We start from the raw sequence: 72089 nt of genomic DNA on the forward strand, positions 1-72089 counted from the left end.
AATGCCTTGGCTCTTTCCACATAACTTTTCTGGCTGATTTGTTCCCCTGATGAATAATATTAGTTAAGCAGCTATAAGCTTATAGGTTGATTGTAGTCTGAGACACACATTGTACCCACATTGTGACTTTCCTGTATAAATGACCCCTGACAATAGGTCTGTGGCCAAAACACTGAAGACCACTCCTGAAAATCCAGGGATATTCTTCTCTCTTTTTTTCTAAGAAAATTTTTGATCTTCTTTTGGTTTGTAACTTCTTCACTTCTCAATGTTGTGAGCCATTAAATTTGGTGCATTTGCCATCAAACAGGGCAGGATTATATTTCTCTTATTTCAATCTAAATAGGAAATGTCTGTTAAAGGCTATGTACCAAAGCCTGGATTTCAAGCTGCTTGTTTGCTTGAGCTTAACATTTCCATGAGCTTTTATAAGTCCTCCATTTAGTGAATTGCAAATGTATTGGAGGAAGGAGGTCACTGTTGTGCTGTAGCACTATAGGTGTCATTCCTAAATCTGTGTTTGTCACTGCCTCCTGCATGCCACTACATGGCCTTTCTTCTTCTGCATCATCATTCAATAATTCCCATTTTGCATAAGTCAACTTTCACTCAGCTCTATTATTAATCTTTTTAAATAGTCTTTCTATCACCTTGGTTGTTTATTATTTTCATTTTACTTTTTGCTTTAAAGACATAGTCTCACTTTGGAGTTCTGGCCAGCCTTGCACTCACTATGTAGGTTAGGTTGTCTTTGAATACATGGCCAATCTCCTGTTCCAGCCTCTTCATTGGTGGGGAAAAGAGGTGGGCATCATAGCACATGGCATTTGTCTTTTTCTCCTCTCCTTTAAACTACTATTCTTTCATTTCAGTAGCACTGTCATTTAATCTTGGTGTTTGCTTGTGTCAGTAAAGGTTTCTGAAGCTTGCGTTGAGTTTGTGAACAGCAATACAGGAATCCAAGCAACCCAATTGAGAAATGTGGAATTTCATTAGATGGTCTCAGGACTACTTGGACACAGAACCCCCACACCTATTTCAAGATCTAAACAAGAGGCTTTGAACTGGAAAGTTACAGATGTTTTAAAAGATAGAATCACAAAAAGATCCTGTTGGAAATCATTTAGCTAGAATCTTATAATAATTTTTGGATGACAACTGTATTCTGCTTCTTCTGTTGAGCAGGTCAGTTTTTTCCTTTGGGTATAGCTCATTTTTCTTTTCTCCTGGGACTTCTACCCTGAGTGATTTTCCATTTTTCAGGGTAAAATACAGGGCACTAGTTAAACGCAAAGCTCAAGATGGCATCTATTATGACAAGGTACAACACAGCTAAATTAAAAGCCTCAATATTATCTAGGGTAAAAACACACATATCTATAATCCCAGCACTCAAGAGGCTGACACAGGACTGCTGATTTGAGGTTAGGGCAATTCTGCACTCCATAAGGGGTTCAAATCTAGCTGACATACATAGAGAAAACCTGTCTCAATAAAACAATACTAAACTAAACAAATAAAACCAACAAAACAGCTGAATGGGGACTGATTTCTTCAAATCTTATTTCCATATCTTGGGGATTCATTTTTTGTATATACACATTTTTGAGACAGCAAATTTGATACTATGTTGCAACTCACAGCTAATGTAACAGCCAAATAGGAGCACTGATTCTTATGCTGAGTCACTGCAAGAGTCCCTGTGCACTGTCTCTAATGCAGAGCTTATAATGAGAACCTATAGGCCCAGCATCCATAAAGCACAGAGGCAGACAAATATCTCATCAATCACTCTGATATACTACCAATGATATCTCTTCAAATCTCAATTAGGCCACTAAGTCCTTTGTTCTTAATATACTTAAGCAGCATTTTGATATTTGAATTTGGTTTCACAGAACAAAACATAAATAACATCAAATATGGTACATAAATAATAACTCAAATGTTCACGGAAAACTGCTGTATGTAAAAAACATATAAACAATGAAACCAAGTGCAAGCTTCAAATTATACCTCAGTATCAACAAGTGATCACTTTCCACACAGATAGAAGAAATATATCTTGGGAGGCTGATGCAGGAGAACTTCCTTGAGTTTGGGGCTAGCCTAAGTTACAGAGCTGTCTGAAATAGAGAAACCCTGACTGAGACACCACACAGACAATGTGAAATTTGAAAAGTGACTGCATAAGACACTTTTGGTTTGCTTTAAAAAATTTAGCCATACAATATAGAAAAATTCCACAATGTTCAACATTTTCTGAGAAAAAAGGTTGATATCATCCATAATATACAGAAAACACTTTCAGAGCTGGGTATTTAACTAGCAGCATGAAAACTTAACTTGCAAGCTTGAGATCATGAGTTCCATCTTTGGTACAAAAAAAAATTGAAATTTCACCTTCATGATACTGGGTCATAATTTGAGATAATCAAAACTAGATCTCAAGTGAAGAACACAGAATTCATGGGTTGACAGGGATGTGAAATACTGATTGTTAGCAGAGCTGGTGTTATTCACCTCAAGGAAGATATGATAATTCAATTTGAACTGCATGCTTACCCTAAGAACTACCTGACTTTCAGTCAAGACCCTCTCTGTTGTATGTCCTGCTATTTGCACACTGTGTCCTGCCTGTCACTTCCACATCCTTTCCATGCTCGTCTGATCCACCCTAAGCAGAAAACCCTTCATGCCTAAACTATTGATATCCCTGCACAATTTCAATTTAGGGCATCTCCTTTACAGGAATTAGTAAAGTCCATTACAGAGCATTTCCATATTTAAACAATGTATATGATCAACCAAGCTATTAAATTAGCTCTTAATTCAGAGATAACACCCATATTCCTTTCCATTTAGAAGGATATCATGTATTTATATGTTCATGCAAATGACTACATTTAGGCATTTTTCAGTGAGAATTTAACAGGCACCCCTTTCTGAAATTTGTCCTTAGCAAGCACACTTTACCCTGCCCTTGATGACACTTTTATATCTGCTGTTTTTCCTCAAAATTCAAACCTCTATGGCTGTTCTCACAAACATAGTCTAGGAGCACATGTGTCACATGAAGTATGTTCAGAAATTCTTTGCAGTGTTATTTATCATACACAGGAGTTCACCAGGTGTTTGGAAAGCCTTCCTCCACTGAAGCACATCACTACACATTGCTGAATTCTCTTGATTTTGCCAACACCTGTCATGAGGTTGGAAATGCGAGAACATAACCAGAAATTTAGGCAATCCCTATAAATACAAAAAAGTACAGGTTTAAGGAGTGCCTTTGTGGATATGAGTCCCTGCATTACATACATTTATAAACTTTAGAACATCAAGATTGCTTATCCCTGGAATGAGAGCAGAAACCAAGCTCAGTAATGCTGCCCCAGCTACAAAATGCATCAGAGTCAGGGGCTTCCCAAGCTGCTTCCTCTGTTCCTTATGATTGAGGTGCCAGGACAGTAGAAAATTTCAAAGATTATACTCCAGTCTGGTGCTATCATAGTTAATTCAGCGTTCTGGGGACACAGAATCACCCTTGTTCCCAGCAGGAGAAAAAGGGAAAGTGGACGACCCAAGGCCAATGCTAGAAGAGCTCAGGAGCTGAAGCTAACTAAATACCTGAGTCTACACACACCAGAACTGTTTCTAACCACTTGTAACTGGTTTCTCCCAATTCCACCCTATTTATGGGCTCCCATCCAAAGCCTCACCATTCCGTGGCTAGAGGGTCTCCCAGATTCTTTGCTAATCAGGCCACAGGTCTTCGAAACCAGTAAATGAGATCCAGCAAGCATTCTGCTCCCAGTTTTGTAGTCCAAACAGGTAAAAAATGTCTACACACTGGAAAAGACCCAAGAGACCTCCTGCCACAGCTCGCCTGATTGGACATTTCATATAGCCCGCCTCTTCATCACTGATTGACTGCTGCACTACTGTCTTCTTTCTGAGTCCAAAATAAACAGGGAAAGGAACTCCTTCCTGCAAGAGAGGATCCCAAATGTTAGAAAGTAGTCAGAGACTTCTGAAGCTGGTTGTCTTCAACAGTGTTGATCTCAAGTACACAGAGGTATATGTGTACCAAAGTGCCTTACCTCAGGATTTTCATTTCCAAATCCATTTCATTTCAAGGATAAAAAGAAAAAATAAACTAAAACTAAATTTCAAAACATATGAATTGTGGGGCAACACTGGTATATACGTTGCACACTGTCATCCCAGATCATTCACCCAGATGTCATCCCAGATTCACCCATGTCATCCCAGATCATGCACAAGACATCTGTATTCAATTTTCCTAAAAGTACTGTTAGGTGGAGCTGAGTTAGTTAATTATGATTAGCAATGAGACAGGGCTGGGTCCTCTGAGGAGCCCATCCAGAAACCCAGATACCTTGCAACTATGGAGAAGATGGACAACTCCTGCTATGGGCTAAGCCTCAAGACAGAATATGAACAACTTCATCCATATCCAAAGGACTGACATTCTAAATAGTTCCTTAGCAAAATGAGGAAGTCAGGAGTCACCATTCAAAGAAATGTATCCTCATAAAGACGGACATTTTAAATAGTTCCTATTATCCTGATGACCTCAGTAGTCATCCCCCCAACCCCTAAGGGAAGATTCACTGTTGCCTAACAATGCCTGCTTCCTGTGTGACTCCCTTCCCCTTTTGTTATCAATTTAATCATCTTTACCTGAACTATTTATCTTATTGGCTACCGTAGCCCTGCCCCATCTTATGCCCATCTGCATTGTGAGTTCCCAGTTTTCCCACCCTTCAAACCATCTCACCACATGATTTTACTTTATAAAAGTCCTTGGAAAATACAGTCTTTGCCCACCCAGTCAGGACACATTTGCTCTCTCTCTCACACAGCTTTCTTTCTTCCAATAATTATATTATCTTGACTTCTGTTTTTTCTAAAATTCATTTTTTGACTTCAGAGAACACAAACTCATACCAGACATAGTAGACCTGGAGTTTCATTACCCTATAGCAATAACAGTGTAAATTTTTCTCTTTCTTGAAGTCAGAGAAATCAGTAAATGATTGTATTCTTAAATGTTGATCTCACCTCTTAAGGGACATTTACATTTAAAGGCTTTATCCCTGCCTTTTAGTTCTGCTTCTGTTTTCTGAATGTGAACTGATCTGTAGTTTTGTTTATGCTATCTACAGTGCATTAAGGAAATGACTGGAAATTTTCCTTATGAATTGTTTACCACTAACCATGGGAGAAGACACATAGCAAAAATTCTTTATTTTCATTTCTTAATTTAAACTGAAGGATGTCCTTTAAAGAGTTTTGCCCTAGAATAAATTACAGAACATCATGGTGGTAGTTCAGTGTGAAAGGTCAAATCAGGGGTGCTTACCCATATGGCTACTTCCTCGTTTTTCCCTGAATACAACTTCCTCATTCCTTTCCCAGGGGCCAAAAGAAAATTCCAGTCAGCTCCTTACATGATATCAATGTCTGTGCCAGCACCACCAAATTTCAGATAAACCCTATAATCCCATAATCCATCAGAAAATAAGGCAAACCCTTGGTGGCTTTAGGGTCCTCTCCACATTCTTTAAATAGAAAGGACACTGCTACTTTTTCTTATATTCTGTGAAGGGGTTTTGGCCCAGACAGGACTCTGTAGCTGGGAAAGCCTCAACCAGAAGCAGGAAGACCCTATCTCCCCAACCCCTAGGAATTTAGCTGTGATGTCATCTTCCTGCACCTGGAAATTTACCTATGGTGCCCAATCTATGACCAGTGGGCTACCTGTGCATCCCTAATGCTCTCCTTAGGTTCCACCCAAAACCGAGGCTGCTTACACACCCCCATCCCACGTATCCAACAGAGAGATCACTGGACTCCAGTAGTGGGGGGGGGGTGCCAGACATCTCTCTCTATGTTCTCAGAATAAAGGCCTCTTTTTGTTTTATACTTCTCATCTTTTGGAAATAATCCTATCATTGGGCTTCTCTATTGAGCCACAAAATCATAACAGTACTGGTTCTTGTCTAGGTATGAAGCTAATTTACCTCCTCAGTAATTAACATGCTCTATGCCGCGAGTATCCAATGGAAATTAATGCAGTGGGGTTTTGCTTCACTGTATCAGTGTCAATGCAGTGAATTTAATCCTAAGATAAAAACAAATCTTCATACAAGTTTCAAAATAGAATTATTTATCAAAATATATATAGCCAAGGTCCAAGAGGCCTACAGACAGCTTTCAATAATATAATAGAAGCCTTCTAGAAACTGAAAGAATACACAGTTTATCTAATTAAAAGTTGTTCAATCAGCCAATAATGTAGAAATTTTTTCTGAACAATTATAAGTGAACCTTCTCTTTTGTAAGATATAAACTAATGCCATGGCAAAGTCTATCTCTTGCTAAATAATACAATCAAAGCAATTATTTTACACTTATAATGACTGTTGTATATAATTTTAGATATTGCCACCACTATAATCACTGTGAATTGTATTAATCACTTGAAACTGCAGGAAAAGAAATAAATTTCAGACATTATAATAGTCATGTTAATTTGGCTCATGTTAATGGTCGAGGGGAATGAAACTCCTTACCTACTATATATCTGGTATAAGTTTGTGTTCCCTAAAATTGAAGAATGAATTTTAGGAATGATGGAGTTTAAGAGTGGAATATATTTATTGGGAGAAGGAAACCTTCTGTCTGAGAGACAGGAAAGTTCTGAGTGGTTTGCTAAAGACTCTGTCTTTTTGAGAAACTTGTATAGAGTTAAACCATGGGGTTAGATGGGTCCAGGGGAGGGGAAAAATGGGAATCTGAAAGTTAAGAATAAGGCGGGATAGAAATGTGGTCAACCAATAAGGTTAATTGCTCTGGTAAAATTGATTAAATTGGGAGCAAATGGGAGAGCAAGTCATAGTAAGTGGGCAGGTTTAAGAGTAGAGACTCTTCTTTTAGAGGGTTGGGATGGTGACTCTTGAGATCCTCAGGGTGATCAGAGAACTATTTGGACTGTTGCTCCTTAGCACTTGGTTGTATTTAATTTACCTTTTGTTTTGAGATTTGGCCCACAGCAGGAGGTGATTGTCTCTTCCAATCCTGCAAGCAATCTGAACTTATTTTCTGGCTCCTTTGAGGGGCAAGCCTTGTTTTTACAGGCAGCTGAGTTAGTTAGAAATATATAGTCAGGGAGACAGGATCAGGTCCTAGATGTAGCCAGCTCAGAAGCCCACGTACCTTGCAGCTATGTGAAGACAGATACCTCCTGTTATGGGACAGGCCTCAAGAGAAAATACCAAGCAAATGCATCCATGTTCTAATAATTGATTTTCTAAATAGTTCCCTGTCACCCTGCTGAAGTCAGGAGTCATCCTTGCAATCCCATAGAGGAGAGTTACTGCTTTGTAAAATGCCTGATTTCTATGACCTCGCTTCCTCATTTGTCTGCAGTGTAAATGATTTTGCCCGAACTATTAATTATACTGACTAAACATAGCTCTGTCCAAAGTTATGCCCATATGCCTTGTGAGTTCCCAATTTCCCCCACATTAAACCCATCTGAGCCCACGATTTTATTCTATAAAGTCCTTAGAAGATACAGAGTCCTTGACAAGCCACTTATGACCCCTCCTGTTCTCTCAGACAGAAGCTTTCTGATAGGGTTTTCACTGTGGTAAAGGAGAGAATATAAAGTAAAAATGGCCTTTGTTCTAAGAAGGTGGATCACATGACCACTAGATGTCTGCCTTTTTCTGCTGGATACATGGTGAGGGGGCTTATATCTACTTTTTTAAAAAATTTTATTTAAGGAGAAAAAAAAGCAGAGAAAGGGTACATGTTATATAGACTTACAGAAAAAAAATAAACAGTAGGAAATCACTAGTTAATGGATTACATATTGTCATGTTAGAAATAATTGTTCAAGTCACAAAATTAAAGCTTGTAAAGTGGACATTCCAACAATGATACTGCAAACAATTCCATTCAATGATCCAATAAAACTCTGTGATATCATTTTCTATCTTATACACTTAAATATACATGCAGTTATATAGTTTAGAGCACTTTCTTTTCCTCTCTTTTGTACAATGACTATTACACCTTTTGGGTTTCATTGCTCCCAAGGTTCTAATTAGTTTTTTGGAAGAGAGTAAAACCAAATGTGACATAACAGAACAGAATCGGTCAAATCAAAAGGGTGGACATAATAGATAATGTAAAAACATAATACAAGGTAATCAACAATGGTTACCATAATGCCTCCCGCTATCCCTAATAGAATTGCCTATATCATTAGTTATAATAATATTGAACAAAACAGTAAAGAACAAAACCGACAAAAGCAAAACATTGGAGACATTGTAGGTCTTCAAAAGTAGATAAAAGTCAATGAGAATGGGCATTATAATGAATCTCATTATCTTCACAGCTGATGCCTAAACTTTCAAACCTGATACTATCCAGTAAAACAGAATAGGGGAATATCAGTCAAAAACAAGATGGTGAGAGTAATACAGGGCTTTAAATCGAGATAATGGAAAGTCAAAGTGGGTTACTGTAATATATCCTGCTATTTTTATTTATTTTTCCCTTAATTAAAAGGATAAAAATAAAAAAGTAAATAATGGAGTGGAGCTTGAGATAAAACAGGGCATAACAGCAAAGCAGCGCAGATCAAAACAACCATTTAAGCAGAATAGTGTTTCACCATCAGATAATCCTGACATAAAAGTAGTTACCATATTGTCTCTTTCCTTGAAATCCTTGAGTACAACTTCGTATACTGTAGTTTGACTGTGGTGGTGCTTAAAGGTGTCATTGCTGATGTGCCAATAGCTAATTGGGACTCTTTTCCTGCCACAAGTAAGTTGCCTAAGGGAGAGGTAAGTGACCTCAGGGTAAATGTCCCCTGGCCTGCTTCCCACTGTGGTAATATCCTATCTAGAGCAAAAACTTTTCATTTTTTTCTCTCAGTAGTATATTCTGCTCTTTACCTCCTTTGTTCCTAAAATTCATTCTTCTATTTTATAGAACACAAACTCCTACCAGACATAGTAGGTCAGGAGTTTCATTCCATTATATAACTATCTGACTGCCTATATTTCTGACTAACACAGCCTACTGTAACATTAATAATTATTTATTTATTTCACTTAGCATAATTGTAGCAAATAAAATGTACTTAGTGGATGTAGTGAAATAGCCAATAAAATTGAAAAAAAAATATTATCACAGTTTCTCTATCATCACCAGTCATTTTCATCTTTCAACTATATGGGGAAAAATAAGATCAGCTCTTAGCAAATAGCAGTGGTATAGTGCACAGTGTATTATTCACTGTAGTTACCATGTTATTTGTAGGTGTACGACCGGTGTCGCAAAGCAGACTCTAAGGGCTCTGTCCTCATGTAAGAACAAAGGGGTCTGTATTATTCCGAGCACACGGGGTCCTCTAAACAGGTGGAAATGGAGAACCCCGAGTTGGGGCAAGGCTGGTGCTTTTAAGGGGGAAAAAACCGCAATGTAAGCGTTTTTTTGTACAGAAGCCAATCACAGCAGTTAGAGCTGGATAGTTGGCAGTCTGTCCATTTGTGGTTGGTTAGCTCAGCAGGGATGACCAGCGGGTCAGAGTTAATTAACTGTCTTGTTCTGCACAACTTATCTTTAGGACACCTGGTTTCTGTATGGTTCAAGTTTGACATGTTTCACAACCCTGATTAGCGTAATCAGCAGGCTCTATCTCTGAGATCCCTGGCACAGCATAGCCCGAGCATATCACAGCTGCAGATGTTTTCTTTGATCTTCCTGCAGGGCTGAGTTAGGACTGAGTCATGAGGCCCAGTGCTGTTTCTAGCTGAGAAACAGCATCTTGTTTTTAACCTTTAAATTTCTGGTCCTTCATAGGTACTTCATAGACAACAAAAGAAACATTGAGCTTTTTAATGAACAACTATCAATTTCAATAGTTGTGCTCATAGCACTACAGGGTTGACAACTGTAGATTTTTCTTTGGTACCAGGGATTGAATTCCTGACCTTGTGCTTGCCAGGCAGGTGCTTTGACCACTGAGCTCAATATGCAGCCTAACATCTTTAGATTCTAAATATGATTATTACCAATGTTTAATTTGCCATTGACATATTTAATTAAAAATCTTGTTAATCTACATCTTCAATGAAATTATTTTCTTTCATTGCAGTTTAAAACACTTTTTTTTTTAGGTACCAGGGATGAAACTCACAACCTAGCACTTCTCAGGCAGGTGCTTCTGCTGGCTGAGTTAAATCCCAGGCACACATTAAATAACATTTCATTAAACGTTTAAACATTACTTTATCCATTCAAATAGTATTGTTATTTTACTAGAGGAGGTCAAAGTAGAGAGGAATTGATATACAGTCAGAGGGGAAATGGAAACTCAAAGGAGTCAGTATAAAAACCTAAACACAACCATCCCTGCTAGAGGTACAACTGAAGAAAGCCAGAAGGTGAAGATGCAGTGACCATGTCTACATGCCTCCTGGAGAGACAAACAATAGCTTGAAATGTACTACAGTTACCACCACCTCATCCAGGAAGTCCAGAGAGGCATCAGTTACCATACTCAATGACAACTGGATTATTGTTCCCACAAAATGCCTTGGATCTTTCAACATACTTTTTTCTGGGTGACTTCTTCCAAGGGTTGAATAATATTAGTTAAGCCACCACAAGTTTATAGGTTGATTGTAGTTAGAGACCCACAATGTACCCGCATTGTAACTTTCCTGTAAAATGACCCCTGACAATTTTTCTGTGCCTTAAACACTGAAGAACATTCCTGAAAATCCAGGACTATTCTTCTCTCTTTTTCCCAGAAAACTTTCTGAACTTCTTTTGATTTGTGACTTCATTCCTCAATGTTGTGAGTCAACCAACTTGGTGCATTTGACATCAAACAGGGCAGCATTATATTTGTCCTATTTCAATTTGAACATGAAATATCTGCTAAAGGCCATGTTCCAAAGCCTTTGTGTGAAGTTACTTGCTTGCTGTGAGTTTAAGATTTCCATGAGCTTTTGGACCTCTTCATTCTAGCAAATTGCACATTTATTGGAGGGAGGAGGTCACTGTTGTGCTGTGGCACCAGAGGCACCATTTCTAACTCTGTATTTGTCACTGCTGCCCAGATGCTACTACATGGCCAGCTTTCTTCCACAACATCATTCCATAATTGCCAATTTAGGTCAGCTTTCATTCAGCTCTATTGTTTTTGTTTTCCTTTAATAGTCTTTCTCTCTCCTTTGGGTTTTTACGTTTTTCATTTTTATTTTTGTTTTTAAAGACATAGTCTCACCTTGTAGTTCTGGCTGGCCTTTCACTCACCATGTAAGTTAGATTGTCTTGCATACATGACCATTCTCCTGTTTCCGCCTCTTTAATGTTGTGGAAAAGATTGGGCATCATAACACATGGTGTTTGTAATTTTTTCCCTCCTTTTCATTATTATTGTTTCATTTCAGGGGCACTGACATTTAATCCTGATGTTTGCTTGTGTCAGTAAATCTTTCTGCATCTTGAGGTGAGTTTGTGAACAACAGTATAGGAATTCAAGCATCCAAAGTATAAATTTGGAATTTATAGATGAACCACTTATATACAGACCACCCTCCCCATTTCAGAATCAAAACAAGTGGCCCTGAACTGGAAAGTTAAGCATTTTTAAAAGAGAGAATCACAAAAGACATTCTGTTTGGAAACAATCTAGCTAGAATCTTAAATGAATTTTTATTTGACACCTGTATCCTGCTTCTTTTTTTAGCAGGTTACTTTTTTTCTTTGGGTACAGCTCCTTTGGCTTTCCTCATGGAACTTATATAATGAGTGATTTTTAATTTTCCTGGGTCAAATACATAGCATGAGACAAATGCAGGGCACAAGATGGCATCTGTTGTGCCAAGCTACAAAACAGCTGAGCTACAGTGCTAAGTCTCAATATTTTCAAGGGTACAAAGTACATAGTTTGCATATTTCAAAACTTGTGATATTCATTCTTATAATAAAGAATGATCTATAGTCAGGACAAAGCTAAGCCCACCAGGTCTCTCATTGCTTTCCACTGGTCTTTTCCTCATCATCATTAAATACAATACTCTCTGAGTTCTAAATACTAATGCTCACATTTGATTCATATTCCTACCTGTGACATCTCCTGTTTCTGCTGGTACTCTGGTCTGGGATCACCAGCCCATAAGAGATAGAAACACATCTTGTGATTCCCTACACCCCAATGATATTATGTGTTAAATTAAACACCTTTCCTTAAAGGGAATAGCAGTTAATGAATACATGTGTATCTCATGACTGTATCTTCATGTTTCAAATAACAGCATTAATTCTTTCAAGTGTTAGGTGCACACCTGTAATCCCAGGACTTAAGAGGCTGAAGTAGGACAATCAATTTGAATTTACAGGACTAAGAAATGAGTCCACAGTCAGCCTGAACTGCATAGGGAAATCCTGCCTGAAACAAACAAAAAATATCATATTATTGTTGATATCCTTGGGAAGAAGAACTCAACAGTTTGAAACTCTTAGGATGATACATATTAGGTTTCATCTGGTGAGTATAAGAGACCAGTAAAACTACTTTCAAGGTTATGGAGAAAACTCAAAAAATCTTGTTGCAAACTGTCATATAGATGTAATGCATTGCCCACCAAAATGCCATTAGGATAGCTCACAAATGTAAAGAAAACTTTTCTGAAATTCATTTGGAAACAGAAATGCTCTAGATCGCCAAAGTAATTGCTTGGCAACATAGGGAATTCAAGAAGCATCATGATTCCTGACTTTCTATAATACTAGAAAGCTACTATCAGAAAATTAGCATTGTTCTGGCAGAAAAACAGACCTGAGAATCATCCAAAAAGACTAGGAAAGGCAAATAGAACTACAAATACATTCTGCTACCTTGTCTTTGACAAAAGAGCCAAATACTTTCAGTGGAAGACAAATAGCCTCTTCCATAAATTGTGCTGAAGAAAATGACTTTCCTCATACTTAAGACTTAAACTGGACATGTCTATCACCATGAAATAAATATAAGTCAAAGTAAATGAAAGATCTAAATATTAGAACAGAAACACTAATGAGACTTCATGAACAAAATACACATTTTAAAGAATCAACCACTGGGACCCCATCTTATTAAAAATATTTGTACATCAAAAGAAATTACTAACAGAGTGAAAACACAATGCACAGAATGGGCAAGGGATATTTTTCTATTTTCTGATAATCTCTTCAATATCCTTTTCCAATGTACTATAAATTTCAATATGTAAGTCCTTTACTTTCTTTGTTAGGTTCTTTCCAAGTATTTCATTTTCTTGGAGGCTGTTGCAAAGGGTCTGGTTTGTGTAACTTCTCTCTTGGTGAGTATGTTGATTGTATACAGAAATGCTATTGATTTTTGATTGTCAACTTTGTCTCCAGGTACATTATTGAATTTGGTTATTAATTCTAGGACAGTTTTGGTGGAGTTTTTGGCATCTTCTATTTAGAATGTCATATCATCTGTAAACAATGATAATTTAACTAATTTCTATTATATACTTATTCTTATTTCTCTCCTTTGTCTAAATGTTTCCAGAGCTATATTGAATAGGAGTGGTCATAGTAGTCATCCATGTCCTTTTCATAACTGTAGAATGAAAGTTTTCAGTTATTCTACATTTAGTATGATGCTGGATTTTCATTGTCATTGTCTGATTTTTTTTGTTGTTGTTGTTGTTGTTTTCTTTTTATCGGTACTGGTGATCCTACTCATGACCACACAATTGCAAGGCAGGTGCTTATTCCACTGAGCTAAATCCCCAACCCTGTCATTTTTTGATTTTATCAGCTTGAGATAAAAGTCATTTGTTGTTATTTAGTGTAGGGTTTTTATCACAAATCAGTGCTTGACTTTATCAAAAGCTTATTGTGCATTTATTGAGATGATCACCATGTGACTTTTGCTTTCCCTGAGTTGATATGACATTTAAATTTGTTAATTTGCATGTACTAAAACATCCCTGCCTTCCTGGGATGAATCTAAGTTGTTCAGGTTTTAAAATCTTCTTGATGATTTGCTACATTCACTTTGCTAGTATCTTGTTAAGGATTTTGCATCTATGTTTATTAGGAAAACTGTCCTATAGTTTTCTTTTTCTGGTTGGGTCTTTCTCTGGTGTTAGTATCAGGGTAATACTTGCCTCCAGGAATGTGTTAGGGAGAACAGCTTCTCTTTCAAAATCATTAAACAGCAGTGGCCTTAAATTTTTTTCTACATTTATTGTAGAATTCAGCAGTAAATCCATCAGGAACTAGACTTTTTTTATGTTGGTCATTTGCTTTTCTGTTGACATTGTTTTTCTTTTTTTTTAATGTGCTCATGAGAGAGGCTCTCATTATTCAGGTCAGGCTGGCCATGAGCTCACTTTGTAGCCTTGTTTAGTCTCAAACACAACAATCCTTGTACCTCAGCCTCCAAAGTTCTGGGATTAGAGCAGTGCACCACCATGCCCAACAGCTGATACATTTGTAATTAGATCTTCATTCTCATTAACTGATACTTTGTTTTCTAGAATTTTTTATCTTCTTGGATCAGATTTGGCATTTCATATGTATCAAGGAATCAGTGCATTTCTATATTTTCTAACCTATGAAAGTATAAGCTTTTCAAGTAGATATTGATGCTCTTCTGAATTTTCACAGGATCTGTAGTTATTTTATTCTTCTGATTCATCAATGCATGGTTTCAGTCTTTATTTTTTTCTTTTATGATATGATTGTCTGAGGGTTTATGAATTTTGTTTATTCTTTCAGTGAACCACCTCTTTGATTCATTAATTCTTTGAATTGTTTTCTTTGCATGAATTTCTTGCCTGGTCTTATAATTTCCTCCCTTGTATGGGATTTGTGTTTGTCTTGCCATTCTTCTTCTGGAAGATTGAGATGCATCATTTCATTATTTGTTTGTGTTCTTTCTATTTCCTGATGTGAGATTTGACTACTATAAATTTCCCTATTTGGACTGCTTTTATTGAATCCCATAAGGTACAAATTTTGCATCTATATTCTTGTTAGGTTGTAGGTATTTTTAAGTTTCTTCCTTTATTTCACCTGTCACCCATTGGTTGTTTAGGAGTGTTTTATTTAATTTCCATATACTTATGAAGTTTTTGTAACTTCTTTTACCATTATTTCCCAATTTAAATACATGCTTAAGAATACTAGCCTTAGGCTGAAAACTCAATCAAGTAATACAAGGATTAAGATGTTTTTATATCTCTATTGCTATTAACTCAGCATGTCCTCTAAGCCAGTCAGATGGTTGATGGTGGGAGGAGGTGATTGTGGTGCTCCTCTCCCAGCCAATGCAGTGGTTCACAGGAAGTGTAAGTTATTTTCTTGCTTTTCTTCTGAGAACAAGAACAGCTTCCACAGAATCACAACATGGACACATTGGCTAGTTTCCCCTACTATTCCCCACATGACTTCCACCAGCTCACAGGAAGGGCAGATTAGCTGTCTATTTTTCCTCTCAGGCCTGGAATGGCACAGGATTGTTAATTTTGTCATCAGCATGACTTAGTGGAGACATATCATAAAACATGCATATTTATGTGTGTGTGGTACAGAAAATAATTCATATGTAGGTCATTGATTGGAGTGGAAATGTCTTGAGGAAAGTTGTGTCATGTAAGAGGATTTGGCATTGGTGAACCAAAAAAATACAATGGAATAGAACAGCGTCTGTATACTTAAATTGTCTTAAACAGGTTTGATACCTGGTCCTGTCATCAATACCATATTTCAGTGGTGAGTCTTTAAAACAGATACATTTTATGATTTATGTTTGGGTCTTTTCCTAGAAACCAAGACACCAAAATGGTGTACCAAAAAGGCTCTAAGAAATGAGAAACACAGCATGTTCTTCAGGGTTGCAGGATGAGAGAGATCCTTGGCAGATCTCATCACTCTGCTAGCCAGCTGGCCAACTCAGGCTGGCAGGAGTTGAGTGGACAGTGGAGGAAACCTGATCAGGATCTTGGGAGAGGTTCAAGACCCCCTCAGAGTAACAGATGATGGTAACTGTAGAGAACTATCCCACAGAAAGTGTCTAGGTGGCCTCAGCTGTGGCCTATCATGCCCCCTGAGGCATCTCTTCATTCTCAGTTCAATCATGCCTGTGCCACATCACAGCCCTGTTTGAGTATTCAGCTTCAATGGCTCCAACATATTCCTCCTTTTTGTTTGGTTGATACACAGATGGGTCACCAGCAGAAGATGGAGAGGCTGTGTTAGAGCTCCCACCACTGCACAGTCCATATGTTCATAATGGTAGTCAGTTACCAGCATAGCCAGCAATTGTAAGAGGATGTGGGTGATCTAAGATTCATGCACAGACAATATTTTACATTGCACTGTACCTCCAGAGGCCAGACTTTTCTGCAGAAGGTACAAGACCAAGCTAACATAAGGACTGCACTAAGGACAATTGGTTCATTACTCCCTATCAAGGCCAGTTAGGTCTACTCAAGAACAATCTTATAACCACGCATAGCTCCTCATATATCTTCTGTCAGTGTCAGCTACCTGCAAGAATTAGGGTCATTGCTTAATCACATTGATTTCTGGGAAAGCTTAGGAGATTTTTCTGGTGACTCATGACTCTCTTTAGGCACACCTTGCATGAAAGTTCACTTTCCCCTGTGGTCTCATCATCTTCCTGATCAGAATACTAGGTACTCACTGAGTATCTTTTGATAGGGCAAGCAGGACAAGCAGAATTTCTTTTACATCTTGGGTCTCTTCTAAGCTTTAAGCTCTGGGGCCAAAATATTTGCTATCCATTTAGCCCATCTGTGTCTCTCATTTTTGGTCTCTAAACCTTAGCTGTTGGACATCCAGAAGAAAAGATTGATAACAACACAGTATATTAGAGGCAGTAAGCTTATTTGAGAGTATAATGAGCTTGTTCAATGATTGCTTGTCCAGTGGCATTATAGGGGATACAAATTACATGAGAAACGTTCCATGTGGAACACAAGGAAGCCAAAGCCTGTGAGATATACGCTGGACCATTGACAGTTTTAAGGAAGGAAGATACACCCATGACTGCAAATGTAGTCAGGAGATGTTGAACTACATGTTGAGCAGATGCACCGTGCAGTGGTGAAGCCCAAATAAAACCAGAAATTGTATCAACAGAAACGTGAAGAAATGAAAAAGAAATCAAGAAACAGTGTGTGGCATGTTTACCATGGGTCATTGGAACAGAGGCCATGAGAGTTGATAGCATTACAGGGAAAATGGTGAGGCATGGCAGCACAATGGAAACCAGTGGAAATAAAAGCTTTATCTTCAGAAATTGGAATGTGAAACATTTTATGCAAGGGACAAGCTTATTGTTGAAAAAAGGCATGGCTTTGCTTAGTGTTATCAAAAAGAGTGTAGACTACAGAGTAAGCCCAAGGCCAGACTGAACTGCATAGAGAGAACCTGCCTCAAAAAGGCCAAAAAAAAAAAAAAAAGAGTGGGGGCTGTATAGTATATGCAATCCTTGATCAGAAATAGCATTATCTTGTAAAAAGCCAGGTAGGTGTAAATGACTACACATATGTAAAGGAAAAAGAGCAGCATTGTGAGGGCAAAGAAGAATCTGTAAATGTAAAAAAAAAAACACTAAGTGGGAGTCCATTGCCACAGAAGAGATAAAAACAGAAGATAACTTAGATGAAAACAGAAGAAAACTAGCTCACTTCTTAAAATCCGTGCCCCAGTGCTGGAACACCTGTTCACCTCCAGCACTCCATGCCCTCAGGACATTTCCCAGATGTTCTGTGCACCTTGAGCACTCCTGTATGGGCATTTTTGCTTTCTGTTTACATGTATGAACAATCACAAGCTCAGCAACTTTCAGCACCTTCTTACAAGCTGACTGGACATACAGGCCACTGATATGTGGACAGACTGACAAATATAAAATCAGAGTAAACTTGAGCATATCATTAATCAAGCCAAATTATAATACCATCTTACAAATTTAGAATTTACAACTACAAATAAACCAGTTGGATTTGTTATACACCAACTAGCAAAGACCTGGTATAAAAAGATCCAAGGCTTGATTCAGGGAGAGGTGAAATGGTGGAATTATGCTGAGTAGCCTGTGGTACCAACTCATTCCATGCAGGGAAAACACAACAAGCAGAAATCCACACAAGGCAATAACATAGAAGCATCCCATCTTACCCAGTTCAGTAGGGGCACATGACCCTGCCTACGTGGCTCTTGGGGTGTTTTATATAATATAAAATGCTTTGTTAGAGCTATACCCTCATGAAAATGTATTTGAATCAGAGAAGAAGAAAGCCTTGTAGGGAAAGACAAGTAACTGAAAGTGAATAGCACCATGGACAGAATAGTAAAACTTGTGCAGGAAGAGCATTTTTCTCCTTTAGTTGTTTCAAGAGAAGATATTTGAGTGAATAAGGAGCTTGTTCAATGATAGTGTGGCCACTGGGATTAGAGGGGATACAAGTTACATAACATTTTGCCATGTGGAACAACAGGAAGTAAAAGGCTGTGAGGTGTAGGCTGGACCATTGTCAGTTTATAAAAGGAAGATACACCCTTGACAGCTAGTGCAGCCAGGAGATGTTGAGTTACATGCCGGGCAGATTCACCAAGCAGTGTTGAAGCACAAATGAAAACAGAAAATGTATCGACAAAAACTTGAAGAAATGAAAAAGTTTTAAGGAGGAACATTGTGTGTAGCATGTTACCATGAGTCATTAGAGCAGAGGCCATGAGAGTTGACAGCATCACAGGGAAAAGGGTGAGGCATGGCAGCACAATGGAAACCAGTGGAAATAAAAGCTCTAGCTGCAAAACGTGGAATGTGAAACAATTTGTGCAAGGAACATGCTGATTGGTGAAAAAAGGCAAGGCTTTCTTTAGTGTTATCAAATGAGGGTAGACTACAAATTAATCTCAAGAGCAGCCTGAGCTGCATATAGAGACACTGTGTTAAAAAGACTTTGCACAAAAAAGAGGTAACAGAATATTCAGTGCTTGATAATAAGTAATAGAATTATCATATCAAACAACAGGTAGGGCTTAATGACTACCTATATGTCAAAGAAAAAGAGGGGCATGGGGAAGGCAAAGGGGAGCGTGTAGATGCAAGAGTCTATTGCTACAGGAGAGATAACAAGAGAAGATAAGTGTGGGGTACCATTATGTACAGATAAAGAGGGAGTAACTAAGTTAAGGACTTGGGATGAAAAAAATTTGCAAAGCAAGGATAACACAGAGAGCTCACTGCATTGACAAGAGGTGTGTGGTAGTGAACACAGGTGTTTCCAAGTATTATAAAAACATATGTTACAGCTTCATGTTGGAGGGTCCCATCAATGAAGACAGTGAGAGCACTATTTAAAGTGGTGCTAACCAAAAAAGTTTGAAGAGAAAAGGGAAGAAGGGTAAATAGAGACAAAAATTGATCATGGGTCATATCAATAAAAATGGAACCAACATAGATGGCCAAAGTCACTTGCAGAGGATTTTTTTTTTTTTTTGGTCCCAGGGATCAAACTCATGACATTGCATTGTAAGGCAGGCACTCATGCCACTGAACTAAATTCCCAGGCCTGCGTCTTGCCAAGTAAACAGCAGAGGACAGCAAAAAGGAAAAGTCAGCCTTGGTAAGTGATAAGACAGTGTTGATTAAATCAATTCCAAGGACTATAGGCGTCCCAGTACATCCTCAAGAGGTGAGAGGGTATAGCATTGGCAATGAGAAATAAAGTACTGCCAAGTGAGTGCAGTAAAACAAAACCATCATCTCCAGTGTGTAACAAACCTGAAAAGGAAAGGTTGTCAATAGTTACAGAGTGGCTTCAGCATTCATCTACCAGGGGAATAGCAGTAGCCACCACAGTAGAGCCAAATGCTTGATTTCCATGAATAGCATCACAAGTTTTAGAGGAGACAAGGCAAGACAATTAGTTGGGCTACAGATTCAAAAAAATTAGTTGAATGGGTAAGACAGATCACAATTGAAGCAACAATATGCCCATATAACCAGCATCAATGAGGCCAAGTATAACAAAAGTACCTCTTTTTTGATGCAGGTGAACAGGAAAAAACTGGCCAGCTTTCCCAGGAGGTAAAGGACCATGAAAAGTAGTAGGAACCTTCTAAAACATACCAAGGAATTCCAAGCTAGTGTCAGGTATCATAGAAACATCTTTTAAAGCATTTTTATAGCCTTGGTTTGCATTTCTGTATGTTAATTGCTTTAACAAGATAGAGGATACTGGGGCTGTGGATTTAGCTCAGCAGCATAAGCACCTGCCTTGCAAGCAGGCAGTTGTGAGTTCGATCCCTGGTATTGATAAAAAGGCAAAAGACAAAAAAATAAAAAAATAAAAAAATAAAAAGATAGAGGCTACTGTCTTGTTGCCCACCTGGCATTCAATAACTTTATTTAAACTTCTATAAAGGCAAGGCAAGGTTTAGTGTCCTCCTGTTTGATAGTACTAAAAACCTTGTGTGTCCACTGCTTCAGGGATTCTTTTTCAAGCTTTTAAACCAATTTGAGGATAATAGCCTGAGGGTGGCAATGAACTTGTTGACAAATGTCTGAAAAATCTCTCTCCCCTCATAATTCAGCAGCTCCTATAGGAATATAGCAATCAAAATTAATAATAGCTTGCATGTCCTCAGCACCAGTATGTTCTTAAGCCACACCTGATGTTGGGCTGGAGTGATAACAGTACACACTGAGACTTTCCAATCCAAAGGTGTCATTTCACAACCATGAACGATACCTTCAATAATGTTAATTACAAAAGTACTTTTAAATCCATATTCCTTGACAGTCATTTTAAACTCTTGATCTTTCTTGTTTTTGTTTTTCTGAAACATGGGATTGAACTCACAAACTTGAGTGTGTCAGGCAGCTACTTAGGCCACTGAAATTATCCCCTGCTCCTTTTAATGCTTTAAATAGAGTACTGCAAACTTTCAAAGTGGGGCTGTTTTCCTATTGATACAAAACAGGTCAAGCAATTAATTTGCCATGTTGTTTACCTTCTTGCATCATCTGTTGCCTGGGAGGTCCAAGAGGTGAAGAGTTGCCCAGAGGTTTTACAGGGTTTGCATATTTTGGAGGTAGCAGCAAGAGGAGGTGAGAAGCAGCACAAGTGAGGCATCCAGGAAAACTGGGAAGCCAACCATGTGTTGTTCCATGTGCCTGTCTGCCAAATGTCACAGCATCCCTGCAAAGATACCAAGTGTGCAAGACAGAGAACAGAGCTCAAGGTTCCTCAATGCAACAGTTTATGTATCTTTCTCCCAATCTGCCACAGTGACCACACCATCCTCAGAATAACAAGGAGAATGATCATGACTTTCCCACAAGAGGTGCACCAAACTATCCTTGGAAGTAACATGGCCCACCATCCTAAGGAAATGCACTTCTGCATTTTGTTCCTGTTGCACTTCAGACATAGAATTCTCCATGATTTAATGGGCGAAGTGATTTTTTTCAAATAAAAGAAAGGATTTTCCAAAGAAAGTGAAATGGACCTGCTTTGGGAGCTGTATTCCACTCCCGAAATTCAGCAAAAGTAAATTACACTCTTCATCAGACTTCTCCACTCTAAAGTCCCTGTTGAGGCACCAAGATTTTGGGTTCCATTCCTGGATCCCCAGCTCCTCAAACAGGTTCATGGCAAAGGCCCAAAACAATGAAACAAGTGACACAATCTTTAGGGCTGCAGGAGAAGTAAAATTATTGGCAGAGCTCATAAGTCTGCTAGCCACCTGGGTGAATGATGCTGGGTAGCAAGTATTTAATGAGAACCAGAAAGGAGTTTAGTGGACAATGGAGGAAACCTGAGCAGGATCTTGGGAGGGGTTCAAGGATCCCTCAGAGCAACAAATGATGGTAATTTAGGTGAACTATCTTGCCCTTTCTGTCCCCCTGTGATGTCTCCTCATTCTCAGTTCAGTCATGCCCAGGCCATGCCACAGGCTTGCATATGTATTCAGCTTCATTGGCTCCAACATTTTCCATATAATTACATCAATCACAAGTGCAAATCACTCAGGTCTCATTCATCACTGCCATTTTCTCTCACTCATAGATGTGGCCTTTCAGTTTTACTGCATACTGATAGACATTTGCCCTATCTCAAAACATTTATGCATAGTCACCATGTTCAAAAGGAGAGAATTTGTCAGTCTGAGCGATGAGATGCTGAGGACAGAGTAACACTTTTTTTGATCAATACTATTTCTCAGTGTGCATAATACTTTTAGACCAAGTGAGTATGAAACTCACCGTGGTGATAATAAGGAAAAATTTTAAATGGAAGATGCTGTAAGAAAATGAGAAAAAGCAGTGTGAAACTCACTAGCGCAAAGGAAGAGTAAAATTGCATTTTACCTAGAGTTGCTTGAATAACACAAATAGGTTACCCATACAATGTAAAAATAGCATTGATGGCAGAAACAGTAGTTTGAAGCAAAGACATGAGGGTTCTGCTGACCATAGAGACATAGTATTGTTACACACTGTATAAATGTAAACTAAAAAGGAGAAATGAGGCTCTGAGAAACTTATCCCTCTTGTGTTTGTAAAAGTTAGTAACATGTTGCAGAACCACTTAGGTTCAAGGTTGATTCTAGATGGAATAAGGGGAGCCTATAGTTGAATTTCCATGAGTTCAGATAGGTCTATAGAGTTGTAATAATTGATTATTGGGAACTCAGATTGTACATCCTACATTTTTTTCCACATCAAGAAAACCAGTAAAAGATATGGGAGACTTCAAATTATATTTTTTTCAGAACAGAACAATTTAAGCAACACAGTATTTCACCACAAGACAATCCCATATATCAGTAGCTACCATAATTTCCCTTTCCTTGAAATAGTTGAGTATACCTTCATATACAATAATATCAAACATAACAAAATGGTATAAAATAATTAAAGAGAATGAAATTATTACAGGACATTCAAAACCAAATAACAGAAAATGGAAAATTGTTACCATATTATTTCTATATTTATAAAATATTTTTATACTATCACACATAATAAAATCCAATTAGATAAAACATGATGTAACCAATGGAAACAGAACAAAACATGGTAGCACTTCAAAGCAAGATGATATTAAATTAGCATTGGTTATTATAATGTCTTATGTTCTTAAATATAGCTGTTCATACCATCACAAATAATAAAATCCAACAACCCAGGATAAAATCATTACAACTAATCAATGGAACATTATAAGTGTCCAAAGCAATGTAATGGGGAATCATGATTACCATAAACTCTTATGTACTCTTATCCGTTCTTACACTAGGGCGAGTATACAGTATTTGTTCATGTGAGTTTGATTTATTTCACATATAAGTAAGGTTTCAAGTTGAATCCACTTATTTATAAATATCTCAATGTGATCATTCTTTATAGCTGAGTAGTACTCCATTGAATTAAAATACCACAGATTTTTATCCATTCCTCAGTTTACAAACACTTAGGCTGTTTCCAAGATCCGGCTGTGATAAACTTTGTGCTGCTATAAAAATGGATGTACATATATCACTGAGGTATGATGCTTTCAGTTCTTCTGGGAATATGCCTAGAAGTGGAATAGCTGGATCAAGTATGACTTCCTGTCTCTTTTTGAGAAATCTCCATACTGACCCAAAATGGTTTCACCAGTTTAAACTCCCATGATCAGTGCATGAGAGTTCCATTTTCCCCACAGCCTCTCCAGCATTTGTTGTTGGTAATTTTCTTGATTCTGACCATTCTTTCTGGAGTGAGATGAAATCACAGTGTGGTTTTAATTTGCATTTCTCTAATGAGTAATCATGATGAACATTTTTCATGTATTTATTTGCCAATTGTATTTCTTCATCTGAGAATTGTGTATTCATCTCAAATGCTATCTTTGGATTAGATCTTTGAATTTTGGGAGTCTTATTTTTTTTTAATTCTTTATATGTTTTAGACAGAAATCCTTTGTCTGAGGGATGGTTCACTAAGATGTTTTCCCAGTTTGTGTTTTTTTTTTCACTATGCTGGAGATTTCTTTTGACACGCACAAACTTTTTAATAAGATGTGATCCCAGTTGTTGATTCTGGGAAATATTACCCATGTGGTTTGATTACTGTTCATGAATTCTCTACCTACTCCTATGTCTTCAAGAACTGTACCCTATTTATCTTCCAACAGATTTAGTGTTTCTGTTATACTATTCATATCTTGGATCCACTTATATTTTAGTTTAGTACACGGTGATAGGCATGGGTCTATTTTTAGTTTTTGGCCTATGGTGAGCCAGTTTTTCAAGCACAGTTGATTAAAGAGACTGTCGTTCTTCCAGTGAACATGTTTGGCCCCTTTATCAAATATAGGATGGTTGAGTTTTTTTGTAGTTGTGGTCGTATTTTCTAATTTTTTCCATTGATCTTCAGAACTGTTTTTATTCCAATACCATGTTGATTTTATTATAATTGCTTAGCAGCATAAGTTCTACTCAGGGATTGTGATGCCTCCTGCCTTTTCATTGATGTTTAGAATTATCTTTGCTATTCTAGGTTTCTTGTGGTTCCAGAATAATTTTAAGATTGATTTCTCTAGATCTGTGAGGTATGTTGATGCTATGTTCTTTGGGATTGCAGTGAATCTCTATAACAGTTTTGAGAGAAAGGCCATTTTCAAAATATATATTCTTAACATGCATTGAACAAGCAATGTCTTTCCATTTTGTGAGATTCTCTTCAATGTATTTTTCAGGATATTAATTTTCCTTATATAGATTTTCTTTTACTTTTTTCGTGAGATTAATTTCAAAGTATTTCATTTTTTGGAGTGGTAGTGTGAAGAGTGTGGCTTCTCCTATTTCTCTCTCAATAATTTTCTTGTTAGTGTATAGGAATGCTATTGATTTTTGAGTATTGACCTTGTATCCAGCTACTTTGCTGAATTTATTGTATCTAGGAGACTTCCAATAAAATTTTGAGGGTCTTCTATGTAGAGTATCATGTCATCTGCAAACAATAATAATTTATCTTCCTCTTTTCCTGTCGTGACCCCTTTTATTTCTGTCTATTATCTCACTGCTCTGGCTAGTATTTCCAGTACTATTTTGAATAGGATCAGTAATGAGTGCCATCCTTGTCTTGTGTCTTATTTTAAGGTAAAGGCCTTCAGCTTTTGACCATTTAATATGATGCTGGCTTTTGGTTTGTCATAGATGACCTTTATCATATTGAGGTAAAGATCATTTATTCCAATTTTCTGTAAAGTTCTTTTCATGAATGGACGTTGCACCTTATGAAAAGCTTCTTCTGCATCAATAGAAATGCTCATGTGATTCTTATCTTTGGTTTTGTTGATATGGTGGATTACACTGATTGATTTACCTATGGTGAAACATCCCAGCATACCGTGATGAATCACACTTGGTTGTGGTGTATCATCTTGATGATTTGCTGCATCCTGTTTGCCAATATTTTATTGAGGATTTTTGCATCTGTGTTCATTAGGGAAGTTGGCCTGTAGTTTTCTTTTTTTATTGGATCTTTCTCAGGTTTTGGAACTAGAATAATATTTGCTTCCAGGAATTTTTAAGGAAGAATTGGTTTCCTTTCAATTTCATTGAAGTGTTTGAGGAGTGCTGGCATTAAACTTCTTTGTATTTTTTATAGAATTCCACAGTGCATCCAGCTGGGCCTGGGCTCTTCTTTGTTCCTAAGGAGAATTATTATATTTTCATTTTCATTAACAGAGATTGAGTTATTCAGTAGTTTTACATCTTCTTGATCAAGCTTTGGTACTTCATATGTTTCTAGCAATCTGTCCATTGCTTCTGTGTTATTAAACCAATGAAAATAGACAATTTAAAAATAGGTGCTGATGATCTTCTGTATTTCACAAGAGTCTGTTGTGATTTTGTCATTTGCATTCCTTATTTCATGAATTTGAGCTTTTTCTTTCCTTTTTTAAATAGGGTAGGTGAGGTGCTTATCAATTTTATTTATTCTTTCACAGAACCAACTATTTCATTCATTGATTCTTTGGATTGTGGTCTTAGTCTTTATAGCATTAATTTCTGCTCTGATTTTTATAATTTCCTCCCTTCTTTTGACTTTGGGCTTCACTTGCTCTTGTCTTTCTAGATATTTGAGGTGTACCATCAGGTTGTTTATTTGTATTCTTTCTGTTTTCCTGATGTGGGAAGTCAGTACAATAAATTTTCCTCTGAGGACTGCTTTATTGCATCCCACACATATCAGTAAGTTGTATCTGTATTTTTGTTTGCTTTTAGGTATTGTTTAATTTGTTCTTTAATTTTCACTGTGACACACGGATTGCTCAAGAGTGTGTTATTCAACATGTGTTTGTGTGAATTTTTCAGTTTTTTTATAATTAGTTCTTAGATTTATGGCACTATGATCTTATAATATGCATGAGATAATTTCGACATTTTGCATTTATTTAAAAATGTTCTGTGGCTTAGTATATGATCTATTTTAGAGAATATCCCATATAATGCTGAGAAGAATATGTATTCTGGTATTGTTGTGAGGAACACTCTGTATATGTCCATCAGATCCATTAGTTTACAGGTGTGATTCAGTTCTGTCATTTCTTTGCTGACTTATGTCTGGTTGATCTGTCTCTTGGTGTCCATGGTGTGTTACACTCTCCTGTTAGAATTGTGTTATTACTTATTTGATTTTTCATTTCTATATATACTTCCTTTGGATAACTTTGTGTTCTGGAATTTGGTGCATATATATTTAAGATAGTTATCTCTTCCTCTTGAATTTTTCCCCAAACCAGTATGCAGTGTCTTCTTTATGTCTTAGAATCATTCCTGATTTGAAATTCACATTGTCTGCAAACAAAATAGCTACCCTTGTTTTTTTTTTTCAGTTTCTGTTGCATGATGCATTGTTTTCCATCCTTTGATTTTCTGTCTGTGAGTTTAATTTTGGGTTAGATGGGTTTCTTCTGACAGCATGTGTTTGGTCATTGTTTCTTGATCCATTGTACCAATCTGTTTCTTTTAATTGGTGAATTGAGCCCACTCACATTCATGTTTATAACTGTTATATATTGGTTTACTGTTGACATGTTATCTTTCTGGTTTACTGGTTAATTGTCTGACTTGCTTAGTAGTTTTATTCTATGAGTATCTAAACTGTCTTTCAGTATTATTTGCAGGGCTGGCTTGGTGGTCATAAATTTCTTTAGATGTTCTTTGTCATGAAAGTTAAAGATGCAACAGCAGGATATAACATGTCAATAGACTCGCAAGTTAATTGTCAATATAAAATGACAGCGTCTCTGGGTGGATCCTTTTTGGCAATTAAGGTACACAGCATGGGCTACAAAGGCTATGTTCAGGTGACAAGAAGCACCATGTAGGTTCCTAAGCCATGTGCTTCTTGATCATGCAACACAGAATGTAATGGCTTAATATCCATAGAGAATCTCTCAACAGTCTTCAAAACCAAGCTATTGATATAGCTGGGCTTCTCCACATGAGAAAAGTCATATGGGATATTAGCTAACTAAAGAACTTTGTCATGTCTGAAAAATGTCACCTCTTACCCTTTCCCATCTGTTGTAATCAGGGTTTGCAAGGAAAGAAATTTAATATGCAACTTACAATTGATAAGATTATATTAAAATATTTACTCCCAAAAAGTAAGATTTAGAGAGGTGTGATCTGTCCACATACTAGATACCTAAAGAATCCAGCTGAGAATCTGAATCCTATGACAATATACTTCTTAAGTCCTGCTGAACACCTAGAGCCCATGGCAAGGACCACAACAAGTTTACCTGGAGACCTAGAGGAACTGCCAATGTCTCATGCAAGTCTCTATCAAGGTTGTGTACTAGGAAGAGTCAAAGTTCAGTGTTGGAAGCTACAAAGTCTGTGCACTTGGGCACAGCATGTGTGCCATCAGGCTGAATGATCAGTACTGGAGCCAAGACAAAAAGCTCAAGTTGAGAGCCAGAGATCTGCAAAAGAAAACAGTAGCGATGCACAGTATTAATGATGTCCTGAGATCCTACTCCTCTGATGATGATGATGATGTCTGTGTTCATATCTGGAAAACTGTGATACCAGCTTCTCCATGAGAATCAACAGCCCAGCACATTCCCCTCCATTTCTCCTTTGATGGTGTTTGCAAAACCTTTCAATGGATGCTCTATGTCCAAAACCATGGTGCCACAGTTCACTGGGTGATCCAAGTTGACATTACTAAGTGGGCCACAACACCAAAGCAGATCTTTAGGTACTTAAATTTCAAAACAGACTTTATAGGGTGCTGAGGATTGATCTCAGTGGCATAAGCATCTGCTTAGCAAGGTCAAGGTCATGAGTTTGATCCTCTGTACAAAAAAAGGACATTATATAACTCCATATCTTAAAGTAGTCATCGGGTCTACCTCACATAAACAACAGTGAGAAAACCTGAGGATCACTCAAATGTAATAATCAGGAACAAATACCTCCAGAGAGTCGTATCCTCATTTGCCTTGACAAACATCTCATGGAATTATGTGGTCCCTTTCCTGTGTGTGTGTGTACTACACTCTGCTTAACTGTGGGCATTTGCATCAAACTGTAGACAAGGTTATTGATTATATAAGGCAATTTTAAAATCTTTTTGAAGGAAAGTAGAAAAACAAACAGTTATATACATTTGTACACATAAGTCTCACTGCAGTACACTGAAAGCACTGAACCCAGGAGAGAATGTCATGAGGCTTGTCATATGTACATCACCACCTCAATAAGATCACAGTGGTTATAGATGCTTGAGGTAAAAAGTGGAAATACTTTAACAACCAAAACAGTTGAAAAAATACTGAATATGCATTTAACATACCAAATCTAAACTAGGCCTGATGGCATGTGTGTGTAAGCCATGTACTTGAGAGGCTGAGGCAGGTGAATTGTTTGAGAACCCTCTGGGTTATAAAGTGATCTTAAAGCCAACCTGAACTTCATGGCAAGATGTTGCCTCCAAAAGAAAAACAGAGATATGACCCTTAATGGGAATGTGGTCTCCTTTGGTGTCACTGACCCACACACATAAGAAACAAACACACTGATGAACAGAGCAAAAATGAATATAGGCAATGGGTCAACAATCAAAACTCATTAATAACAACAACAAAAACCATGATAAGATACATGACCCAGTGAATTTTTTCAAGTGTATAATAAAGAATAAATAGTAATCACTTTTGGATTCTTCCTAGAAATTAAAGGGAAAGAACCAACACCAACTTCTTTTAGATGACAGAGTCACCCTGAGAATGAAGCCAGACAATAATGTATTGAAAAATAAAATAAAAAACAATTGAAAACACTTTACTGACCAATATTCCAAATGAACATAAGCAAGATTATTCAGCTAAATGCTTGTCAGCTAAATTTGCAAGCACATGCAAAATTTAAGCACCATGATCAACACTCGGCTCAATCTCAGTGATGCAACTACCATCTCACTATAAAAACCATTGAGCATCACTTGCCACTTTCACAGAATAAGACAGAGCTAACCCTTCAATAGATTGGGAAAAATAGCTTTGAGAAATTCCAAAGTTCAATATTTTGTCATGGTAAGAACTACTCACACACCATGTATAGGAAGAATGGACCTCAGCACAACAAAGATCATACATGAGAAGCCCATCCCTGACATCATGCTCAGAGGCTGACAAGCTGCAAGATTTTCTTCTCAGATCAGGAACCAGACAAGACTTGCAGCAACTTTCAACACAGTACTCCAAGTTTTGGCCCTAGAATTTACTGAAGAATAAGAAATGAAAGGCTTCCAAACCAGAAAGAATTAAGCACTGCTTCTGTTTCCTGAGGACCCAACCTTTCATATAAGAAACTTACATATCCACTGAAAACTTTTTAGAACAAATTCAAAAATCATATAAGGTGCAGGGTACAAGATTCACATGTCCTAAACAATTCATATCTATGTGCTTCAAACAAACTACAGCCTCAAATACAAAGAATACAATTCACTTCACAATTCATCAAAAAGAATTAATGCTTAGGAAAAATTTAACCAAACTCACATGTTCGTTAAAATTTGTAGAAATTGATGCAAGCAGTGCAATAGCACTAACAGAATAAAACACATACCATGATGGCAGATGGGAAGAATTCATGTTGTTATAATGTACATGCTACCCAGATCAAAAAGCCCTTTTAAAGCATTCTTGTCAAAGTACCACTGATATTTTCCTAGAAATCAAATTACCACTGGTATTTTCCTAGAAATCGAAAACACAATATGAAAATTCACAAGGAAGTACAAAATGTCATCCTCTAGCCATGTAAAGTACATTAAACATAGAAGCACAAAAAACCTGGTTTCCAAATATATTATAAAATGACAGCAGTCAAAAGCATCTTACACTGAAAGAATAGGATCGAGGATTAAAGTGACTAGCCCAGAGACAAACCAACTCATAGAGTCACCAGGAATTTGGATTTGTTTCTTCATTCCATTCCTGTCCTTTCCTATATTTTCCTTTGCATTTTCTTTTCAGGTTCTCCCTCTGTTGATCTGCCCTGAGCTGAAATCAGAGTGTGTTGCAGGCTTGTCTGGAACTCCCAGTAATCTTGCTGCCTCAGCGGCCTGAATGCTGACATTGCAGGTATTTTCACCATTCCTTGCTCAGCCAATGAGTTTTTAATAACACCATAATGAAACCACGTCTCTTGGTGTGTCTTGTAATCCTATCACTCTGGAAGGCTGAGGCAGGAACATCTTAAATTTAAGGATAGACTCACCAACTTAGCAACTTATTGAGAAACTCCTCAAAAAAGGAAGACTTTTGGGGCTGGGGATTTAGCTCAGTGGCATAAGCACTTGCCTTGCAAGCAGGCCATCATGAGTTTGATCCCTGTTACCAATAAAAACAAAAAAGACCAAAAGGAAGACTTTTAAAAGTGGAATGTAATGGAGCTAAATGCAAAAGCTCTGTATTCAGTCTCTAGAAACTGAATGGAAAACCTAAACCATACCCAAAACAAAAGCTTGAAAAGTAGAAGGGAAGGCAACAATGTTTTATCCTGGCCTGGCCTTCTGGAGGGCAGTGTGCCCCAAGTAGCTTTAACCTTCACATCTTTCTTGGGATTTGGCACCAATCATCAATTTCCATGAGTGATCAGAGAAAAAGAGAAAGTGCTTCGGGGATACCAAGCCTCAGTCCCGCAGAAGAAGGCATTTGGAGTGATCTTCTAAAGTGCATGGTGACCAAAGTTACAGTTAAAAAGCAGTGACCCTACCAATATTGTTAATAGGATTTTCAGTCCTACTCATTATAAAAGAAACTACAGATTAGGAAGGTGGTAAATAGCTTAACTAGATGGATTCTTTCTACAGAGAGTTTAAAGATCAAATTCAAATATTTTATTCCATGAATACACAAAATTACTGCCAATTGCTGACTCAGGATAATATGTACACCTGTAATCCCAGCCCTCTGAGAGGGTGAAGAAGGATGATGAAGGATTTATGCATAGCATGGGAAATGGAGAAAATTGGTGAGACCATGTCTTAAAATCTGTAAAAATAAATTACAAATGTATGAATTTATTGATCATTAAGTAATCCTAGATATCACAGTGCAAGGCACATTAACCACTGTTATTCTACAATTATTTTTATCTTTCCATAGACTTAAGAAGAGTATCTTTTGTATGGTCCTTATAATTATTTTTAAAATGATAGTAATCCCTTGATCAACACTAAATATAAATATAGGAGAGGTAAAAAGAAAGCAATGATCACATTTTTTTCATACTAAACTACCCAAATCCTAAGAAGGTATATTCAGTAGCATATCTGCAGTCATCTCGGTAAAACATTTGAAAAAAATGAAACAATGCAAACCTGGCAGCACTTCAATGTCTACATGATGGTAAACCTAGGTGTGCTGACTAAAGTACACTTGCAAGAAAAACTCACATATGTTTTTATTCTGAATTCACAGATGATATTTGACTTTGTATTTTTAATCTTTTTTCTTTTTCTTTTCTTTTCTTTCTCTCTTTCTTTCATTTTTTTTTTCTTGAGATTGGGTTCTGCTATGCAGTTAAGGCTTACCTTGATCTTCCCTTGCAGCCCAGGATGACCTCAAACTTACAACAATCCCTTGCCTCAACCTCTGAGTACTGAAATGACAGGTGTGTAGCAATACCACTGACTGTTTTTCTTTTTAAATTTTCTCCAAAAAAAAAAAAAAAAAACTTACTCAGAGTTATGTCATATTCTTATATATTTTCAGGTTGAATACACAAAATCAAATCAGAAACCACAGAAAATACAGTTTCAAAATTCTCACCAACATATATCACAATGTAACATAACATAGCATATGATTTAGTACCATCTTGTTTTGAAGTCTCATCTAGCTTTTGTTCTTCTGTCTCCAATGGTCTAAACAGGTTGTAGCTTATTGGATTTTGTTATGTACGATAGTATAAGAAAAAACCTTTTAAAGACAAGGAGATTATACAGAGACCATTGTTCATTTTCTGTTAGTCGATTCTAAATACTCTATAATGCTGTCATTCTCTTAAATGGATTTACATTGTTTTGATATACTTAATGCTACAGTATATGAAGTTGTACTCAAGGACTTCAGGGAGGGAGTCAATATGGTAACCATTTTTGGGTCAGGATTAGCTGGTGGTGAAACACTATTCTGCTTAAATGGTTATGTTTTGATCTGCCCTGTTTCGCTGTTATGCCCTCTTTTTTTTCTCAATCTCCACTCCATTATTTACTTTTTTATTTTTATCCATTTAATTACAGGGAAAAATATAGCAGGATATATTATAGTAACCCACTTTGACTTTCTATTATCTCGATTTGAAGCCCTGTATTACTCTCACCATCTTGTTTTTGACTGAGGTTCCTATATTCTGTTTTGCTGGATAGTATCAGGTTCGAAAGTTTAGGCATCAGCTGAGAAGATAATGAGATTCATTATAACGCCCATTCTCATTGACTTTTATCTACTTTTGAAGACCTACAATATCTCCAATGTTTTGGTTTTGTCGGTTTTATTCTTTACGGTTTTGTTCAATTGTATTACAACTAATGATATAGGCAATTCTATTAGAAATAGCGGGAGGCATTATGGTAACCATTGTTGATCACCTTGTATTATGTTTTTTATATTATCTATTATGTCCACCCTTTTGACTTGACCGATTCTGTTCTGTTATGTCACAATTGGTTTTACTCTCTTCCAAAAAAGCAACAAGAACTGTGGGAGCAATGAAACCCAAAATGTGTAATAGTCACTGTACAAAAGAGAGGAAAAGAAAGTGCTCTAAACTATATAACTGCATGTATATTTAAAAGTATAAGATAGAAAATGATATCACAGAGTTTTATTGGATCATTGAACAGAACTGTTTGCAGTATCATTGTTGGAATGTCCACTCTACAAGCTTTAATTTTGTGACTTGAACAATTATTTCTAAGATGGCAATATGTAATCCATTAACTAGTGATTTCCTACTGCGCATTTTTTTTCTGCAAATCTGTATAAGTTGTACCCTTTCTCTGCTTTTTTTTCTTTTCTCCTTAAATAAAATTTTTAAAAAAATGAAAAAAAAATAATTATATTTTTTAATGGAAAGGAAATGGAAAAAAATTTAAAGCATGTGTGCAGTTTCAGGCTAATGCAGACTTTGCTTAGTAATCTCTTGCCCCTTTGGGGCAAACACAAGATATCGGAGAGCCTAGATTGCTGGAAAAATATCAATGGCCATATTCAAAGCTCAGACTCTTGCATGTGGAACATGAATCAAGAGGTTAAAGGCTAAGTATCTTTCTATCTTTGATAAAAGTGTTTTTATTTTCCCCCAAGCAATGTATTGTACCAGAGTGGTTCCCTGACTACAGATGTTGGGAGGGTAGGGGGATGACTGTCTGACTCCAGGAACAGGGTTTGCATGCTGACTCTACTATTGCAGAAATGATCTCGAACAGATCCTCTTACTTTTCCATGCTTTGTTTTCACACTTAAAAGTGATCACTTATTTTAGCAGCTATGTAGAGAATGCAGATGAGAAATAGCATTTCCATGGTGTTCATGAGTCAGAGGTGGCCAGAGTGTTTTTCAGCTGTTCTTCAGCTTTGCATCTCTGGCCATCAAGGATGGACAAGGCTCTTGTGTTTCCCTAAGGATAACAGGAGGACAATGGTTTCTCCTGCAGCGGGAGGCAGCAGAGGCCTAAATCAGGTCACTTTGCAATGGGGCTTTGAATGTTTTGTCATTGAATCCTTTCCCCACCTCTAATTTTTCTTTTTCTGTTGCCCCTAAATCATTGTTTTGGTAATTATGATAATATTTACACATTTCAAAAGGTCCAACAAACAAGGAGGAAAAATTAGAAATATTTGCTCTTTTTGTATGTAGAGAGGGAACTATCACATTTTTAGCCTTCCTTTTCCTGTTAACAATTTATTGCAGACATGGTTCCAGTGTGATTAATTTAGGTTTACAGCATTATAACAGGAATCAGTGAAATAGGAATTAGGATTCTTTCAGGCATTAAGCACAGAAGCTGCCAAATGGAGTCAGGGTGTCTAAAATGGAGCCTGCTGAGTTGTGCCCCTCCAGGCACTTTACAAAAACATCTGCTGAATGTGCCTCAGCTGTTCAGGAACTTTCCAGAACATGACCAGGCAGGCCATTGCCTGAAAGGTACATGGGCTGTGCATGGGCACTGTGTGAGCACTTTTTGGCCTGTTTTGGGGACTCAAGGAAGATTTTCTTGGGTGAGGCCCCAAGGTTAGAGAATGTACATGTTCAAGACATCAGCAACAGTGGCAGGCAGTATGGAGCAGAGCAGAGGACCACTTTTTGTTATATAATTCTTACACAGGTTGTTATCTCATATTTACATTCTTGTGCAGTCCTCTAACCATCCCATGGGAGTTCACATGTGCTAAGTCATGGTTACATAAATATACCCCACTGTGTGCCTGTGCAGACAAGCATGGTCATGTCCTCAGTTGTCTTTAGATGTCCCCGAACTGTGAAGCAGTTGGAGTGGTTCCACACAACACTTCCTAGATTGAACCCTGAAAAGTAGGTAGTCTTCCATAGGGTAGCTCTTTTCTAAAACCATTAAAACTTCTAGACAAAGACTCCCTCATGGGTATCCTACTCAGAACCCCCTCCTTGCTGGTGGGAACTGTACTCCCTTGTCCTTTGTATCTATAAGAGTGGAGGAACCTAAGGGGTAAATTGCTTGTGATGTCCCCAGAGACAGCAGGGAGGTAGACATGAGAACAATAGCAGCAGCAGGCAGCAAGCAAAGAGAACAATTGTGTCTTTATTGTCCAGCCTCTGTATATGTTATTATGTTTCTTGCATGCTGGCCTCCAAGTGGTGTCACAGGCTGATGACCATGCCTCTACCACAAGGATCTCTTGGGGACAATTATAATCCAAACCATCACACATACAAGCAAAAAGCATTTCTCATGTGTTCTTCCCTCAGGGGACAAAAGTGGTGTCTGACTCATATCGCCTGCACTTCATTCCCCTCAGTGGGACACTGATCTTCTTACAGTAGAGGAAACAGAAATGTACTAATTATTCAGTGTTAACTACAAAACAACAGAAGTCAAAAGAAATAGTACATGGGAAACAGTGTTGCAATACAGGTGCGCTGCTTCTAGACAGACCCATAAGGCAGATGTGGTAAAGTTTGTTGTAGGGGATTCCCAGTTATTTTCAGAGACGGCTCCCTGACAGGCAGACACCTGAGTCACACATGCATCTGACTGTTACTTAACAAGGATTTTCCTGGGTGAGAGGTGTTGGAGGAGGAGGTGAAATCTTCAGTTGTTCTCTAAGTCTAGGAACATTCTGCAGTTTAACCTTCAGCAGGTTAGCGTACTCTCCTGCAGGCATTTCCTGACTTACTTCACACAGTCTTAGCTTTCCTGATTTCATCTTATTTTCTTTCACAGCCCTGACTCTTAAGCCTTCTTGTGGGTAGTGGCATGTGTCACTTGCATTTGTGTCTGACAAATATTCTCTCTTTGCCCAAACCCTAGTCAGGATCCTCTGGTCACCTGACAGGGTCTGAGGAGTTTCCACCAAGAGGAGATGGGGACCTCCACTCATCCTGGGCCTGGTGCAGAGGTTCCTGTCTTGTCATGGAGGAGAGTTGCTGTGTATCCCTGTGAAAGGCTCAGGTAAATTTAGTAAGCAGACTCAAAGAGGCAAATAATCCAAAGAGAGTGCAGGTGCTCAGAGAATGAGGTACATTATGGTCCAGGGCTGGGAGCTTCAATGTTCTGGAGGATGGAAATCTGTGAAATTTGTGAATCTATAGAAAGCAGGGGCTCAAGTTACAGGTGACAAGCAATGACCCATTTTCTAGGTAAAAGGCAAAAGAAGGCCCAGTTTAAGGCCTTATTTTATCTTTAAAATACTGGAATTTTTTTCAGTGAGTTTCTGGGAAGGGAAAAAAATCATTGTAACTTTGGATACATTTGTATCCTGAAGCTGGGATTTCCCAGGCACCATTTCTGGCTCTACCTGGCCTTCACATTTACCAGTTCCTTGGACACATCTTAGCAAAGCATGGGCTGCTGTGCCAGCAGCATTCCACTGAGACTCCAGGCTCTGCATTCATTACCTTAACCACAATGCATTTGTTAGACTTCCTCTAGAACACTCATATGGCCTAGTATAGCACAAAGTACCTGGGGTGACCAGAAGTTAGTCTAATTTAAGGTAATCTGTTATCCACCTCTGGGTCAAATGGGACCAGCAATCCTAGTTTTTTGAGGAATCTCCACACTGATTTCCACAGTGGATGCACCAGTCTATGCTCCCACCAGCAGTGGAGAAGGTTCCTTTTTCCCCACAGGCCCTCTAGTACTTATGGTTCATTTCTTGATATAGATATTCTTTTCAGGGTGAGGTGGAATCTCAGTGTTGTTTTAATTTTTCACCTATATTTATTTCATCTTCCTCACTTTGAGTTCGTTTTTGGCTTCTGTGTTCATATCTGCATTGTCCAATTTTAGCAAGTGTCCTGCTAAGGCAGTTGGCCACAAGCCTCCATCCCTGACGTCTGATCACCCTTAACATCCGATTGGCTCCTCATCCTCCACCATCATGCAGCTCACACCTGTCCAGCCTGGCATGCCTTCTGCAAGCATCCTGTTAGGCTGGGTCAGGAAACAGCTCCCTTCCATCTGCTGCTTACTCTTAGTGTGGTCAGATCCCTGACTTGAACCAGCCCTGCAGCTGTTCATTCCTAATTTTAGGACATGCATGTGGAGTTCTCTGTCCTCCACTGTTGAACCCCTTACAGTGGCACCTGCCTCTCTCAGGATAGTCCCCATATTGTGAGAAAATTCTTGACAACACAAACAAGGCCCAAAGTGGTGGCAAAGAAGACTGTGGCAACTTCCTGAATGAACTCAGTCAAGAAAAGCCCTGGGTGCAGCTGCCTACTGCTTCAGTGGTTGGTTGTTCTGTCCCCATCACAGGACAATTTTTGTTGAGATCAGGAGAATCTCAGGCACAGAGTTAAGACTACATATGTTTAGAGCATACAAAAATAACAGGTGCTCTCTGGCACACAGTGTACATCTAAAGGTTAAACCAAGCAGTAAAATATTTTGACATCTCTTTACAGTTGGTCATGGTACTTAAAGCTTGTTCTACATCTTCTGGAATTAATTAAATAAGCATTTAGTTATTGTATAAATTAGATAAACTTCTATTGATTAATAATGTGTATATGGTCATTAACACTGCATCCTAAATTTATTAAATTTCTAGAAGTGTCTGTTAGAAAATCTAAATTTTGCCTTAAGTGTCAAATCTAAGTAAGTGCACACAAAGTTTTTATATGGCATTGAAATTAATTATTGCTAACCTCATGGTATATTAAATACATTTCTTTTCCCAAGGGTGCAGGGTTTTATGAGATATAGTATGTGAAAAAGACACCTTATCATATCGATGACTCTAAATTATAGCCTTAATTGAGATCTGGGGTGTCTAGGAGAGATGGAGACCAGAGGGAGGTGACTAGATTGATGACTTTGTCCCACTACATTTGTGTGCATATACAGGTTTGGGTCTGAGAGATGCTGTGTGCAGAAGGCTCCTAAAGTGGTGTTTGCAAACTGAAAGGGCTTGGCTGGTTGGCTGGCTTTGTCTTCTATCCAAAGTATTAACCAGCATCCCTCTCACTCAGTCCAGCTGCATCAGGAGCCCTCTCTAGTCCAGCATTGTAGTTCACACAATGGAACTGAGATGGAGAAGGAGCAGCGAGTCAACTTTGACATGTTTTGTAGGAGGGCAGCAAGGAAAGTGAAGCTTTGGTAACAAGGAATAATAATATTAAAGGAAAATGTTGAACTCACTTAATTTTCATAAATCAAATGAACATTGACGGGGATGGGGATTAGCTCAATGGCTTAAGCACCTGAGTTGCAAGCAAGCAGTCATGGGTTCGATCCCCAGTATCAATAAAAAGAAAAATGACAAATAAAAATGAACATTCACCTTTTATGCACTTTTCTGGCTGCTTCTCCTCTCCTCCCCCAAGATAAATCCTATCCAGAGATTAATTTGTCCTGCTTTTATCAGTTATACATCTGCATGTGCGTTTATACCCAAGTATGTTCTCTTACAGTTTGTGTTTTTTTAGGGTCTGACTTTTTCATTTGTCTTTCATTCATGCGAGTTTTACACATTCATTCAAAAGCCATTGCATTTATGACCTGTTTCATGTAGTTGTAGGTGTATTTCTTCTCATGGCTTCGTGTTTATTACCTTCATTGGCTTCTTTTCCTGACTGGTCTCTTCTACACACAGGTTGATTGCCATCTTGAACTGTACAGTGAGACTCTGTCTCAAAAAGACAAAAACTCAATGAATGCACTGGGGATTGCTTTTGTTACCGTGGATTATCTTGTGCTTGTAGGCTGCTGTATTCAGCTTTGAATTTTATTAAATCTGATACATAAAACAGATCAACAGGTGGCTTGAGTATTGCATGTGTTGCTCTGAAACAAATGCAATGTGAGTCAACCTTTGACAAATTATCTGTGTGCATCCAACAGCAAATATAACATTAATTGTGTGAGAGCATACCAAATGCTAACCTTCACTTTTCAATAAAAGGTTGTATCATTGAAAGTTTTGTGATTGTGTTTTTCTCTCAAGACAAAATATATCAATGGATGAGTAGTTTTTTTCTAAACTAAAACTTCAGTTCAGTATTCAGATCTATTTGCAGTGTAGGCAGTGCAATAAATAAGTGGGTTTTGGGTTGCAGTTTGGGCCCTTGGTCTCTGAAAGTTTTCCCATAACTGATCCAGGAGGCCTTTGCAGTGGGGATTACATACCCAGCTTTCCTGTCTGGCCACTGGCACTCACTGGGGACCCATGCATGGACAGGGCATTCAACAATGGTTTGGTTCCTCCAGCTCACCCATGGCAGACCCCAGCCTGAACATCAGTTTCCTGGGAAATGTGAGAGTCAACTAATTTTGGGAAAAAGCCAATCAGAGCTCTCCTGCCCTTGTAGTGGCAACAGCTGATTCATCTAGCTCTTTCTGATAAAATACAGAAAGTGGAGTGTGCACACACTCACCCTGCAAGGACCAGCTTTGTGGGACATCTGGGCTTCACTGAGGAGTGGGGAACTGCAAGGTGTGAGTCACCAGGCTGGTTTCCATGGTACAGAAAGGGACAGCCCTTAAAGAGTTTGCATCACTGCAGAACTGACCCTGACTTGGGTGTGGGTCCAGTCCCTCTTTGTTCCTACTGCCCCATGTGCCACACAAATCCGTCAGGTGTAGTGTAGTCTGAGGCTCCCCAGACCAAGGATCAGTGTCAGCAGTTTGATTCTATGACCACTCCCTGGTCCAGAGGGTCTCAGTGAGAAACCCAAACCTTGTGTGCTGTTGGTGGGGTTGTAAAATGGACTGGCTGCTATAGGGAACAACATAGCTGCCCTCTCTAAATTCTATAGAATTATCCTATGATGCAACAATTCTAAATATGCTTATACAGCTTAACATAAATCAGGAGCTCAAGCAGATATTTGCATTCCCACTATCCCTATGAGCCAAAACATGGAAACAACCCCCAAAGGGTGGATGAACAAAAGATGGTATGTATGTATCCTGCAATTCTATATTAAGTGAAATAAAACAGAGAGAAAAGGAAAATGTTATATGATTCCAAATACGTGATGACCCAGAAGAGTCCAATTCTTGGAGAAAAACAGTAGAATGGTGTTTCCAGGAGTTGAAGGAAGGGACATGATGCTATTGTTGGGAGAGTGAACAGTTTCAGTTCGGAAGTAGAGTTTTGGAGCAGGATGGTGCTTGTAACTGCACAAGGTAAGTGTTCTTAACTCACTGAACTGGTCACTGACAAAATTAGTGGATTTTGTGTTGTGCATATTTTAACATATTTTAAATAGTAGATAGGACCTGATAAATTGGACAGAAGAGATGAGTGGATTCAGGGACAATTTTGTGACACCCTGTTCACTTTTTGAGGAGTAATACTCTCCTGGGTCCTGATCACAACACACATCCCATATATCACTCAAAAGACAGAACCTACAATTAAAACTTCTTGTCTCCTGATCATGCACATCTGATTCTTCACCTACACTCAGTAACAAGTCTGTGATTGCTTCATTCTAAGCAGAGGGAGGAGAAGAAGCTTTTGGGAAAGGTCTCCATGACCAGTGCTGTCCTCAGTGGGCTCCCATTCTACAGGTCTGTGGTGAGGGTAGGGAGACTCCTCATCTGCTCTTCTTTCTTTATTAAGGCAAAATTCTATCTAAAATTCAGCATCGATCCTGATTCCAGACCAGTGGCATTTCATGCACTAAGGGCTGTGAGACCCTCACCATGCCTGGTAAAGAATACCTTCACCATCCCCAGTGGTAACCCAGGTTCATTAAACTCTCATTCTCCATTCCCCACACTCAGCCATGGACTACTATTGTGCTTTCTAAGGATTTGCCTTTTCTGGATATTTATATAAATGGAAGAATAAAAAGAAGTACATATTTACATTTTAGAATAATTTCATATTATTAGTCACAAAAGTTCTGAATCATGAAAGAATACACTTAACAGTATGCTTGTACACATCTCATTTAAAAGGCTAAAACAAAGATGAAAACAATTCCCACATCTGACCTGAAAGTAAGGGTGAAATTATGGTAAATTCTACAAAAGCTGTGTAGGTTGAAGCACATATGTAAACATAAAAACAATTGTCATGGTCAAGCTTTTCCATTAGTAGGACGCAGAATCCAAGACCAACACAGGGAAGAGGAGATGTTTAATCTGGTTTATAGTTTCAGGGGACTCAGTCCTACTTGTTGCAAGGCAGGGACACCACAGCAGGATGGTGTGATGGAGCAAAGCTGCTCAGTCCATGGTGTCCAGTATGCAGAGTGAAGGGACAGTGCCAGGGAGGAAGGGGCCAGATACCAGATGGAGTACCTATGGTCACTCCTCTATGACATGTACAGATGAGCCTAGAAGTACACTTTACTAATCCCTTGCAGAGCTCTCAAGCCCATCAAGTTGGCAATGAAGTTAATCATCACATAGCAGAAGTTTTGTGATGTTAAAATTATAGGTGATTTACATATGTGCATATATACCTTACTTTGGGTTTTTTTGCACCTTTAAAATTCTATCCAAAGTCAAAAAATGCTGAATTTTATATAATATAAATAACCTTTCCTTAGGTAAATTTTATAAAATCGCCTCAAAAAGACTGAAAAACATAAAAACAGGGTTTAAAAATACTCACAGCAAGAGCCAGAAATCTTAATTTTGCTTTGAACAGCTAAGTATCTTCTCCAGGGAAATGAGTGGTGTATCCATACAAACACAAAAATGACTGCAGCAACACTGTTTTTAAGATCAAAACTGGAAACAATACACAGGGCCTCAGCTGATGGACACATGAGGGTCAGTGTTTCATCCACACAGTGGGATGTGATGGCTCAGCCACTGACAAGGAGCAGCACTCGGGAAACCTAACATATTTATGAGGGTTGAAAAAATTCTACCAGCTCTCCACAAACAAAAACAAAAACACTCTGTATACTGGGTGGTTACAGACCTGTCACCTCTAGAAAATACAAAGTGATTCCCAGAGACAAAAAGCAGATTCATTGCTTAGGATAGAAGGAAGCATTTGAAAAGAGACATAAGAAAATTTTGAGCATTACATACGCCTCACCATTGGGTGATGGTTTTCAAGGGGCTCATGTATGTCAAGATTCCTAGGGGATCTTTGTTTGTTTTTTAATTTTAGTTTAGTTTTGTTTTTGGTATTTAGGAACCAAATTCTGGAACCTGTGCTTGCAAGGGAGAACTTTGCCACTGAGCTATATCCCAGGCCCATGTCAAGATTCATCTAATTTTGTACTTTAAGCCTGAAAGTTCATTGTATGTCAATTATAATGAAAGAAAATTGCTTTTAAAATACTTCTTATCTGAGCTACCCATCATAGATTGTGTTTAGTGATAGATTTACTTACAAGCAATTTTATTTATTTATAAATTTATTTCTAAGCAATTTTGTTTATCTATAGATTTATTTATAAGAAGTTTTATTTATAGATTTATTTATTTTTGGCAGTGCTGGAGATTGACTCCAGTGCCTTGGTCCTTTTATCATAATTTATTTCCAGACAGGGCCTTGCTAAGTTGCTAAGTTGTTTAGGTTGTTCTTGAGTTTCATCGCATTTATTAGGATTCTTGTACAATGAAGTATAACAAGGATGAATAAATTGAGTATTCTCAAGTAAATCAATAAATACAACTTAACAAACAATAGCTGGATGTGATGGTACATGCCTGTAATCCCAGCACTTAGGAGGAGACAGGAGGATCATTGCAAGTTCTAGGCCAACCAAGTTTACACAGTGAATTGAAGGCCAGTCTGAACTACACAATGAGAGTCTCAAAAAATAAATTAGTAAAATAAAATAAATAAGATAAAAACCTGGACTAAGGCAAGTTATCTTCTAGTCCAGAGCACGGGCATCCTCAGAAGATTTACTTTAGAAGGTGTTATGGTTTGTATCAGGGTGTCCCACCCACAGCCTCATGAAGTCACAGAGGCAGCTAAACCTAGCATCTGTGATTGGTTCATTGTGTAGTGCTGTGATTGGTGATGAAAGTGCTTCACCTTTCTAGGGCTTGCATTACTGGAGTCTCACTAGTCCATTTTGTGAGAGAAGTGAGAAAGATTTGTAATTTGAAAGGAAATCACCACCTGTGGCCAACAGGTGCAGAAAACATTCATCCTCCCAAGGTTGATTCACACAGGCACAAATCACTGAGATGTGCTGTGTCCCCATCCAATGGCACATTTTAAGGCAGGAGCTGAACAGCACTGGAGAGAACATGGGGGACAGAGCAGAGTCCTGTCCTGCATCTCCTATCACAGCTATATAGAGCTGTCCCTAGACCTCATAGCACTAAGAAGAGAGATTTCTCAAACATAGAATGCTGCAAACATTTTCAAGATTTCTTTTCAAGAGTTTGATTCACAGTACTGTTTGAAGCAGGAAGGAACTGGGACCCTCCCTAGCCTCTGTGTACAGCATGCACAGGCGAGCTACTTGGAGGATGCTGTGCATGTCTGTTGGAGGGAGCTGTGCCCTAGGTCATAGAGGTGCAGATCTAGGTGTGAGAAGCTCATGGCACAGCAAGGTTTTTCTAATGTTCAGCCAGTGTGAATCTATACTGCAAATGAGTGCTTCCCAAAACCAGGGCCAGCACTGGGCAAGGGCATTTGGATGCCAGAGTGGCCAGTCAGGTGAGAGGCAGCCCTGCCAGACACAGCTGAGCAAAGAGTATCACTCTGGAGCTGAACCTCCAGCAGGTCCACCTCACTTCCTGCTTCAGGTCTGTCAGCAAAGTAACACACCTGAACTTTGCTTGGACTAAATTGTTTAGCTTCCTTTGAAGAAATGATTGAAAATACACAAGTCTAAGTAAAACTAAAAGGCTGAGAACAGCATTCTGCATGTTGTATAAATAAACTGACCCTTTACAAGTCATGAAAATCATGCCCAATCTGCTATGACAGAGGTATGAAATCACATGCATGCAGGTTTCATAACTGCAAAAGAAAAACTCCAAATAAATGCTACATCTACATGACTTCCTTTTGGCACTGCACTACAGAAGGAAAATCCCAGCAGCAACCTAGATTTTCCACCTCAGTAAACCCAGCGCAAAACCCACCAGATGATTCCATCATGCAACTGTGAAGGCTCAGCAGCTCTTCTCCCTGCTTGATGCTGCTGCTGTTTGAAAATTTTGAGGTGTTTCTATCTGCATAAGCCATCTCCACCTCTCTCAGCTCATGGCTGCCAGGATGTGGATCAGACTGTATTTACATAAAATCCCATCATGATTTCAGGAGGGGTGGCAGCCTCTTTTTTACTGGAAATTACTTTTCAAGTTTAGGCATAATAAACCGTACACAATGTGCTTAGCCAGCCTAGGGCAAATGAGATTGTTTGAAGTAAATGCAGGAAACTCATTTGTCATTGACAGATTCAGTTAGTATGGAAGCCCATATTTTGTGGGTAAACAGGCATGAGTCAAGGTTTGCTGTACAAAATGCTGGAACACACAGAAATGTCCCCAAGTTCAGTTTCTGCTTTGCTTCCCTCATTCTACTAAGGTGGAGAGTGGATTCTCAACATTCAAGCACATCGAGTTTGAACTACAGTAGAAACCTGTAAAGTTTTCTGTTAAGTGAGGAGTGAAAAGACAAGGAAAGGTTTTTGGTTTTTTTTGTTTTTTGTTTTTTTTTTCAAAATACAGTTCTAAATATATGCTTAAATAAACAGAGAAACTGGGGGAAAAAGGAGAAGAAAAAGAAATGTAATGACAATGCTGTGTTTTATTGAAATGCCACAGCCTCAGTCAGAAAGGAGAGAAGCAAAATTTGCAGGCTGGAATGGTCACTGTGTGAGTGGCCTTCCTCCCCTAAGGGGCAGAGTGTGTGCCCAGCCCACTAAGCCAGATGAATGCAGGGTAGCACCTGAGTCCTGGTGGAGACTGAGACCAGGACCCCATAACTGAGGCCCCTGGGCTTGAGGTGGCAGAGTCTTTGATGCATCCTGGCTGCTCTGCCTTCCCGTGCCTACAGGGATGCAGCATGGATGTGGTGAGGTTAAGGGGTGTAAGGCAGGTAGTGCTGGGCTCCTTTGCATGCTGCACACTCCCTGCTCTGCCTGAAGGCAGGAAGGTTCAGGCATTCCTTGCTGGAAAAATACACTCTGAAGAAAAACTCTTTCTGTCCTCTGCAGTAGCAATCACAGGTGAGCACGATGGCTTCTAAGGTAGGGAGGGCAGCAACACACACCACAGAGGAATGCTCATGGATTTATGTGCTGGAGTTTTTAAAAGTTAGTCATGAAGGTGTGTTGGCTTGCTGAATGTCAAGCCTCCTTATTTTATATATACAGTTGTATTCAAAGTGTCTGTATTGTGCATAACTTTCATTCTATATAATGAAATTAAATCATCCATTTTCACAAACCTATTCAAGAAATTAGGCACTATAAATACAAACTGAATTTAATAAAAGTAATATTAAATAGAACACTATAAATAATGCAATGGGATGTAAAATTGAAAAAACTCCACAAAGGCATCCCTCCCAGGATCAGTGGGCTGCCCTCCAGGAGATCCTCTTTCTTGTCCTCATCTGTGATTTGGGTTTCTGTCTCTTCACTGCTGGGTGGAGAGAGGCCAGGCCATGAGCTCTTCTATCATCTCAGGTAGGAAGGGGGACATGGCCCAGGAATAGGCTTTCTTTCCACATTTTCAGTGGCCTAGGACAAGATCTACTTTTGGCATTTTCTGTGACTGTAATTTTATAATTGACTCAGCAGCTCTGCTCTGACACATTCATGGCTTCCAATTATCCACACTCATAACTGAGGAAGAAGAGATTACAGGTGTCTGTCAATCTCATTTTATTATAATGAGGCATTAGAAGTGGAATTTCCAGGTTAAACGTACGTAAATTGAATTTTCTGGTCTTAGAATTCACACTAGACCTAAGCACAGAGTAGGAGCTTAGAAGGGGAAGCCCAGGGATGCTCAGGTTTCTGTAGAGATCTGATTTCCGGGGAAGGTGTACCAGGCAGAGTTGGAGGACACCGGGGTACCTAGTAGAGAATCATGGGCAAGAAATGCCCAGGTCCAGGGCTTCTGATCCATCAGGCATCTTCTCAGCAAAGCAGCACACACTGCTTGCTGGATAAGAGAGGACTGGGAATGGCCCTGCTTCCAGAGCTCCTCCCTGCAGGCCTGAGACCCCATGTCTCACTCAGGAGAGCTCTGTATGATTTCAGCCTGTTACACTGCCCACCTTGACTGAATGTCTTCCACCCAGTTGAGATCTCAACTGCTGCATGTGGACTCACCACAACTGTGGAGCAGGACAGGTGTTTACAGGGAGCAAGTGAGGAGGTGGGGACACTCCTCAGGCAGTTAAGGGTAAAAAGCCTGAAATAAGAGACCTGAACCTAGCCTGCCCCAGTGTCCTCTCAGAGTAACTGCACCCTGCAACAATGAGCATTAAAAGACTAAATAACTTAACAGATTACTCACAAATATATATATATACATATATTTTAGGGGAAGTTTGAAGATACAAAAGTAAATGGTTATGTCCTTAAGTAAAATGAGACATGACCCTTAATGAGTACATGATCTCCTTTGGTGTCCCTGACCACTCACTCAGGAGAAAACACACCATTTCACAGAGCTATAACAAACACAGGCAATGGGTCAACAATCATAACTGCTTAATAACAACAAATGCCAGCATACGATAAAAGCCCAGCTGAGTTCTATCAAGTGTATAATAAAGAATAAATAATGGATCTAACCATGTTGGGACTTGGGCACCTGAAAAAAATTCTCAGGCCTTCTTGGAAAGCACCCCTGGTGGGATCCAGGAGGAGAACCAGTCACCATTTCCAGTGAGCCTACTGGTGCATGGACTGAGAAATATACATCCCTGTTGCTCACCCCTGTTTAGCAACAGGAGGCTGAGTTCTGAGCATCTCTTGGAAATATGACTGTGTGCAATATAGAAAATATGGGGGATTTCCTTCTATCTTCTGTTTGAAAACAAATGTCTTTAATCTTTTGCTTTTTTATGATTAATTGTTTTACTCTGTTCAATATTCTCTTTTGACTGGTTTTTAAATGTTTTTTTGTTTGATTATGCTATAACTTATTGACTGGAAAATTATTGTGAAGATAACGAGATATACTATGGTACCTCTTACTTGTTATGGTACCCTGTTGTGAAGTTCTGTACCAATTTCACTGCATTGTTTCCACTTGTTTGTTCTCTCTAGCTCTGTTGTATTTTACTACCATCAAAATTAGTATTTATCTTTCTCATCTTTCAAGGGAAGGGAACCACCCCCAACTCCTTGTAGATGGTGAAGTCACCTGATAACAAAGCCAGACCATAATGCATTAAAAAAATGGTAATAATCTAATGGCCAATGTTCTTAACATACACAAAAATATTCAACTAAATGCTCATCAACTAAATTCACCAGCACATGCAAAGTCAAACACCACAATAAACACTGGGTTCACCGTCAGTGGTGCTAGAATGGTTCCACTTGCACAAATTATTCAGTGTCACTTGCCACATTCACAGCATGAGGCACAATGAACCCCTCAAGAGATTTGTAAAAATTATTTTGAGAAATTCCAAAGTTCACCGTCCTTTCATGATAGGAACCATTTATAAATCATGTGTAGGAGGAATAACTCTCAGCACAGTAAAGAACACAAATGACAAGCCCATCACGGACATCCTGCTCAGAGTCTGACAAGCTGCAAGCTTCGTTTCTTGGTTCCTCTCCTCTCCTCTCCTCTCCTCTCCTCTCCTCTCCTCTCCTCTCCTCTCCTCTCTTCTCCTCTCTTCTCCTCTCCTCCCTTCCCTTCCTCCATTCCTTCCACTTTAGTTTGGTTCCATTTTCTTTAGTTTTCTTTCTTTCTTTCTTTTTTTTTTTTTTTGGTCAAGGTTTTCCTGTGTAGGTAGCTCTGGCCTGAGATGAACTCAGAGTGTGTTGGAGGCTTGTCTGGAACTCCCAGGAATCCTGCTGCCTCAGCCTCCTGAGTGCAGGCATTGCAAGCATTTTCAAAATTCCTTGCTCAGCCAATAAGTTTTTAACAACACTATGATGATACAAGGTCTGGTGGTGTGCTTCTAAGGCCAGCAGTCTGGAAGGCTGAGGCAGCAACATCACAAATTTAAGCACAGCCTCAGCAATGTAGCCACTTATCCAGAACCTGGATGAAAATAAAAAGAATTTTAAATGTGGAAGGTCATGGAGCTAAGTGCAAACCTCAGTATTCAACCTGTAGAAATTGAATGCAAAACAAAGAAAACTTGGAAAGCCCAATGGTAGAGAAAATAATATTTTACACTGTCCTGGCCTTTTGGAGGGCAGTGTTATGCAAGTAGCTTTAACTTTTACACCTTTCTTGGGGTTTGACTTCAAACAATCTCAAAATCCATGAAGGATAAAAAAAATACTGAATGTGCTTCAAGGACACCAAGCCTCAGTCCCAGTGCAGAAGGCATTTGCAGTGATATGCTGAAGTGCATGATGACCACAGTTACAAAGCAGAGAATCTACCAACAGTGTTAATGGGATTGTCAGTCCTACCCACTGTGAAAGAAACTGCCAGTCAGGAAGGTGGTAGAGAACTTAACTAGATTCACTCTTTTTGCAAAGTGTCTAAAGATCAAACAAATTATTTCATTCTATGAATGCACAAAATTATTGCTGATTGCCAACTCAAGATAATGTACACCTGCAATCCTAGCACTCCGGGAGGGGGAAGGAGATTGAATAAGGAGAGATTTAAGCCTGGCCTGGGAAACTCACAATCTTATTGAAATCATGCTTTGAAATTTGTAAAAACATTAACAATTTTAAAAACGTATGAAAAAATAGATCATTAAGAAATCCAAGAAATCATTGTGCACAATACATTAGCTAATGTTATTCTCTCATTATTATTCTGTATAATTTTTTATCCTTTTATAGACTTAAAAATAGCATCTTTTATGTGGTCCTTAGTAATATGTACATGAGTTACATTAAAATAAGATAAGGAAGTCTTTCAAAAAAATAGTATTGTAACACTTTGCTCAAATCCTACTTCCATATAAAAATTTAGTTCAAAAATAAAAAGAACCATCAATTTCTCTTCATACTAAGCTCTCCAAATCCTAAGAGGGTATATTTAGTAGCATATCTACATTCATCTCAGTTAAAAGGTCAAAAAAATTGAAACCGTTCTACTTCTTGACAGTAGATCAATGTCTACCAGATGGTAAACCTTATGCTTGGTGTGCTGACTAAAGTACAAATGTAAGAAAAATTCACAGGTTTGATTTCTCTATTGATAGATGATTTTTGTCTCTTTTTTTAACCTTTTTAAATGTATTTTGATTTTGATTTTTTTTTTATTTTTGAGACAGCATTTTGCTATGAAGTTCAGACTGCCTTGAACTCACGTTGTTGCCCAAGCCGACCTCAAGTCACAGCAATCTTGCTGCCTCAGCCTTGTAACTTTTGACATTACAGACATTTACTACCAAACCAGGCTCTCATTTCCTTTTTAAATTAGCTCCAAAATAAAATTACCCAGGATAATGTGATATTCTCACAGTTTATCAGGTGAGCTATACAAAATGAAATCAGAAAGCACTGAAAATACCCTGAAGGAAATTCAAAATCCTCACCAACAGAAAACACAGTGTACCATATTATATCATAACATAACATAATATAACATAACATAGCATAACATAACATAACATAACATAACATAACATAACATAATATAGCATAAAAAAACACAACAAAACAAAGCAAAACAAAATAAGAAAACAGGGATTGGGGTTTAATTCAGCAGTGTAAGTGCCCACTCAGTAAACCTGAATTCATAAATTCAATCCCCATCACCAAACTGAAAATAACCACCTAACTCTGATTTTGAAAAATGCTCCCAAGGGTACCATAGCATTATGTAAGTTAACCATACACAAAACATATAATGGGAATTTCACATCTAAGTATTTTTCTTTGAAATAAAAGTCTGTGTCCACTCAAGACCATGCATAAGAAGGCTATGGCAGGTGGCTTTCCAGGGCCAACCCAGAAACAAAACAAATGGGATCAGCAGATGGGTGACAGATGCATGAAAAAGCCACACTTGTTTGGTTCAGCCACATGATAATGTGTGGTGGATACACCACCAATAAGAAGCAGCACAGAGGGAGCCCAGCACAGAGATGCTGCTTGAAGGAGACCAACCAAGAGCATCAACACTGAACAGGCTCAGAGCCATCACCGCTAGTAAAGACAAACTACCTAGCATGGTATGTTTGGGATGGGAGGACAGGAAGTGAAAGCAGTGGCCAGGAGACAAGTTCCCCAGTAGTGATGCTCATGTGTCCTTCATCAGCAGGGGGTGATGATGTCCACAACCTTGCAAAGCCTCCCCTTGCACTCACCACCTGCTGTCTTTCCTCACACAATGTCAGAGTACAGAGTACTATAGTGTGTGGCTGAGGGAAACATCTAAGGATGAATAAGTGATCACTCATAGGCATGTAAGTGTAAAACTTGCCAAGAATCCTCCTCCCCTGGACACATGGGTGTTATAACATGAAACATTTCATATTCTCCAAGGAAAATTATAGTGGGCATTCTGGGAAACATCACCATGCTCCTTAATGAAATTGACATAAAAATAAGATAAGCCCAGAAAACACAGTCAAAACAAAATTTGTGAAATCTCTAAGTGAAGACACTGTGCACCTCATCCTCAAGGGAAAGGATCTTTTGGATGGAAAGGTGTGTTTGGCACCCTGCCTGCCACATCTGAAACATCTACATGGTTGTTGCATTAAAATCTTCAAAGTGCAGAAAAGTCTAAAATCACACATATTTTTCTAGTCTTTTAACTTGCTGTTTCTAAGGAGGACAAAGATGAGCTCACAATAAAAACAAAGGAGGCATCAGAGGGAGAGGATCAACTGTGAACCCCAGCACATGACCTCACTTCCTTGGCAGAAGGTACAAACAGAACTCTGAAGGTTCCATTCACCAGGCATCTTATTCTGGTGACAGTTGGCCATCACAGACCATTAGTTTGAGGGAGTGAATAGGGAACATGATGTGCTGCTTTCCCAGGCCTCAAAGCTCCAGCATCAGGACCGTGTGTCACTGAACCACATGGGAATGTATGAGAGAATGGTTCACTTGGCCCAGATGCTTCAGGAAGCTCACCTGGAAACACCCAACCATCATGGGCAGCTCAGGCCAGAACTCACCAGCCCCACACCAGAGGCTCCGAGAGACAAGAGGGAGCCCAGGACAGTTATCTCTAGGCTCACTCACCAGCCTCTCAGAGACACTGAGTCCAGGACAAGTTCAGATATGGGGAAGGTAAGTTCTTACCTGAGCAGCCCTGTGAAACTTGGCTACCTATGCATTCAAGTCGTGGCCATGAGCAAGCGCCTCAGACTCAGTTTACAACACTGAACAATGGGGTGCTGAGTGGATGCAGTGTGCAGTGCCCTTGACTCCTAACTGGAGCTGAACTCCAAAGTGGATCCCCAAGCCAAGCTTCTCATGGACCATCTGGAGCTTCCTAAGGCCCTGAAGCCTAAGTCACGGGGTAAGGAGCCCTGGGATGTGGGCTGTGGCCCTGAGGGCAGGGAATGTGCTAGGGAACTCAGCAATGTGTCCAAATGATGGGAGACCCAGGAACATGAGCCCCTCAGCAGTAATTTTGGGGATGCAGTCTGGGAGGCTTTACTGGGGCTGTATTCATGCACACAGCATGAGAGGCAGTGGCAAGGTTTGGTCCTGAGAGGTCCCTGGAATGTCAGTGATGTTTTCTCCTCCTGCAACTGCAGAGGCAATTCCAGTGCATGCTGAAGTTGCAACTGCAGAACTCGTGCCAGCTCCACCTGCAGCTCGCTCCCCAGCTCTGGCCCCAGAGCTAGAGCAAGCACCTGGATTCAGTTCTCCACCAGCTGCAGAGCTGGACCTCTGGTGGCTCCCCAGCATGAGTCATCTCTTGAGTTCTACCTTCAGGGAACCTTTGACCCACACCTACCATCCCCCTCTCTTAGAGATTTACTTATCAGTGTATTCATTGCTAACCTTATTTCCCAGAGGTATGGCAGTGATGGAACTAATATAAATAAAGTTTAAGATTTCAGTCATGTTTAAAATAATCAGCCTGATAGCATTCTGTGCATTCTCAATGTATTGCAAATTTCAACACTGTCCACTTCCAGAACATTTTCCTCCTCAATTTCGTACAGAACAGTGTTTTGTTTTTTTCACCATCATATTCCATCCTAGCCACCACTCATCTTATGTCCTCATAATTTATGTCTTCTACATTTTCCACATCAATGCCATCAAGATTCTCTTCAGCCAGAGGGTGGTGGATGTGACTTTTTCATGTTGCTTTTTTTGTGAGAAGGCAGAATCTTAAGCTAATGTCATTGGTTAGTCAATCACAGATTCCGTAAATTATCCAGTATTCTTTTCTGGGGCAAGAAATACATATTATGCTTAAATACACAATGCAATATGAGTGAGTAATGTAGGACATAGTGGCTGTTGTTCCATCCAGGAACAGTGGCCTCCCTCCTATGTGCTAGTCTTTCAGTCTCATTTTAGGGTCAGCCTGAGTGTTTTAACTGTTGGGTGGGGAGTGTGTCTCAGGCAACAGCTCCTCGTAGATTGCATCTAGGATGTGAAGACACAGTCTTGTCAGGCTCTATCCCATATGAAGCAGCCACCTTTGTAAATCTCATTTTGTGTGTTAGTTTCTTAGCAGTGGAATTTTCTGTCACTGTCATAGAAGCTCAGATAGGATCAGTTACTGTCCATGGGTCTGCATGTACAGTGTCCAGGCACAGAGCTTCATGGTGACCTCTGGCAAATCCAGCTCTACAAGCTGTGGTGTTCCCATGGGGACACTGCATCCCCATGACATCTCAGCAGACAGCACAACAGCATGACATGGCCTCACCTCTGCTTCTTGAAGATGGATGAACATTGACTACAACCTGACTCACATTCTCTTACAAATTACTGAATCTCAGACCATTTTGGACAATCGGGGCTTAAGGTTCCTAGGGGAATTTCCTTTCATATTGCCCCAAGGAAGTTGTAGAATCCTCTTGATTCAGCTTATTCACAAGGTAATAAGTTTTGTATTTATATAGCAGGGTTGAACTGAGGGCCTCCACACAGAGTGACCTTTTAGTTTTTGATATTTAAATTTGACACTGAGTCTCACTGTGCAGCTAAGTTGTTCAGTCTGGGCTCAAATATGTGACCCTCTTGCCCTTGTCCATAAGGATGGACAAGCATAAGGATGACAGAGACTCAAACCTCAACTGTGTTCTCTAGGAATTTTTTTTAAACCAACTCCAAATCTACTGCTATAGTCTGGCTGACCACCTTTAGAACATGGTTGATTGCTATCTCTCTCCAGGCTATACCCAGGGGTCATTCCATGAGATGTCAATAACTTTCTGCACTTGAGGCTACAATACCAATACATAGAAGCAATTGCATTGCTTAGGGAACATAAGGATGGACAAACTGATGAACTTCTGTCTCCTCATGATGCCACCAGGGAAACATGTCCAGAGGTGAGTGTCATTTCCACCAGGAAGGAGGAACCAGCCTGGAGTGCACTGTATTCACCTCCATCCCAACCCTTCCCGGATTTCTCCTCTGTTTCTATACACTATATACCTGGGATATGAGCTGCTAATTTTCACAAATGTCATCTCACACCTCTGATGATGTCCCTAGGAAGCAGATGACAGTATGACCTCCAGAGCGCATGATGTCTTACCTAGGTTTACACAGGAAGTCAGAAGGAGGAATTAGGTCTAAAGGCAGGTCTTTCTCCTAAGTGGCACCCTGGCTACAGTGCTGTTTTTTCTTTCCTATGCGGAAGCTTTGTCTCCTACCAAGCAGCCCTTGCTTCAGTGAAGCTGTTCTCTTCACTGTGAAGGACACCAGAGGGTCATTCCATGGGTTTCTGTGATATGCAGAGCAGTAATCTCTGGGGGATATCAGAGGACTGAGGTCCACACAGACATCATGGAAGGAGCTGGAGGGTGCCTTAAATCATGAGTGTGCCATGCCCTGACCATGATGTAATGCCAAGAGCAGATGCAACTACTGCTCTCCTGTGCTTCCCTTTTTGTCTGGGCACACAATCAACTTGGACCAAATGCTACCAATATTATAGACTACGTTCCTGGCCTATGTACATGGGGACACAAAATAGAGGAGGGATGTCATGGAAAGGCACACAGAATGGGGTGATGATGCATCAGTATATGAACTGAAGATGAATGAAAGGCAGGCAGAACACATCCATTTGATCACTTCTCAGACAGTTAGAGAGCAGCACCCTGTGGAGTATCCATGAGTAGAGTAACACTGAAGACACCACTCTCTTTCTCACAGAGGCAACATGCCATGAGGTTGGGAAAGGGAGATGCATTTCAGGGTTCCTAAAGAATGGAGAACAGGTGGTCACAGCACTGTCCAGGGACTTCCATTAGCACTTGAGGGCTGCCTGGGTCAACACTGCCCCATTCAGGGCACAGTGATGGCTGGGGCTGGGCTCTCTGATAGCTGAAGCAGGTGGCTGGTACCACTCCACAGCATGCCTTGGGAGGGCAGTTTGGGAGGGAGGCCAGAACTGTACTGCTGCTTACAATTGTCCTCTCTAGGACCAGTGCTTCCTTTACTGACTCCTGGAAGGTGCTGCTTGCCAAGTTGGGACACCCAGTCCAAAGTAACCTGGGTCTTTTGGAACAACCTGAGCTCACTGAAGCTGAGAAAGGTTTGGCCTCGTTCTATCATTCTCTGGGGAGGGCATGTGTCACTTTACATAGAGAAAGACTCTCAAACTTGAGTTCTTCTGCAACGGAGGCATGCACAAGTGAGTGGGGTGAGGCAGAACATGAAGCTTGCCTGGGGTGGATTTGTGCACAGAGTTGTCTCTGAGAGGCCCTGGGAGGCTTTGGCGCCTGCAAGGATCAAGGACAGTTGGTGATTTTTCTCCCTCCTCTGAGACAGGGCTAGTATCTGATTGAGTTCAAGTCCTATTTGCTGAGCTTGGGCCAGCTCCACCTCCAGTGACTTCACCAGCTCTGGGATCATTGTGAAAGCTATGCCCAGTTTAGTACCAGGTCTTCATGAATTTCAGAGCTGGGGTTTTTGCTGGCTCCACGGTAGATGTCCTTAGCTCTGCATGGGGCCAAGTCCTGCAAAGTACTTGCCTTTCCCTTCCCTCCCCTTGTACCCCTTGTACTTCTTTCAGATTTCATTTCTACTCTTATGTCTGTAATTCTTCTCAACATTACATTCTAAGTTAATTTAAATTAACAGTTAAGATTTCATTAGTTTCAACACGTTCAACTCAGTAGCCCATAAGCACATCGCCAATTTGTACAATCTTCACATCTGTCAAGTTTCAGCTTTCTGCTCAGTTTTGGACCCATCCATAGGCCTGTACTTTCCTGCTAGTCCCCATGTGCTTCTAACATTTTGCTTGATGTTGTTTGCCACTCTGAGTCTTTCATATCAGTGCATCAGTTTCTGTTTGGCCAAACATTACTGGAAGAGACTGGCTATTATTGCTCTTTGATAGAAGAGAAAATACCAGATGGTCAAAGTCTAGAGGGAAAATGTAAAGATCATTTTGTATATACTTATCTTTTCATGTTGGAAAAGTTTTCCATTGATTTCAGTGACAGAAGTGAGACTGAAAGTTCTGATACATTGCTTTTGAAAAACAGAAACAAGACTAATGTACAGACCACAGCAGGAAACCTTTCCATACAACCAATATTCAGATAGATGATTGTTATTACAGGTGTGAAAGATTTCTCAAGAGTCCACTTTGTGAGAGAATTGACAAATTCTTGTCACTCAAAGGCAATCAACACAGATGGCAACAAGTACAGAAAATGCTGAGCCCATCCCTGACATGGTGCTCAGAGGCTGACAAGCTGCAAGCTTTTCTTCTCAGGTCAGGAAAGAGACAAAGCTTGCAACTCTTTTCAACACAGTACTCGAAGTCCTAGACATAGAATTCAGACAAGAATAAGAAATCAAATACTTACAAAACAGAAAGGAATTGTTGACGTTTGTCCCTATTTCCTGAGGCTGCATCTTTTCATATAAGAAACTTAAAACTCCAGTGAAAACCATTTAGAACAAACTCACCAATCCTTTAAGTTTCAGGGTACAAGATCCACATGTCCTAATCAATTCATTTCTATGCACTTCAAACAAACGGCTGTCGCAATTACAAGGAATATATTTCATTTCATGATTCATCAAAACTGGGTAATGCTTAGATAAAATTTAATCAAACTCTTTGAAAATTGTAGAAATTGATAAAATGAGTGAAGCAGCACTAACAGGAGAAATGACAGACAGTGATGAGGGAGGGAAGGATTAATGTTGTTATAATGTAAGTGCTACTGAGAGCAACCAGGTGTTTCAATGCCATTGCTGTCAAAATATCAATGCTATTTTCCTAGAAATGAAAAACAATATGAAAATTCACAAGAAAGTACAAGGAGTCTTCCTACAGCCATGTAAAGAACATTATAGGTAGAGATACCAAAGTACATGGTTTTCTGGTCTATTATAAAGTGACAATACTCAAAAGGGTCTTATAATGCAAGAACAGGGCTGCAGATTAAAGCATCTGGCACAGAGACAAACCAAGTCATTCAGTCACCAGGAGTTTTGTTTTGTTTCTTCTTTCCTTTCCTATATTTTTTCATTTGTTTTTCTGTTCAGGATCTCCCTGTGTGGTTAAGGCCTGGGCTGAATTCAGAATGTGTTGCAGGCTTGTCTGGAACTCCTGGGAATCCTGCTGCCTCAGCGGGCTGAGTGCAGGCATTGCAGGCATTTTCACCATTCCTTGCTCAGCCAATGAGTTTCTTACATCGCTATGATGAAAGCAGGTCTGCTGAAGTTGTCAGCCTAGCAGTCTGAAATGCTGACAGGGAAACATCACAAATTTAAGGAGAGCCTCAGCTATTCAGCCACTTACTCAGATCCTGGCTTAAAGTAAGAAAAGTTTTAAAGGGAGAAGGTAAAGGAACCAAGTGCAAACCTCTGTATTCAAATCCCTAGAAACTGAACAAAAAATAGAAATAAAAATCAATATCCAAAAACCAAAAAACCAAAACAAACTCTTGGAAAGTAGGACTAAAGGAAAAATAATGTTTTACACTGGCCCGGCCTTCCGGAGGGCAGTATGCCCCAAGTAGCTTTAACTTTCACACTTTTCTGGGGTCTGAATTCAAATAATTATCAAATTCCATGAGTGATCAAAGAAAAAGAAAATGTGCTTCAAGGACGCCAAGCCTCATTCCCAGTGCAGAAGGCATTTGGAGTGATGCTCTGAAGCACGTGCTGACCACAGTTAAAAAGCACAGAATCTACAACAGTGTTAATGGGGTTTTCAGTCTTACTCTCTGTGAAAGAAACTGCAGGCTAGGAAGGGAACAGATAGTTTAACTAGATGGACTCTTCCTGCAAAGTGTCTAAAGACCAAAGCTGAACATTTTAGTCCATGAATACACAACATTGCTATCAATTGCCAATGTAGGATAATGTACACCTGTAATCCCAGCACTCTGGGAGGGTGAGGAAGAATGAGGAATGATTTAAGCCTAGCCTGGGAAACTTAGAAAATTAGTGAGACCATGTGTTAAAATTTGTAAATAATTTTTCAAATCTATGAAAATATCAATCTTTCAGAAATCCCAGTGCAAGGTACATTAACCGCTATTAATCTGTAATTATTTTTACAGTTTTGTACACTCAAAAAGCATATCTTTTATGATTCTTATTACTATTTCAAAAAAGATAGTAATCCCTTGATCAAATTCTGGTTTGAAACATAAATTTAGGACAGAGAAAATAGGAATGATCAAATTCTCTTCATACTGAGCTACTCATATACTAAGAGAGCATATTCAGTAGCATAACTCCAGTCATTTTAGTGAAAACTTAAAATATTAAAAGAATGCAAACACCAGGCAGAGCATCAATGCGTACATGATGCTAAATCTTATGCTAGTTGTGTTGACTAAAGTACATATTCAAGAGAACCTCACAAAATTTGATTTCTGAATTGACAGGTGACTGGACTTTTCATTTTTATATTATTTCTTTTGTCTTTCATTCATTCTTTATTTCTTTATTCTGTTTTTAGAAAGAGTTTTGCTATGTAGTTCAGGCTGGTCTTCATCTTATCTTGTAGCCTAGGATGATCTCAAACTCACTACAATCCCCCTGCCTCAACCTTCTGAGTACTGGAATGACAGGTGTGCTCCAACATCCCTGACTGGGTTCTCCTTTTTAAATTTTCTCCAAAACAAAACTAAGTTATATTCTAATATTTTCTCAGGTTGATTATTCAAAATCAAATCAGAAAGCACTGGAAACCTGCTGAAGGAGTTTCAAACTCCTAACCAACACATAACAAGTGGAACATAACATGGCATAGTATAGCATAATAAAACAAAACAAAACTAAAAGCAACTAACTCTGCTTTAATCAACTGCTTCCAAAGATACTTTTAGAATTTCTAAGGTAGCCATACAATGGAAATATGATCCAGTAATTTCACATTCAAGCACATTTCTTTGAAATAAAACTCTATATACACACAAGAACATGTATAAAAATGTCTGTGGCACCCCACTTTCAATAACCAAGCCATAAACAGAAAAAACCACCATCAGCACATAGGCGACACATGCATGAACAAGTCACAGTTGGTTGGTTCAGCATCATAATAGCAGGTGGTGACAGCACAGAGGGAGCCCAACACAGAAACACTGCTTGAAGGAGACCAACCAAAGAGCATTGCCACTGAACAGGCTCAGCACCATCACCTCTAGTAAAGGCAAACTACCCAGCAGGGACACAAAGCTCATGGTCTGTTTGGGACAGGAGGACAGGAAGTGATAGCACTGGCTAGGAGACAAGTTCCCCAGGATTGACGCGCATGTGTCCTTCATCCACATGGGGCAATGATGTTCATGGCCTTGCAAAGCCTTCCCTTGCTCTCACCACCTACTGCCCCCCCACAGGCTTTCAGTGTACAGAACACTACAGTGTGTAGCTGAGGTAAACATCCAAAGACTAATAAGTAATCATTCATAGGCAAGTGAGAGGAAGACTTGCTAGGAATCCTCCTCCCTCGACATGTCGGGGTTTTAACATGAAACATTCACATCCGTCAAGGAAAAATATTATGGGCATTCTGGGAACATCTCCATGCTCCCTAATGGAATTGAAATGAAACTAACATATGCCCAAGAAAGCAAGTCACCTGAAAATGTTACAGATCTCTAAGTGAAGACACTGCTAACACCTCATCATCAGAGACAATGGACCCTTTGGATGGAATTGTGTGCTTGGCATTGTGCCAGCCACATCTGAAGCATCTACATGTTTGCTGCATTTAAATTTTCAAAGTGTAGCAAAGTGTAAAACCACACTCAGTTTTCCAGTTTTTCACCTGCTGTTTCTAAGGAGAACAGATTTATTCCACAATAAAAATAAATTGGGCATTAGAGGGGGCAGCCCAGCTATGGACCCTAACATGTGACCTCATTTGCTTGGCAACAGATCTAAACAGAACTCTGAAGGCTCTGGTCACCAAGCACCTTGGTCTAGTGACAGTTGGCCTTCACAGGCACTTGGTTAGAGAGAGTGATCAGTCAATATGTTATGCTGCTTTCCCATACCTCAAAATTCCAGCCTCAGGACATGCCATGGGAAAACTACCTGTGAACAAGTGAGAAGATGGTTCTTTCAGCCAAGATACTTCAGGATGCTCATCGCGAACTGCCCAACCATCAAAGGCAGCACAGGACAGGATTCACCAGGCCCAGTCCCCAGGCACTCAGACAGAAGAGAGAGCCTAGGCCAGATGTCCCTAGTCTCTACCACTAGCTACTTAGAGACACAGACTCCAGGACAAGACTATTTAGGCCTGGCCAAGAATGTAAGTCTGCATAATCACTTCCCTCCCTAGGTCATCAGTGTGAGGGGGTCTGAGGACAGGCACTGAGGGCAGATGCTCCTGGGCAGGGACAGGGAAACTGACCCTGGGCCACTGTCACATTCACATTCCCATCTAGGACAGGGCTGTCAGGAGGAGAAGAGCAGTGGCCATGTTTAAGCTCCAACCCTTCTGAGAAGTCATGTGCACAACACCATTCCATTTCTCCCCACTGTCTCATCACAGATTGGAAGTCAGCCAGCAGGGAGCCTGGCACAGGTCTGTACAGCCAGCCAGGTGCAGGCAGATGGACCTCACAGCCTGAAGGTGACTCTGGACTTAGCCTTCCTGGACAGCTGCCCCAGCTCTGGCCATTCCTCTCTGGCTTCCTCCATGGCTGACATCTCAACCCCACAGGCACCAAAGCTGAAAAGGTGACTTCTTAACTTAGCAGCCCAGTGAGACTTGGCCACCTGCAGATTCAGGTCCTGGTCATGTGCAAGTTGATCACTCAACCCCAGTTTACAATGCTGAATGATGAGGCACTGAGTGAATTGAGAACTCAGGATCACGAGATGAAATGGGGGCCCCAGGCAAAGTGGTTAGCTGTGGCCTTGGCCCCATGAAGACATACAGTAGAGGCTGTGCTGATTCCCATGAATGATATTCCATTCTCTTTACTGACCAACACTTGGGGGAAGCTGTTCTATTCTTTGGAAAGGAGATTGCAGAGTCATTATGTGGGCCTCAGGGTTTGTTCAATGCAGGAAACCCTGAGGACATCAAAGAATCCATGACTGTCACATATCATGGAAGAGGAAATAGGTGTCATCATGCTACAAATACACATGAAGACACACTGCGTGCAGACACATTTCTGGGTATTGGCCATGACCTTGTAAGCAGAGCAGATGCAACTCCTGCCCTTTTGAGTTACAATGTTCTTTGGAGGCCACAGAGTCACCATTTGCAGCAGAACAGATATTGCTCACCTAAAAGCCATTTTTCTGGACCCCAGGTCTCCCTCATGTGTGGGTACAGACCATGCATAAGTGGGTACAGCAAGGGATCACTGCCTAAGCTAGAGACTGCAGAGAGGCAAGACCGATACCGACTGACCTTTCACTTCTCAGATATTTATGGAGCAGCAGCCCTGATCCATTGAGTGCAAAGACATGGCAGATACCAGTCACTGCCTTCATCAAGCTGACTGCACTGCAGAGGGGCAGGGAGACAATGTGTCAGAAAGTACAAGTGTGATACAACTATGCAAGTTCTGCCTCTCACAGACACTTCTTTCAGACACTACGGGCTTCTTGGGCCCAAAGTGCCCCACTGTGGGTGGGAGAGGCTGTGGCTGGATGCTGTACAGACTGGGCAGAAGGCCTACCAGGTATATCAGGTTTCTCACTCACCTGGCTCCCTTCGGCCCCAGGTCCACATCTTCTGTGCTTGACTCTTCATTGGAACTGTACTTCCATGTATATCCGCAGGCTAAGCTTCTTCAGGAACAGCTAGAGCATCCTGAACCTCCCAGGCCTGAGCTCCAGAGTTTGAGGGCTTGTGGGGAGGGGATGTGCCTTGGAACTCAGCAAAGTGCCCAGATGCTGTGTGAACCAGGAGCATGAGATCCTCAGCAGTCAGTGTGGGGATGCAGTCTGGGCGGCTTTGCTGGGGCTGAGCTGGTGCACACAGCTGCCTCTGACAGGCAGTGGGAAGGTTTTGCCCCAAGAAATTCATGGACAGTTGGTGATATTTTCTCTTCCTGAAATTACAGGGCCAGTTTCAGTCCATGCAAAAGTTTCACCTCCTGACCTTGTGTCAGCTCCACCTGCAGCTCCCTAACCAGCTTTGGCCCCACAGCAAGAGCCAGTACCTGGATCCCCTTGTCCATCAGCTGCAGAGCTGGACCTCCTGGGTACTCCACAGCAGGAGTCATCTCTTGAGTTCTACCTGTGGGCAGCTCTTGACCCACACCTGCCATTCCCCTCTCTTCCTGTTTTATTTATCATTGTATTCACCACTACTCTTATTTCTCAGAGATTTTTTTAGTGACAGAACAAAATAAATAAAATTTAACATTTTAATGAAGTTTAAAGTAATCAGCTTGCTGACATTCAGTGTATTCTCAATGTTGTGCAGATATCCCCACTGTCCAATTGGAGAATGTTCTTCAAATTTTTACACAATGCTTTTGTTTACTTTCCCCTCCTGCTCCACCCCAGCCACCAGTGATCTTACATCCTCATAATTAACTTATGTTACATTTCCCACATCAATGCCATCAAGTTTTCTTTGCCCAGAGAATGGTGGTAATGGCTTTTTATTGTTAGTTAGATATAGGGTTCAGGTTAGAGTTAGGGTTAGGGCTGGACTAAGCTTCCAAATATTACATTATAGCCACTTCATTGATCATAAAGAAAGGACAATCCAGACAAAGCAGTGCTTTGTGCTGGTGATGTCTTGGTCCTGAGCTAGGTTTTCAATGCCCGCAACATTGAGAACAGTCACAAGTTGATGGGCCGCACTGTGGTGCACAAGGTAGGGCATAATTTCCATTCTATGCATCACATGTGCCATGGACCTATCAGAAACATAATTAATACACACTGTAAATGGGTACTAATAAAAAGTATGATAATTTATAAGCAAAACACACAGCAAGAAAATCCACTTCTGATATGTGGGAATAAAAGCACAACTGATGAAAAAACTCACACCAGAGGAACACTACCTAGTCAGCACTGAGTCCCTCATGCACATGCAAACCTGAAGATCGAAGCATCAGCTGTCCTCAAACTAAGACCTCACTAATGCAACTTTGGGGCCAACCTTACTATCATGGGAACTGCACTTTTATACTTTGCTCTGTGCAAAACCTAACAGAGACACAGAGATCTCATTGTGTGCTGACTACCCAAGATCCCCAGAAGCAGATCAATTGGGAAGACAAGTGAACCCACACTGCCAACAGCTGGTGATGACCAAGTCATGGAACAGAAAGTGAAAACAAAATGCAGACAAATCTTCTGGAGGAGCCCTCAGTTGGGCTCCCAAGTCCAGCCTTTGTAGCTCTGCTCAGACTCCTGATTTCTAGCAAAGTGATCAAAATAGCTGTCTTCTCTCTGGCCTCAGGATATAGGCTCAGAAGTGGGTGTAACACTGACAGCTGGAAGTGCCCCTTGTCCTTCTATATTTTCTGTCTTGGCAGAGAAAGCCCCTTGTCTTCCTCTACTTTCCTCCACTCTGCCCAATGGAGGTTCGAAGGCTAAGCTGCTGCCAAGCAGGCTGGGTGGAGATGACTAGCAGGGCATTCAACATACATTTATCAACACACTTTTATTTGTGACATGATAAGAACAGGTGCCTTGCAGAGTACATGAGGAGCTGATTTCAGTAGGGGTTGTGATTTCAGTAGGGGTTCTCCCTACCACACATTAATGCTGTGCCTGGTTTTAACACACTATGAACCACAGGAAAAGTGAGTCCCTATGGGTTCAGGAATCAAGGGAAGCTAAGACATTCTGGTAAGTAGTTCCACAGTGTGACAGTGGGGTCAACAGATAACACTGTTCTTGGCCTTCAGCCTAGGGACTAGCTCATCTGAGTCCATTGTCTGACCAGTCTGCTTGAAGGCTGCACATATGTTGCTTGGGTAGCTGCGTTCCAGGTCAAGGTCAGAACGTTTTAGAACTTTAATGCTCTGTGCATAGAGGAGGGATGGAAGTGTGCCAGTTGTTCATCACAGGGCTTAAGAAGTGATCTTCAAGGTGCAGTCATGAAACTTGATCTGTTTTCTAAAGCTGTACCCCAACAGAGATTTGGGCTTTAGGATGTAATGTGTGCCTTTGAACAGGGGACAGAGGCTTTAGTTTTGTATGGTATTAAATTTCCCTGTGTCTGTGGTATGAGATTTTCTCAGAGATAGGGTGGTGAATGGATATTTTAGTGGGTAAAAGGAGAAAAAGCCACATGGAACCAACATTAACAACAACAGTAAGCAAGAATCTTTATTATCCAGCCTGTATGTATCACTCATCATTAGGCATTACATTCTTGCATTCTGTCACAAGCCTTAGCACATCCATGGCTGTCTATGCAAAGTCATGCTTATAGACTTGTGTCCATGCTGTGCATATGCTATTCAGTTGTGTCAGGTCCATACAGGTCCTTAAAGCCTTTGGGTTGAAACGACATGAAGGGGTTTCCCACATTCCACCACCTCAAAGATCAGGGGAAATATGCTTATTGTAAGTGACCCATATGGTGGACTCATGCACACAATGACCAAAACCACAGGAAATGTAAAGCATAATACCACTAATCCCACCACAGTGCAGTTTATGGCCACCCAAACTGAAGTGGATCCCAAGGATTCTCTCCACTGCATGTGCAGGTCTTGCTGCAAGGCCTGGATGGCAAAGAACTCCACATCCATTTGTTTAAAATTTTTTTTATTTAAAGAAAGAAAATAAAATTATAAGAAACAATAAAAAAGTAGCATACAGATCTCAAATAATTAACATCATCAAATCGCTAGTTGATACATTACATCTTGTCATCTTAAAAATAATTGTTAAAGTAACAAAACCAAAGGGTAAAAACTGGCTAAACACTCAAATATTTACAGTGCAAACCCTTCTTATCAATGATTAACAGAAATTTAGTAATATGGACATCTATCTTACACACTATACATATTGTTACATCCTTTAGAGCACTTTCCTTTCTCCTTTACAATATCTATTATACATTTTGGATCATATTACTTTGTAATTTTTAGTATGTTTTACACCATAGACACAATTTGATATTTACTACTGTGAGTGTTGTTTACTTCACTAATGAGGATATTCTCAAGTTGCCTCCATTTATCTATAAAGAACTCAAGACCATCCTTTTCTATATCTGAGTAGTATTCCATTCTATAAAAATACATATTTCATCCACTCTGCAGCTGATAACCATTTTGGTTGTTTTCAAGATTTAGCTATCACATATTGTGCTGTTATGAACATGGGTGCACATATATCACAGTGACATGACATTTTCAGATTTTCTGTGAAAATACCCAGGAAACGAATAACTGGATTGAATGGAACTTCAAAATCCTAGTTTTTTGAGGAATCTCAATACTGATTTCCACAGTGGTTGCACCAGTCTGCACTCCCACCAAATCATCAAGAAGATTATACACCATGACCAAGTGGGCTTTACCACAGGAACACAGGGGTAATTCTTGATGTTCCTTTTTACCTGCAGCCTCACCAACATTTGTTATCAGTTGATTTCTTGATGGCAGCCACTCTTTCAGGAGTGAGAGGAAATCTCATTGCTGTCTTAATGTGTATTTCTCAAATGATTATTAAAGGTGAACATTTTTTCATATATTTATTTGCCATTTGTATATCTTCGTCTGAGAACTATGTGTTTATTTTTGATGCCCATTTGTGGAGATGGTCTTCGAATCCTGGAGGCTTGATGTTTTTCAGTTCTTTATATGTTCTGGATATAAGTCCTTTGTCTGAGTGGCTGTTTGCTAAAATTCTTTCCCATTTTGTGAGTTTTCTTTTCACTTTGTTGTTGATTTCTTTTGAAGTGCCAAAATGTTTTAATAATATGAGATCCCAGTTGTTGATTCTTTGCAGTATTTCCTATGTGGTTTGCATTTTATTCACAAATTCTCTGCCAACCCCAATGTCCCCAAGATTTCTACGTACCTTGTTCTCCAGTTGATTTAGTGTTTCTTTTTTAATATTTAGATCCTTGACCCATTTGGACTTTAGTTTAGTATATGGTGATAAACATGAGTGTAGTTTCAGTGTTTGGCATGTGGAAAGCCAATTTTTCCAACACCATTTATTATGGAGCCTGTCTTTTTTCTAGGGAACATATTTAGCTCGTTTGTCAAATGTAAGGTGGCTGAGTGTCTCTGTGGTAGTGTTTGCATCTTCTAATTTATTCCATTGATCCTCAGGTCTCTGCCAGTACTATGTTGATTTTTATTACTGTGGCTCTGTAATATAGTTTTAAGTCAGGAATTGAGATGACTCCTGTCTTGCCTTTGTTACCCAAAATCGCCTTTGCTATTCTAGGTTTCTTCTGTTTCCAGATGAATTGTAGGAATATTTTCTCTAGATCTGCAAGGTATGTTAATGGTATTTTGATTGGGATTGAATTGAATTTGTGTAACAGTTTTGGGAGGATTGCCATTTTCACAGTGTTGGTTGTTCCTAACCACAATCAAGGAATACCCTTCCATTTTCTAATGTCCTCCTCAATCTCTTTTTTTAGCGTAGTATAATTTTCAGCACATAACCCTTTTATATTCTTGGCTAGGTTGATTACTAAGTATTTCATTATTTTAGGTGCTATTATGAAAGGCAATATTTCCATAATTTCTCTCTCATGGCGTTTGTGTACAGGAATGCTATTGATTTTTTGAGTGTTCATTTTGTGTCCAGCTATGCTGCTGAATTTGTTCATTACATTTAGTAGTCTTTTAATGGAGTTTTTGGGGTCTTTTATGTAGAGTATCATGTCATCTGCAGGAATGATAATTTAACTTCTTATTTTTATTCCTTTTATTTTATGCTCTTGTCTAATTGCTCTGAATAATACTTGCAGAACTATATTGAATAGGAGTTTTGATAGTGGACATCTTTGTCTTCTTCCTGATTTTAGTGTGAAGGCTCTCAATTTTTGTCTATTTAGTATAACATTGGCTGTAGATTTGTCATCAATGGTCTTTATGAAATTAAGGTAGATACCATCTATTCCAACTTTCCATAGGCTTTTCATCATGCACAGGTTTTGGACTTTATCAACAGCGTTTTCTGCCACTTTTGAGATGATCATGTGATTTTTATTTTTGGCTCTGTTGATGTGGAGTATTTCATTTATTGATTTGCATATTTTGAACCATTCCTGTATTTCAACTTGGTCATGGTGTATAATTTTCTTGATGATTTGCTGCATTCTATATGCCAATATTTTATTGAGAATCTCTGCATAAATGTTCATTAGTGAGATTGGCCTATAGTTTTCCTTATTAGTTGGGTCTTTTTCTAATTTTTGGTATCAGAGGGATACTTGCATCCAAGAATGAAGTTAGGGAGGATTGCTTCTCTTTCAATTCATTGAAGAGTTTAAGGAGTATTGGAGTTAGGTCTTCTCTAAACTTTGTATGGAATTCAGCCATGAATCCATCAGAACCTGGGCTTTTGGTGGTTGGTAAATTTTTAAATCTTTTTCAATTTCAGTAGCTGATGCTGGGTTATTCAAAATTATTTTATCTTCTTCATTAAGCTTTGTTAGTTCATGTTGTTAGAAATCTGTCCATTTCCTCTGTGTTTTCCACCCTAAGTGAATAGAAATTTTCTGAGTAGATATTCATGATCTTCTCAATTTCCATGGAATCTGTAGTCATTTCCCTCTCCTCAGTCATTATTGGGTGGATTTCAGTTTATTCTTTCTTTTTCTTGATAAGGCTGGCAAGGGGGTTGTCAATTTTGTTTATTCTCTCAAAAAAAACCCCAGATGATTCCTTCTTTGTAACATTTTTTAATTTCAATTGCATTAATTTCTGCTCTAATCTTTACAATTTCCTCTCTTCTATCAATGTTGGGTTTGAATTGCTCATTTTGTAGAAACTTGAGATGTAGGATTAGGTTACTTATTTCTGTTCATTCCGTTTTCTCCATGTGACTATTTATTGCTATATATTTCACTCAGAAGACTGCTTTTATTGCGTTCCATAGGTTACAGTATGTTGTATCTGTGTTTTCATTGTATTGTAAGTATTGTTTTGTTTGCCCTTTAATTTCATCTGTAAACCACTGGTTATTCAGAAAATTGTTATTTAATTTCCGTGTATATGAATGCTTTGCACTTTTTTTGCCATTGATTTCCAATTTTATTGAGATATGGTCTGATTTTATGCATGGGATAATTTTGTTCCTTTTGCATTTAGTTAAGCATGCTGTATGGGTTAATATATGATTTATTTCAGAGAAGGTCCAATGTGCAGCTAAGAAGAATGTATATTCTAATATAAATTATGATGTGGTTGGGTGGAACACTCTGTAAACATCCATCGAGTCCATTTGCTCACAGGTATTATTCAGTGATGTTATTTCTTTGCTGACTTTCTGTCTCATTGATCTATCTCTAACAGTGAGGTGTTAAGGTCTCCTATTGCAATTATATACTTGTGTTTGGTTTTTCATGTCCATTAGTATTTGTCTTATATAGCTGGGTGCTCCTGTATTTGATGCAATTTGATTACATATATATATATATATATATATATATATATATGTAACTCTTTCTCTTGTAGTTTCTCACTTACACATATGTAGTGGCCTTCTTTATCTCCTTTAAACATTTTAGGTTTAAAGTTCACATATTCTGCAAACAGAATAGCTATCCTGACTTTTTCTGGGTTCCTGTTTCATGGAAAAAATATTTTCCATCTTTTGTCTTATAATCTATGAAGTTTTTTTTTTGAGTAAAATGTGTTTCTTCTATACAGCATATTGTGGGGTTCTGTTTCTTGATCCACTCTGTCAACCTGTTTCTTTTTATAGGTGAGTTGTGCCCATTTACTTTTATAGTTATCACTGATATGTACTGACTTGACTTTGCCATGTTCTATTCCTGTCGCTGATTTCCTGCTTTTCTCCCTTGTTCAATTTCTTGCCAAGCCTGGTCATTTCTTTCTGTTGTTCTGGAGATTGTGGTCATTTTTATCTCTATCTAGCATCTCTTTCAGTAATCCTTCTAGGGTTGATTTGGTGGACATGAATTTCTTCAGTTGTTCTTTGTCATCGAAGTATCTTTTTTCTCCATTAAATGTGAAAGACACTTTTTCTAGGTACATCAGTCTAGGTTGAAAGTTGTTTTCTTTTAGGGCTTGAAATTTTTCACTCTAAGATCATCTTTACCTGAAGGTTTGTGCTGAAATGTTTGCCTTAATAGTTATCATAGTCTTTCCTGGACAGGTGAGTTGTGTCTTTTCTCTAACAGTTTTAGTATTCTGTTTTTATGCTGTATGTCTTGGATCTTAATTATTATATATTTGAGCATAGACATGTTTGTTGTGACTGGCACTTTGTGTGTCTCTTATTTGTATATCAGAATTTTCCTCATGTTTGGAAATTTTTCTGTTATTATTTATGTAAGTATCTTAGTTATGTCATTTGCATTGACTCCTGCATTTTCACTGATGTCTATTAGTCTTACATTGCTTCTCTTGGCATCATGTTGAAGCTGCTGGATTGTCATTTCATGATGCTTTGTTATTTTTATATACACATTCATGATCACTAACTGCAATAATGTCCTAAAATTATGAAATTATATCCTCTGCTTCATTTAAATGGTTTTGCCAGCTTTCAAGATATTTTTTGTTGCTTGACTATCTCTTTGCATATGTTTCATAGATTCTGCTTGTTTTCTACATTGCTCATTCATAGTTTCAATTTACCATGCTCCTGTATTTTTGTTTTATCTATTTCTTCTCTAGCTATGTTGAGCAACTACTTTACTATAGTTGTTATTTCTTTACATTAGACATTATTTCTAATTCAATTTCCTCTATAGCATTATAGATTTCTTTCTTTACTTCATTTGCTATCTTTTGAGATTTCTGATTTATGACTTTTAAAGTCCTCTATTTCAATGTAGATTGGTCTTGCTCCGGATGGAATAGATGTTTAAGATTGCATTTTGCCTTTTCTTTTTGTCATTTTCCAATAGGTATAACACCCATGTTGGGACTGTTTCACTCACATTTTGCTTTAACTCTTTCAGCTGCTGCCATATTCCAAAGCTGTCTGGATTGTACACATGTATTATGCAGACAGAGGAAAAGTCCCCTGAGTCCCTCTCCTTGGGCTATGGGCTCCTTCACCTCCATCTTCTGTCAAGTAGTAGGCCTGTCATGCAATACCAAGGAACTCTCACAGGGACGATCCTAGTCATTGGGCCTTAACTTCAGGAGAAGTCAGTACTCCCTGGGTCATGTGGTGTGACTTCAACAGGAGCCAGCTGTGATTCCAAGTCCTCCATGGGATTCACAATTCTATCACTTCTAAGACCTTCAACATGCCCTTGGCAGTCACATGAATGCTTCCCAGTTTCTACATGCCTCCTATCATTGTCAATTATCAGGTAAGCAAATATTCATTCCACAAGAGAAACCCTGTTTATGTTTTGAAGAGCACAAAAGCAGACTTTCTTTTTTTGGGCAAAACACACTGGTATTAGTGAGGAAGTGCACAAAGGAAATTTCTTCTCTCTTGTTTGTGGTACATTCACTTCAGATATCATTTTGACAGTTAATTTCAGATTAACACATCTGACTATCTTAGGATTCTGTGCATACAATCTTCTCTATGTCATGAAGAGAATTTTAAAAGGTATTCACATGAACTTTGTTTCCAACAACTGAAAACTGCAATGTGAATATCCAATAACATTTGAATGAATAAACAAACCACAGAAAACCATGAAGTGAGAAGCTACTAAAAAAATCTATAGGAAAACACTGTACAGTAATCGCACTGTACATAATCTTTAATGATTATGATTGCTGAAAGAAGGCAGAGAGGTCAAATTCTGTCCAATCATTACATAAATTTTGAAAATGTGACAAGACACATGTGATAGAAGACAGGTCAGTTCATATAAGAGATAAACTCTGTTCTCTCAGAGTTGCTGTGTATCAGGAATCCAGGAGCATTTGCTGGGTCTATTACCATCATATCTCTGTGAAGACAGGCTTAGGTGAGATGGCACTATGGCAGAATTTGCTCTCAGGGTCTGTCCCTTGCTTACAGGCAGGACCCAAGGCAAAAACCTGATGCCTTTTGGACTGTTTTCCCTTTTCTCCCTCAAAGCTCATCAGCCTCTCCTCTTGCAAGCTTCAGAGATAGCATTGGCTTCGCCACACCCAGAGATGCAGAGAGAGAGAAAAATAAATACTAGAATGTAAGAGAGAACATAAGTGGGAAAGAACAGAAGATGCATCACAATTATTTTAATGCTTGAACCTTAGTATTCACATCACATGATGTCTGCCATATTCAGTTATTTAAGAGTGAGTCAGGAGCTGGGGAGACCTCAGTGTAGAGTACTAGTTTACCATGCATGAGGCTCTGGGCTCAATTTCAGCTCTGCTAATGCAAAATAACAACACTAAAAATAATAATAATAATAAAAATAATTCACTAAGTGAGGCCCATAATGTAGGGAATGGCCACTCAGCTTTTGGCATCAGAAGGTCATCTGTCAGCTATTGAGTAGGAGTCAGGTCATGGGAGTGCTATTTCACACAGGTGTGAATGTAGAAGCAATGCCAGAAGATTTGTGGGTGCAACTCCATCCATAGTGCTTGCATAGCCTGTTTGAGGTCCTGACTCTAGCCATAGCACCAGTACATAGAAGAAATTGTGATGCTTAGGGAACATAAAGATGATTGAATTGAAGAACTGCCCCATCACAATGCCACCAGGGAATATGTCCAATAGGTCAGTGTCATTTCTACCACCAGGCAGCACTGTATTCCAAATTCATCGCACCCATTCCTGGATTTAACGTCTAATTCTGTACACTATGTACACAAGACACTAGCCAACAGGCATTACAATTGTCATCTCAGACTGGTGATAATGTCCCTCGGAAGTAGGTGCCAGGATGACCTCTATAGTGCATGGGGACACTCTGTGAAAGACTTG

This window comes from Cavia porcellus, unplaced genomic scaffold (assembly GCF_034190915.1).
Source record: "Cavia porcellus strain 051 isolate PalLab524CR breed Dunkin Hartley unplaced genomic scaffold, mCavPor4.1 scaffold_46, whole genome shotgun sequence".
Taxonomy (NCBI): domain Eukaryota; kingdom Metazoa; phylum Chordata; class Mammalia; order Rodentia; family Caviidae; genus Cavia; species Cavia porcellus.